Raw genomic sequence first — 72,089 nt, 5'->3', positions numbered from 1 at the left:
TCTGTGTAACAAGCCGCCATATGTTGTCAGTCTGTTAGCGACCTTTTTCTCATGTATTAAGTGTGTATGTTTATTCTATGTTATTATTTAGTTAGCAAGTAAATACAGTTGAAGTCGGAAGTTTACATAGACCTTAGCCAAATACATTTAAACTCAGTTTTTCACATTCCTGACATTTAATTCACCTCAAAATTGAACCTTTGCCTGAGGTCCTGAGCGCTCTGGAGCAAGTTTTCATCAAGCATCTCTCTGTACTTTGCTCCGTTCATCTTTGCCTCGATCCTGACCTGTCTGCCATATCCCCTCAGCACCATGCTTCACCATAGTGATGGTGCCAGGTTTCAGGCCAAAGAGTTAAATCTTGGTTTCATCAGACCAGAGAATCTTGTTTCTCATATTATTTAGGTCCCCTTTTGGAAAACTCCAAGCTGGGTGTGATGTGCCTTTTATTGAGGAGTGGCTTCTGTCTGGCCACTCTACCATACAGGCAGGATTGGAAAAAAATCTGCCGTTTCCAGCTACAATAGTCATTTACAACATTAACAATGCCTACACTGTATTTCTGATCAATTTGATGTTATTTTAATGGCCAAATAATGCGCTTTTCTTTTTTTTTAAAGTACATTTCTAAATTACCCCAAACTTTTGAACCGTAGTGTATATAGTCTTAATTTATAGAGTCACAAACCCGGATCCGGGATCCCCCCCATCAAAAAAGCTGACTAGCATAGCCTAGCCTAAAGCCACAGGGATATCATATAATCAAATGTTCATGAAATCACAAGTCCAAGACACCAAATGAAAGATACAGATCTTGTGAATCCAGCCATCATTTCCGATTTTTTTAATGTTTTACAGGGAAGACAAAATATGTATTTCTATTAGCTAACCACCATAGCAAAAGACACAACTTTTTTTTGTCCACCATTTTTTTCCTGCATCAGTAGCTATCACTAATTCGACTAAATAAAGATATATATAGCCACTAACCAAGAAACAACTTCATAAGATGACAGTCTGATAACATATTTATGGTATAGGATATTTTTTTTTTGAAAAATGTGCATTTTTCAGGTATAAATCACAGTTGTACATTGCAGCTGCAATCTGAAATAGCGTTGGAAGCAGCCGGAATAATTACAGAGACCGACGTCAATTACCAAAATACTCATCCTAAAACATTTCAGAAAAATACACAGCCTACAGCAATCGAAAGACACAGATCTTGTGAATCCAGACAATATTTCAGATTTTCTAAGTGTTTTACAGGGAAGACAAAATATGTATTTCTATTAGCTAACCACCATAGCAAAAGACACAACTTTTTTTTGTCCACCATTTTTTTCCTGCATCAGTAGCTATCACTAATTCGACTAAATAAAGATATATATAGCCACTAACCAAGAAACAACTTCATAAGATGACAGTCTGATAACATATTTATGGTATAGGATATTTTTTTTTTGAAAAATGTGCATTTTTCAGGTATAAATCACAGTTGTACATTGCAGCTGCAATCTGAAATAGCGTTGGAAGCAGCCGGAATAATTACAGAGACCGACGTCAATTACCAAAATACTCATCCTAAAACATTTCAGAAAAATACACAGCCTACAGCAATCGAAAGACACAGATCTTGTGAATCCAGACAATATTTCAGATTTTCTAAGTGTTTTACAGCGAAAACAAAATATATCGTTATATTAGCATACCACATGAGCTAACATCACCCCAGCATTGAATCAATGCAAAAGGGGTGATAACGTTATCGCCACCAAAATATATTAATTTTTTCACTAACCTTCTCAGAATTCTTCAGATGACAGTCCTGTAACATCATATTACACAATGCATATAGAGTTTGTTCGAAAATGTGCATATTTAGCATCACAAATCGTGGTTATACAATGAGAAAAGTAGCTAAACTGGGCAGAAAATGTCGGGCGCCATCTTGGAGAGTGACTTAGTCTAATCATTAAATAATCATAAACTTGACTAAAAAATACAGCGTGGACAGCATTTGAAAGACAAATTAGTTCTTAATGCAATCGCTGAATTACATTTTTAAAATGAACCTTACTGCGCAATACAAGTTGCGCCAAAGCGAAGCTACCCCCAAAAAAATGGCAGCTTATGCGTTTACCATTTTTCAACAGAACAACGATTTATCAGCATAAATAGTTCTTACTATTAGCTGAGCTTCCATCAGAATCTTGGGCAATGTGTCCTTTCTCCGGTCTAATCGTCTTTTGGTCGAAAGATGTCCTCTTGTCCTGTCGAAATGGCCACTAACGTTCGGCATGTACAGGGAAAGTGTCCAACTCTTGAAAGTGCGTCACAAAGAAATGCCAGAAAATCGCAATAAACTGATATAAACTGAAATAATTCGGTTCAAAATAACAAGATTATGATGTCTTTAAAGCTTATATCGAATAAAAACATGACCGGAATTATCTAAGGAGCTAAAACCAGAGCTTCCACAACGATATGCAAAGCTCCTCTTCGCGCCCGAGCGCAGATCCAAAAGAATGGCCACCGTGATTCCAATCAATTTATAAACTTTGGGAATTACACAGAGACTCCATTTCAAGTCTCCCTATTCGCTGACACCCAGGGGAAGGCGTATGCAGTGCATCTCAACCAATAGAGGACAGGCAAATTAATACACAGATCTCAGAACAGCCAGTACAATTCTGAATTCTGACATACACATAGGAAAATCGCTCTAAGTCGAGTTCTGTTTCACCCACAGACATAATTCAAACGGTTTTAGAAACTAGAGAGTGTTTTCTATCCAATACTAATAATAATATGCATATTGTACGAGCAAGAATTGAGTACGAGGCAGTTTAATTTGGAGACGAATCTGGACTATGTCGAAATGGCACCCCCCTAGTGGCAAGAAGTTAATTCATTCCTACTTAGATTTGTGTGTATTGGGTATATGTTGTGTAATTTGTTAGATATTACTTGTTAGATATTACTGCACTGTCGGAGCTAGAATCACAAGCATTTCGCTACACCCGCAATAACATCTGCAAATGTGATTTGATTTGATTTGAAGTACAGTAAGGAGCAAAAGAGGGTAGTTTCTCAATGGAATTGATTAGCACTACCAGGAGATGACTAAACGAAATGGCTGACTGGTGTGTTTGTGGTCATATTGGTATTTAGTAAATGTTACTTTTTTACTGTCCAAGTGCCTTGTACGATGCCAATCATTACAACACAGTGCTTAAGGTCTACCTGCAGAACGAGTTCAAGTTCTCCCCCACAGAGTTCCTGGCCAAGATGGAGGCAGCTGGAGTGCAGCCCAACAGAGTGAGTGGACTCGCTGCCACTTGTCTATTATCTTGATTGTCTTTGTGATCTTGATGGCCTTTACGAAAACAATGAACGACTTCCTTTCTTGCTTTTCTGTAATTGTCAGCCTTTCCTTTGTATCTGTATCTGAGCAGTGACATCATAAAGGTCTGACGTATACACTCTGGACAAATCATTAGGAACACCTGCTCTTTCCATGACATAGACTGACCAGGTGAATCCAGGTAAAAGCTATGGTTCCATATTGATGTCACTTGTTAAATCCACTTCAGTCAGTGTAGATGAAGGGGAGGAGACAGGTTAAATAAGGATTTTGAAGCCTTGAGACAATTGAGACATGGATTGTGTATGAGTGCCATTCAGAGGGTGAATGGGCAAGACAAAAAAAGTAAGTGCCTTTGAACAGGGTATGGTGGTAGGTGCCAGGCGCACCAGTTTGTGTCAAGAACTGCAACTCTGCTGGGTTTTTCACACTCAACAGCCCCCTCAGTCTCAGTGCCGCCGCCACCCCCCCGAGTCTCAATAAAGCCCCCCCCCCCCCCTCAGTCTCAGTGACCCTACCCTTAACCCTAACCCTAACCCATTCATACGTTGTGGTTGAAGTTTGAGATATGAACCAGTACCACCGTCTGGACTGGCAAGTAGATGGAAGACCCAAGTTGACCTCCCATGGTAGCTTCACTTGCCTGTGTGTAGTAACACGCACGCCCCACCCGCCTGAAGATCTGTTTTTTTCAGCCATCTATTTCCTGTGTTTGAGGAGTGCAAAATACACTTGTCACTTAAATCTCGCTGGGTTGATTGCTTTCATTTTACTCCTGCGACTCTTTCATACTCTAGCTTGTGCCTGACGTTTTTTTTCTCATTAATGTTACGACCGTGGAAAGGTTTGTAATGACCTGTCAAACACCCCGGTAATGACAGAAATGGGCTCATTGGGATATATTGGCTTTCTGTTGAATCTACAGTGCTTTGCAAAAGTATTCATCACCCTTGGCGTTTTTCCTATTTTGTTGCATTACAACCTGTATTTAAATAGATTTTATTTGGATTTCATGTAATGGACATACACAAAATAGTCCAAATTGGTGACACTATTTTTTTTCAAAAATTAAAAACGGAAAAGTGGTGTTTGCATATGTATTCACCCCTTTTGCTATGAAGCACTTAAATAAGATCTGGTGCAACCAATTACCTTTCGAAGTCACATAATTAGTTAAACAAAGTCCACCTGTGTGCAAAGTGTCACATGATCTTTCACATAATCTCAGTATATATACACCTGTTCTGAAAGGCCCCAGAGTCTTTCAGGGAAAAAGTTGTGGAGAAGTACAGATCAGGGTTGGGTTATAAAAAAATATCCAAAACTTTGAACATCCCACTGAGCACCATTAAATCCATTATTAAAAAATGGAAAGAATATGGCACCACAACAAACCTGCCAAGAGAGGGCCACCCACCAAAACCACGGACCAGGCAAGGAGGGCATTAATCAGAGAGGCAACAAAAAGACCAAAGATAACCCTGAAGGAGCTGCAAAGCTCCATATCGGAGATTGGAGTATCTGTCCATAGGACCACTTTAAGCCGTACACTCCACAAAGCTGGGATTTATGGAAGAGTGGCCATAAAAAAGCCAGTAGAAAAAGCCAATAGTTATGCACGCTCAAGTTTTCAGTTTTCTGTCTTATTTCTTGTTTGTTTCACAAAAAAAAATATTTTGCATCTCCAAAGTGGTAGGCATGTTGTGTAAATAAAATGATACAACCCCCAAGAAATCCATTTTAAATCCCGTCTGTAAGGCAACAAAATAGGAAAAATAACAAGGAGGGGTGAAAACTTTCGCACGCCACTGTATATGAATGCTAAACCTTTGTCTGGGCTTTAACGCATCATCTCGATGCTTACATCACAAGAAAGAGAAGAAATACAACTTTATTTTGATGGTGTTAATTTTTTGAGGAATTTAAGAAAGTAATCTAATACAGTTGACATTTTATCAATTAAATGCTGAAATGAAAGTAACTTCAGCAAATGAACACTTAGATTACAGTGATATTATGTCTGATCTCGCAAACAATGAGATTTTCCAAAGAACTGGGGGGTTGGCTGTACTGAGCCTGGGGGGTAGACGGGCAGCACTGAGACTGGGGGGTACGCCATCCCAACTGGTTCGCACTTAGTGGTGACTATCATTTGTTTTTCAACAGGACAATGACCCAACACACCTCCAGGCTGTGTAAGGGCTATTTGACCCAGAAGGAGAGTGATGGAGGGATGCATCAGATGACCTGGCCACCACAATCACCAGACCTCAACCCAGTTGAGATGGTTTGGGATGAGTTGGACCGCAGAGTGAAGGAAAAGCAGCCAACAAGTGTTCAGCATATGTGGGAACTCCTTCAAGACTGTTGGAAAAGCATTCCAGGTGAAGCTGGTTGAGAGAATGCCAAGAGTGTGCAAAGCTGTCATCAAGGCAAATGGTGGCTACTTTGAAGAATCTCAAATATAAAATATATTTTGATTTGTTTAACACTTTTTTGGTTACTACATGATTCCATATGTCTTCACTATTATTCTACAATGTAGAAAATGTGTCCAATCTTTTAAATGGTACTGTATGTCCGAACTCCAAATCAAATGTGCTTCCCAAAAATAACAGGGTAGAACGTGTGGTAGAACGTTTAATTTGGTTGGAGATTTTCGGCATTTATCAGCGTGCTGTCAGAAATCGTTCTTCTTGCAAAGCATATCAATGTTTTAATCAAACTATTATATTAATCTGACTATCCACAATAATCGCATTATTGTGTACATGTAACCGTACTCATAGAAAGTGACAGGGATCAGACTGAGGGAGGGAGGTCTGCCACAGCTGATTATGGATGGTGACGCTCCATGCCGCTCCCTGATGGGCACCGGTTCTGATCTCTAACCCACCGCAGGGCATTATGGTCGCTGTCTGTGAGGTAACTCACATGATTGACACCCACAGGCTTCTCACCTCTCACTGCATGCTGGTAACCATGGAAACGATGCATTTGTGGTTATCCCACTCGTTTCGTAAAGAAAGACTCTCTGCCTCTCTCTTGCGCTCTCTCTCGCGCTCTAACTCTCCCTCTCCAATACCATAAATGTCTGTTGTAAGGGCACTCCTGGAATTAGATGCTGTGATGGTTGAAATAGATGTTCAAATGGATGTTCTAAAATGTGTGAATTTTGGAAGGGATTGAAGATCTAGAATTTAGAAGTTGAGGTATTGGTTTTAAGTCAATGTGTTAGAAAGGCATATATATATGTGAGAGCCTAATGTGATGCTCTGAGGGCCAGTGCTGCTGTGTCTGTCTGCGGTAGAGATATGGGTTTTATGTACCCTCCCTCTCTCGGGAGACCTCTAGGAATAGATCTTCGTATAGGTCAGGGAAACTCACAGGACAACTACATTCTTAGTGGAACTCCTCCAAGACTAAAACCGTCCTAGGACTGGAAGTCATTTTGGTTGACAGACTGTCAAACTGTACTCCCCTTTTGGGGGACGATTGGGGGACGATAGCGTGATGGGTGTAATCACCCCCTACCAAATCCTGGGGGCTGAGGGGATCACAGGTCATTCTGCTACAGTGGCTATGAAGTAAACTACGGGGGCTCATGGGAGACAGGAGTTCATCTAAGGGTCAAACTAAATTTTAAGAGCAGATCAGCCTTCCAACAGTGATTGGGTTTTTCACCACAGGAGGCTGCTGAGTGGAGGACGGCTCATAATAATGGCCTAAAGGGAGCGTATGGAATGGCATCAAACACATGAAAACCATGTGTTTGATACCATTCCACTGATTCCGCTCCAGCCATTACCACGAGCCCATCCTCCGCAATTAAGGTGTCATCAACCTCTTGTGTTTTTCACATACTGATAAAAACTACATCATCAATATAAAAAACTATGAATTGTATTGTGACTGTATTTCAGAACTGAAATGGTCCAAGTCCAAATTCATGTCAAAATGACCATGTTTGTGTTTTTTCATGTCATTAAATATACTGCCTTTGAAAAGTGATATCTATAGGTCCTTGTTTTAGCAGAAAGTATTCATACCCGTTGACTTATTACACATTTTGTTGTGTTACAGCCTGAATTCAAAATAGATTAATATGATATTTTTCTCACCCATCTACACACAGTACCCCACAATGACAGTAAAAACATGTTTTTAGAAATGGTTTCAAATTAATTGAAAATTACATGAAGAAATGTCTCATTTACATAAGTATTCACACCCCTGAGTCAATACATGTTAGAATCACCTTTGGCAGCAACTACAGCTGTGAGTCTATCTGGGTACGTCTCTAAACACACCTGGATTGTACAATATTTCCACATCATAATTTTTTTAATTCTTCAAGATCTGTCAAGTTGGTTATTGATCACTGCTAGACAGCCATTTTCAAGTCTTATCATAGATTTTCAAGTCGATTTAAGTCAAAACTTTAACTAGGCCTCTCAGGAACATTCAATGTCATCTTGGTAAGCAACTCCAATGTATATTTGGCTTTGCTTTAGGTTATTGTCCTACTGAAAGGGAAATGTGTCTCTTAGTGTCTGTTGGAAAGCAGACTGAACCAGGTTTTCTTCTAGGATATTGCCTGTGTTTAGCTCTATTCTGTTTCTTTTTATCCCAAAAATGTCCCTAGTCATTGCCGATGACAAGCATACTCATAACATGATGCAGCCACCACCATGCTTGACAATATGAAGTGGTACTCCATGATGTTGTGTTGGTATTGCCCCAAACATTTAACGCTTTGTTTTCATCACATAAAGTTCATTTATTTGCCACATTTCTTGCAGTTTTACTGCGAACATAATTTTTTTTGTCTACAAGCTTCCTTCTTTTCACTCTGTCATTTAGGTTAGTATTGTGGAGCAACTACAATGTTGTTGATCCATCCTCAGTTTTTTCCTATCACAGCCATTAAACGTTATAACTGTTCTAAAGTCACAATTGTCCTCATGGTGAAATCCCTGAGCGGTTTTCTTCCTCTCCGGCAACTGAGTTAGGAAGGACGCCTGTATCTTTGTAGTGACTGGGTGTATTGACACACCATCCAAAGTTTAATTAGTAACTTCACCATGCTTTAAGGGATATTCAATGTCTGTTTTTTATTAGGTTTTTACCCATCTAACAATAGGTGCCCTGCTTTGCGAGGCTTTGTAAAACTTCCCTGGTCTTTGTGGTTAAATCTGTTTGAAAGTCACTGCTCGACTTAGGGATCTTACAGATAATTGTATGTGTGGGGTATTATGTAACTTGTTAAGCAAATTTCTACTCCTGAACTTACTTAGGCTCGCCATAACAAAAGGGTTGAATACTTATTGACTGAAGATATTTCAGCTTGTCATTTGTAGGTATTTGTAATAAATTCTAAAAACATAGTTCTACTTTTACATTATTGGTTATTATGTGTAGGCCAGTAACACAATCTCAATTTAATCCATTTTTTATTTCAGGCTGTATAACACTACAAAATGTGGAACAAGTCAAGCGGTGTGAATACTTTCTAAATACACTGTAGGTGAGATGGGCTGCTCCAGAAGGTTCACAGAAGCATACTAGCAGACTGGACCCTGGTTTGAACACATCGTACATCCATTCAGTTGTCAAACCGTTTAGTGTAAACAAAGAAACTTCTCTTTTCCACACTGGTTCTCTCTGCGTTGTTAGTCCTCATGAATGATGCAGCCTCTCTATGGCTGCAGGAGGGGGGGGGGGGGGGAGGTCGGCGTGTGTGTGTGTGAAAGCGTTCGGGGGGCAACGTGGTGGAGGTGATGTGACTGATTCGGAGTGACTTCATTTCATGTAAATGCGAGCGCTCTGAGGGAATTCACTTTGGATTATGCGCACCACTGTGCACCGGCATGAAATATTAAGCGCCATGTCACTTTCTGTCCACAGGTGTCACTGGCGGGCAGGAGCGGGGCAGAAAAACTTAGCATTTTGATGAGGTGTGGATTTGGGCAGGCTTGTTTGAGGAAGCATATGCTCTGCTTTTGTTTCCACCAGCCGCGAGCCACGGCCGAGTTGTCATTCCCGAGCAGAGTGAGTGCGCTTATCACTTGTGACAACGGCGTGAGGAGAGAGGGAGAGCGATAAAGTGGTGTGGCGGGCCGCCTCCGTTCGGCCTCTGCTTTACCAAGAGGCTTTTATGTTTTGGGTGGCGCAGATTAAAGCCCCCCCACTACTCCCACCAGGCATCCAGTCTATCCTCCCCCTACAAACAAACTCCCCTCTACCTCTTCATCTGCCCCTAACACAGCTCTCACTACCTCCTCTACTTCCCTCATTCCACCTGTGAATGTTAGTGTTTGGTAATTAATGGAGCAAGAAGTGATTCCATCTGGCATCTTCACAGTCACCTGTACTCATAGAGACAAAGACTGGGAGAGGGAGAGAGACCGAGGGAGAGAGTGAGAGGTACTCAATTCAAGGACAGATGAGGAGTGTAGGAAATAGCAACCAGTTCACCCCTCTCTGGTTCTCTCATCTCTCCTGGCTATTCTCTCTTCTCTTTCATTTTCCATTTGAGTCTCTATGTCTATCAGTTGAGTCAGATTGCATCTCATCTTGTCTCCTCTGCCTCAGTGGAAATGTAGTCTGGCCTGGGTCGTGTACCAGGACGGCTAAGGTGAGAGGATGATGCCTTCAGGCTCAAGGAGTCATTCTAGTCAGTCACTATGAAGTTCCTCTGCTGTGATCCAGCCAGTCTCAGGCCTCACCTGTGCATTACTAGAGGGCTAGATTCCCACAGTGTGACTAATGCCTCAATTGTAAGATGAAGTGCACTTGGGACAAACCTAAAAAAAAATGTTAGCTAATCCCTCTTAAGTATTAACAACTTTTACTTAAATATTAAAAGAATATGAATTCTACTATGTAGTGTATGTAGCTTGTTTATAACCCTGATGCTTGGATTTAGTTCACAGAGTAACCACTGAACCAGGGCCTGCCCTAACACTTAAAAGCTACTCACTCGCTCCTTCACACCCTCACGCAGTGTGAATCAGTGAAAAGTGCTGATTCTAGAAGCTCACATGAGAACCAGATCACGTACACATCTACTTCACACATCTGTCTGGCTCACCCACAAATGGATCATGGATTATTCAACAGGAAAACAGGTGCTCTCCTCCTTTCTTTCATAAAGAAAGTAATACAAAAGTAGAGGCGAGGACACTCTGTGGCTCCATTGAAAAGAAAGCATCAGATCGACTGTTTAACTTTTTCTTGAAAGCAGAGGGGGTAGTGAGCTGCGAGAGAGAGGGGGGTGAATGATGGAGAGACATGAAGTGGCCTGAGTGTGCCAGGTCCCTTAACTGGTTACTGCTACCCTCTCCTTCTCCACCACCCCCGACTGGGGCTCCTAAGGCAGGTTTTAATGGTGGATAAAAGCAGATCTTTTATTCAGGTGTGTTGTATTACCAGGTGAACACAGACCCTCCCTAGAGGACTGAGATATAGAGAGCTGTGTGGGCCTGAGTGGGGTGTAAACGCAACAAGTGTGTGTGAATATACAGTACCAGTCAAAAGTTTGGACACACCTACTCATTCAAGGCTTTTTCTTTATTTGTACTATTTTCTACATTGTAGACTAATAGTGAAGACATCAAAACTATGAAATAACACATATGGAATCATGTAGTAACCCATTTTTTTTTTAACAAATCAAAATATATTTAATATTTTAGACTCTTCAAAGTAGCCACCCTTTGCCTTGATGACAGCTTTGCCCACTCCAAGATAAGGTGTGTGTGTGTGTATGTGTGTGTGTCTGTGTCTGTGTCTGTGTCTGTGTCTGTGTCTGTGTGTGTGTGTGTGTGTGTGTGTGTGTGTGTGTGTGTGTGTGTGTGTGTGTGTGTGTGTGTGTGTGTGTGTGTGTGTGTGTGTGTGTGTGTGTGTGTGTGTGTGTGTGTGTGCGTGTGTGTGCGTGCGCTCCTTTCTGTTAGTTTTGTCTGTATGAGCAGGTGTTTCAGTGAAGCATGTGCACGGTTACATTTCTAGGTGTTTGTTGTGTTGGCATGTTTTCATGTGAATTGTGTGTATTTGTCGTAGGAGATGGGCTGCTTCTTGGAGTCTGAGGCTTTATTGTCTTCTGAGGTGCGCTCTGAGGCTAGCAGTGGGAACCTGGCAAGACTGTTGGTAATGTGAGAGTATCTATCTGTATTTTAGCTCTGTGTTAATGGCCTCTTCTGGTCATTCAAGACTTCAAAACACATCTACTGTATAACAAGGTCTGTTGATTACCTAACTCACCTTCTCTGGTTTGGGTTGTTGAGGGAGCACAGATGCACCGGGGAGTTGACTTTCTTCATCAGCATCTGGCCTCTGTTTTGCCTGGAGCCTAATTACCCCATCAGAGCGCTGTCGCTCGCCTGCTGTACTCTCTCGTTCTACACGCCCCACACTCCACGCTCATCAGGCCTTTTAAGTGATTTGTGTGTGAATATGTTAGGAGGAGCGAAGGAGCACAGCAACTAAACTGGTGGAGGTAAAGAGCGATGGGGGACGACGTGGAGGCGTGTTTAATAATGGATGCTCGTTCGCTCATCACGTTTTAGGCCCTCTACCCGTTTGTCCTCTAACTAAATCTGTTTATTTCTCTCATGGGTCTTTCACCATGTCGTCCTGAACCGTGCACTTTTAGCTACGAAGGCTTTGGCAAAGCCTTCCTTATTAACATCCAACTTAGCATACTCCTCTGACAGTCTCTGTTTCTCTCTCCCTCTCCAGTGTCTGCTCCCTCCTTCCCTGCCCTGGACCTGAGTACAGTACATCAGAGGAAGTCTGACCCAGGGCTTCAGAAGGTGAGCTCTCTTACGGGGTAACTGTTTTTACAGTGCTCTGGTTCTCTTTACAGTGTGTATGTGCAGACGTTTGCATTGTCTGACATGCTTCTGAACAGACTTATGAAAGCCCTTGGCAATGTGGTTTTTGACGTATGTGCATAGCTACATATGCTACATGTGCCTAGCATTGGCCCCCGCCAGTGTGTACGTAAGTTAGAAACCACAGCGTTGTTCTCCCTGCAGCGGGCCACCCAGTTCCCTGCCCTGGATGCCTCACACATATGGGCACAGTCAGTCAGTCAGTGGTCCTGACCTGCGGCCCTCACCCAGGAGCTCCCGGGAGAAATGTTAATGAGGCCACTGTGAGCCCCGCCCTGGCCCTACCCAGCCTCGGGTCTGTAGGCTGGCTGCAGGCAGGAGGGTAACTATGTCAATATTTACACTTTACACCCACTCCTCTCTCTTTTTTCTCCTCCCCTCCCTCATCCCTCTGGACCCCCAGGAAGCACAGAGGTCCTGGCATACCAACTGGTGTTTGAGGTTCTGTCTTGTCACGCACGTACGTACGTTAGTTATGACTGTGGAAAGATAGTTGAAGGAAATTGAGGGAATGTTGAAGATAGATTTTCCTAGGGTTTTTGAGCTGGTATCAGTCAGCCATCATCTCCATCTCAGGAGGAAGGTTGAGTTTATTGATGTTTGCATGTCATGTGGGTGATTTAGGCTGCGTCTCTGGACAATGTTCCTGGTAGCAGGGTTGTAAGCCGCGCAATGCTGTCGTTGCCAGGCAGCCTGTCACACCCATAATTGGGGTTGTCACCAAGGAGAGTGGAGTGTCACTGGGGGGGCTAAGTCAGAGCCATTTCACTACATTCTACAACCTGTTCTTGACAGAGGCAAGGTCAGGAGTTAATTGAATCATTAAAGAGCCCCGCTGCCTCTCCACACTCCTCTCCTCTATACACTGCATTAGGAAAGTATTCAGACCACTTAACTTTTTCCACATTTTGTTACGTTATAGCTTTATTCTAAAATGAATTAAATGTAAAAAAAATGCTCATCAATCTACACACAATACCCCATAATGACTAAATGAAAAACTGCTTTTCAGAAAGGTTTGCAAATTCATACAAAATAATAAACAAATACCTTTACAGAAGTATTCAGACCCTTTGCTACGAGACTCGAAATTGAGCTCAGGTGCATCCTGTTTCCATTGATCATCCTTGAGATGTTTCTACAACTTGATTGGAGTCCACCTGTGGTTAAATTCAATTGATTGGACATGATTTGGAAAGGCACACATCTGTCTATATAAGGTCCCTGTCACGTTCCTGACCTTATTTTTCCTTTGTTTAACTTTGTTTAGTTGGTCAGGACGTGAGCTGGGTGGGTAGTCTATGTTTTGTGTTTCTATGTTGGGGTTAATGTGTTGCCTGATATGGTTCTCAATTATAGGCAGGTGTTTTACGTTTCCTCTGATTGAGAACCATATTAAGGTAGGGTGTTCTCACTGTTTGTTTGTGGGTGGTTGTCTCCTGTGTCCGTATATGTTACCACACGGGACTATTTTGTTTTGTCGTTCGTGTATGTAGTCTGTTCCTGTTCGTGCGTTCTTCGTATATTGTAAGTTCTCAAGTCCAGGTCTGTCTACGTCGTTTTGTTGTTTTGTATTTCTCAAGTGTTCTTAGTGTTTCGTCGTTGCTTTAATAAATATCATTATGTCTACAATCACCGCTGCGCTTTGGTCCAATCCGTACTCCTCTTCTTCAGACGAAGAGGAGGAGAACAATCGTTACAGAACCACCCACCAAACAAGGATCAAGCAGCGTGAGAGGAACCAGCAGCAACGGCCAAAAAACCAGGACTCGTGGACTTGGGAGGAGATTCTGGACGGAAAGGGACCCTGGGCACAGCCAGGAGAATATCGCCGTCCCTTAGTGTTTCGTCGTTGCTTTAATAAATATCATTATGTCTACAATCACCGCTGCGCTTTGGTCCAATCCGTACTCCTCCTCTTCAGACGAAGAGGAGGAGAACAATCGTTACAGTCCCACAGTTGACAGTGCAAGTCAGAGAAAAAACCAAGCCATGAGGTCGAAGAAATTGTCTGTAGAGCGCCGAGACAGGATTGTGTCGAGGCACAGATCTGGGGAAGGGTACCAAAATATGTCTGCAGCATTGAAGGTTGCCAAGAACACAGTGGCCTGCATCATTCCTAAATGGAAGAAGTTTGGAACCACCAAGACTCTTCCGAGAGCTGGTCGCCCGGCCAAACTGAGCAATCCGGTGAGAAGGGCCTTGGTCAGGGAGGTGACCAAGAACCCAATGGTCACTCTGACAGAGCTCCAGAGTTCCTCTGTGGAGGTAGGAGAAGCTTCCAGAAGGACAACCGTCTCTGCAGCACTCCACGACTCAGGCCTTTATGGTAGAGTGGCCAGACGGAAGCTACTCCTCAGTAAAAGGCACATGACAGCTAGCTTGGAGTTTGCCAAGAGGCACCTAAAGGACTCAAACCATGAGAAACAAGATTCTCTGGTCTGATGAAACCAAGATTGAACTCTTTGGCCTGAATTCCAAACGTCACGTTTGGAGGAAACCTGGCACCATCCCTACGGTGAAGCATGGTGGTGGAAGCATTATGCTGTGGGGATGTTTTTCAGCCACAGGGACTGGGAGACTAGTTAGGATTGAGGGAAAGATGAACGGAGCAAAGTACAGAGAGATCTTTGATGAAGATCTGCTCCAGAGCGCTCAGGACCTCAGACTGGGATGAAGGTTCACCTAACAACCTGAAGCACACAGCCAAGACAACGCAGGAGTGGCTTCGGGACAAGTCGCTGAATGTCCTTCAGTAGCCCAGCCAGACTTGAACCTGATCGAACATCTCTGGAGAGACCTGAAAATAGCTGTGCAGCGACGCTCCCCATCCAACCTGACAGAGCTTGAAAGGATCTGCAGAGAAGAATGGGAGAAACTCCCTAAATACAGGTGTTCCAAGCTTGTAGCGTCATACCCAACAAGACTCAAGGCTGTAATCGCTGCCAAAAGTGCTTCAACAAAGTACTGAGTAAAGGGTCTGAATACTTATGTAAATGTGATATTTCAGTTTTTAATATTTTTTTAAATATACATTTGCAAAAACATTTAAAACCTGTTTTTGCTTTGTCTTTATGCGGTATTGTGTGTAGATTGATGAGGGTCTGAATACTTTCCGAATGCACTGTATGCCTCTCTTCTGCTGACAACGCCACATACGCAAGGCTCTAGAGTTGCCTCGATACCAGTATTGCGATACTTAGAGGAATCATGGCAAGGAAACAAAACATGAAGCAGATTGTATTTCCTGAGGAAACCAGTGTTAATGCCAGAAACGAGCAGCTTCAGATTGTCACCCAGAATCACATGTTTCTTTTCCAAGCTATAGTTCACACTATGTTACATACAGAAGGTTTTTTAAAGGATCAAATAATTGAGTCTGCTTTGTTTTCCTTTTTGTTTTCCTTATTTCCTCAGATGATTTGTCAAGGCAAAGTGGCGGTCCTTTTCTCTGTCCTGTATATCCCTGTTGCGTATTTTTCAGTGATCATCATGTCTCTGTTAGAGCATTCAGGATCCATTGTTTGCACCTTCAGAAGGCCCAGGTTCTTATCATCCCTGTCCATGAATGCCCAGGTTCTTATCATCCCTGTCCATGAAGGCCCATGTTCTTATCATCCCTGTCCATGGAGGCCCATGTTCTTATCATCCCTGTCCATGGAGGCCCAGGTTCTTATCATCCCTGTCCATGAATACCCAGGTTCTTATCATCCCTGTCCATGAAGGCCCATGTTCTTATCATCCCTGTCCATGAAGGCCCATGTTCTTATCATCCCTGTCCATGAAGGCCCATGTTCTTATCATCCCTGTCCATGAAGGCCCAGGTTCTTATCATCCCTGTCCATGAATGCCCAGGTTCTTATCATCCCTGTCCATGAATGCCCAGGTTCTTATCATCCCTGTCCATGGAGGCCCAGGTTCTTATCATCCCTGTCCATGAATGCCCAGGTTCTTATCATCCCTGTCCATGAATGCCCAGGTTCTTATCATCCCTGTCCATGAATACCCAGGTTCTTATCATCCCTGTCCATGAAGGCCCATGTTCTTATCATCCCTGTCCATGAAGGCCCATGTTCTTATCATCCCTGTCCATGAAGGCCCATGTTCTTATCATCCCTGTCCATGAATGCCCAGGTTCTTATCATCCCTGTCCATGAATACCCAGGTTCTTATCATCCCTGTCCATGAAGGCCCATGTTCTTATCATCCCTGTCCATGAAGGCCCAGGTTCTTATCATCCCTGTCCATGAATGCCCAGGTTCTTATCATCCCTGTCCATGAATGCCCAGGTTCTTATCATCCCTGTCCATGAATGCCCAGGTTCTTATCGTCCCTGGCCATGAATGCCCAGGTTCTTATCATCCCTGTCCATGGAGGCCCAGGTTCTTATCATCCCTGTCCATGAATGCCCAGGTTCTTATCATCCCTGTCCATGAATGCCCAGGTTCTTATCATCCCTGTCCATGAATACCCAGGTTCTTATCATCCCTGTCCATGAAGGCCCATGTTCTTATCATCCCTGTCCATGAAGGCCCATGTTCTTATCATCCCTGTCCATGAAGGCCCATGTTCTTATCATCCCTGTCCATGAATGCCCAGGTTCTTATCATCCCTGTCCATGAATACCCAGGTTCTTATCATCCCTGTCCATGAAGGCCCATGTTCTTATCATCCCTGTCCATGAAGGCCCAGGTTCTTATCATCCCTGTCCATGAATGCCCAGGTTCTTATCATCCCTGTCCATGAATGCCCAGGTTCTTATCATCCCTGTCCATGGAGGCCCAGGTTCTTATCATCCCTGTCCATGAATGCCCAGGTTCTTATCATCCCTGTCCATGAATGCCCAGGTTCTTATCGTCCCTGTCCATGAATGCCCAGGTTCTTATCATCCCTGTCCATGAAGGCCCATGTTCTTATCATCCCTGTCCATGAAGGCCCATGTTCTTATCATCCCTGTCCATGAAGGCCCATGTTCTTATCATCCCTGTCCATGAATGCCCAGGTTCTTATCATCCCTGTCCATGAATACCCAGGTTCTTATCATCCCTGTCCATGAAGGCCCATGTTCTTATCATCCCTGTCCATGAAGGCCCAGGTTCTTATCATCCCTGTCCATGAATGCCCAGGTTCTTATCATCCCTGTCCATGAATGCCCAGGTTCTTATCATCCCTGTCAATGGAGGCCCAGGTTCTTATCATCCCTGTCCATGAATGCCCAGGTTCTTATCATCCCTGTCCATGAATGCCCAGGTTCTTATCGTCCCTGTCCATGAAGGCCCGGGCACTTATCGTCCCTGTCCATGAAGGCCCGGGCACTTATCGTCCCTGTCCATGAAGGCCCGGGCACTTATCGTCCCTGTCCATGAAGGCCCGGGCACTTATCATCCCTGTCCATGAAGGCCCGGGCTCATGTGTACATGTACAGTGGTCATGTCTTGTCCTCTGCTGCCCCCTATAGGAGGACTCCAGCCAGAGACAACGTTACATACATCAAAAAGCTGTTTGGAGAAAAACTAAATCAAGTCCAAGGCTTATTTCCATTGTGGTTTTCTGTGCTTGACCCTGCAATGTGTGTGTATGTGTGTGTCTGAGATGCATCTATAAAGTTGTGTTTGTTTTCAGGTCACTGAGTTGCTGTACAAAGATGAGCGCTTCTCTCAGGGAGCTACAGGATCTGCTGGTAAGATCAGTTGTGAATTGATGACAAGCTGACCAGAAGAACAGAATGATATCTGACAGTCAAGTGTCTGTCTGTCTGCGTGCATGGTTCACAGTATATGTATCTGCACAGTGGCAGGAGTCTGCTGACACGCTCACTCTGCATTGTGAATACTGTGTATGCATGCTCATGTCTAGTCTGCCCTAGATAAACTGTGTGGCCTGGCCAGAGAGACAGCCTGTCTGTCAGGGGAAATGGACCCAGGCTGCTGACACAGCGCTGAACAAACAGCCTGCGTCTGAGTGTGTCAGGACTGTGTATCTTTCTATCAGTGTGTGTGGCATGGCTGTGTTGCTCTGTGTCAGTGTGTGTGATCTGGTTGGGTCTGACCCGGCTGCAGTGCTGGTGGGAGAGATGGAGGCAGTTTTCCGTGTCTCTTCCTGTTGTCTTCTCCATGCGGCCGCCCAAGAGTGGCTGTCATCTACTGCCACCCGCCCGATACACATTACCTTTCACTTCACTCACAGAGCGTTCTCTGTCAGCACTATACACACACACGCACACACCCATTGTCCTGGGACCGCAACCTATGTCCTTGTATCCATCAATTTTCAGTTGCGTTTAATTTTGGTTGTGGTGTCTGTCTCTGTGTGTCTCTGTGTGTCTCTGTGTGTGTGTGTGTGTGTGTGTGTGTGTGTGTGTGTGTGTGTGTGTGTGTGTGTGTGTGTGTGTGTGTGTGTGTGTGTGTGTGTGTGTGTGTGTGTGTGTGTGTGTGTGTGTGTGTGTGTGTGTGTGTGTGTGTGTGTGTGTGTGTGTGTGTGTGTGTGTGAATAACATCCGTCTACAGTGGCTGTGTCCTACTTTCTCTAAAACCTGATTGATGGCATGTCTGAGGCAGAGGTGCAGGCTCAGGAGGACAAACTCACCCAGTACTTCGACCAGCTGAAAAGCATGGTACACATGCCCACACACACATGCACACACACACACACACACACACACACACACACACACACACACACACACACACACACACACACACACACACACACACACACACACACACACACACACACACACACACACACTCCACTCATCCCATTCATAAATACACCCCCTCTGACAGGCTTATCACACACGCTGATCTCAGATTTATGGGTCGTGTCTATGTGGATAATGAGATTCAGATTATCCATGTCCCAAATTTCTGATTAGCAATCTGCCCCCTCCTAAAATGGACAAGCCCAGGTGAAAGAGAATTTGCAGGATCCGCGTCTCCCATGTTTGACCTGCAGGGTATGGTCATCCCAGGGAACATCTACGGAGGGATCAGGAACCTGCTAAACTCCCACCATGTGTCTGAGCTCATCAAGGCATCAGACTGTGAAATAACACATATGGAATCATGTAGTAACCAAAAAAGTGTTAACTTCTTACGGCTGAAATCCCGTTAACGGGATCGATTTGACAACAGCCAGTGTAAGTGCAGGGCGCCAAATTTAAACAACAGAAATCTCATAATTAAAATTCTTCAAACATACAAGTATTATACACCATTTTAAAGATAAACTTCTTGTTAATCCCACCACAGTGTCCGATATTCAAAAAAGCTTTACGACGAAAGCATACCATGCGATTGATTATGTTATGTCAGTGCCTAGTCACAAAAAAACACAGCCATTTTCCAGCCAAAGAGAGGAGTCACAAAAAGCAGAAATATAGATAAAATTAATCACTAACCTGTGATGATCTTCATCAGATGGCACTCATAGGACTTCATGTTACACAATACATGTATGTTTAGTTCGATAAAGTTCATATTTATATCCAAAAATCTCAGTTTACATTGGCGCGTTATGCTCAGTAATGTTTTGCTTCCAAAACATCTGGTGATTTTGCAGAGAGCCACATCAATTTACAGAAATACTCATCATAAATGTTGATGAAAATACCAGTGTTATGCATGGAATTAAATATATACTTCTCCTTAACTTCTCTGGGATATGTGGGACGCTAACGTCCCACTTGGCCAAAAGCCAGAGAAAATGCAGAGCGCAAAATTCAAATAAATTACTATAAAAATCAAACTTTCATTAAATCACACATGAAAGATACCAAATTAAAGCTACACTGGTTGTGAATCCAGCCAACATGTCAGAATTCAAATAGGCTTTTCGGCAAAAGCAAACGATGCTATTATCTGAGTTAGCACCATAGTAAACAAAGAGAGATAAGCATATTTCAACCCTGCAGGTGTAACCGATGTATAATGTACTCTCCATGCGTTGTGTTTTCACAAAAGAAATAACTTCGGCCAGTAGTCCCAGTTGAGCATCATTTATTTCTGCTGTTGTTAAATGGGAAACAGCACGTTAGTTGTGCAGGACTTAACAGTGTTGATGGCTGTCGATGGCAAAATCCCTTGCATCACATTTTCATACTGGGCGAACAAAATACAAAAATACAATACAAAATATAACATGTGTAAATACCTGTTGTTAAATGGGAAACAGCATGTTAGTTGTGCAGGACTTAACAGTGTTGATGGCTGTCGATGGCAAAATCTGTAGCATGAAGACAACTGTGTTAGCCGTGGCTTATGTGACCATGACATCGGTGTATGCTAGCTAACACAATTATTTACAGCAATCATATGCCAAAGCACATCCCAGAAAGCCCCTCAATCCCTAACAGGTACCATATACCCACACATGTATAAAATCAGTAATGTACAGCAAACTTGTACACATTGTAAAATAGAAAACAGTATTCAGAACGTGACCTACCCCTTGCATCACATTTTCATACTGGGAAGACCTGACGTTCGCGATCTCCCCCTATCTGCAAGCGGGGCCAATCACAACACCCCTTATTGTCATCAGAGTTGAACTAACCAATAAGAATGCTTGAACATCAAATACACATTTCTTTAGAGGCAAGTGGAAACATAACCAACCCTGTTACACAGGCACGACACAAAACGCAGAAATAAAAATATAATTCATGCCTTACCTTTGACGAGCTTCTGTTGTTAGCACTCCAATATGTCCCATAAACATCACAAATGGTCCTTTTGTTCGATTAATTCCGTCGATATATATCCAAAATGTCCATTTATTTGGCGAGTTTGATCAAGAAAAACACCGGTTCCAACTTGTGAAACGTGACTACAAAATATCTCAAAAGTTACCTGTAAACTTTGCCAAAACATTTCAAACTACTTTTGTAATACAACTTTAGGTATTTTTTAACGTAAATAATCGATAAAATTGAAGACGGGATGATCTGTGTTCAATACAGGATTAAAACAAACTGTAGCTAGCTTTCTGGTCACGCGCCTCTAACAAACAGGACACTTCCAGTGACCTCGTTCAAAATGGCCGTACTTCTTCATTACACAAAGGAAAAACCCTCAACCAATTTCTAAAGACTGTTGACATCCAGTGGAAGCGGTAGGAACTGCAAGAAAGTCAATTAGAAATATGGATTCCCAATGAAATTCCATTGAAAAGAGAGTGACCTCAAACAAACAAAAAATCTGAATGGTTTGTCCTCGAGGTTTATCCTGCTAAATAAGTTCTGTTATACTCACAGACATGATTCAAACAGTTTTAGAAACTTCAGAGTGTTTTCCATCCAAATCTACTAATAATATGCATATCTTATCTTCTGGGGATGAGTAGCTGGCAGTTGAATTTGGGCATGCTTTTCATCCAAACGTGAAAATGCTGCCCCCTATCCTAGAGAAGTTAAGATGGGAAAAAGAACACAGACACTGGACAGAGGAACTCTGCCTAGAAGGCCAGAATCCCGGAATCGCCTCTTCACTGTTGACGTTGAGACTGGTGTTTTGCTGGTACTATTTAATGAAGCTGCCAGAATTGACTGACGAGTTTCAGAAGAAAGTTATTTGTTTCTGGCCATTTTGAGCCTGTAATCGAACCCATAAAAACATATTGGAGAAAGCACTATCCAATACAGTACTGCCATACAGTAAAAGTCCTGCCATACAAGCCTCATTTCAAATTTAAAGCTGTCTTTGTACACAAATTGTTAAATATTTTATCAGGCTGACTTGAAAGATTATACTCAACATTTTTCTGCGTGGCAATACTGTGTTTGGATTCTGAAGGGCATGCATTTATACAAAAGAGGTAGTCTAGTCACTGTATTAATACCATTACGCATTTGAATCCCGTCTATAGCTACCAACTAAGCTATTCATTTCCCTCCACAAGGGGGCATACATCTAACGTTTCCAAAATGGGATGGTATTGTACAGGTAATGTTATGCCCCCTTGTGAGTTAATAGTATTGCATGCTGTAGCAGGCTATATAAAGAGTAAGCCCTCCATTGACGATTCAGTTCGTTGTAACATCCCGTCTGGATAGGTCACCGTTCTTAGTTAGTTAGTTCGTTGGTTAGTTAGCTAGCTAGCTAACGTTACTGTTCTGTAGCTCATACCACGCCAACGGTCAAACACAGCTTTCTAATATTTACGTTAATTCTTCTGAACTATAGCTGTAGTAACGTTATGGTAGCTATTCACAGAAGACCATCATTGTCTTCATTATTCATTAGTATGTTATATTATTATTATTATATATATATTTCACCTTTATTTAACCAGGTAGGCCAGTTGAGAACAAGTTCTCATTTACAACTGCGACCTGGCCAAGATAAAGCAAAGCAGTGCGACACAAACAACAACACAGAGTTACACATGGAATAAACAAACGTACAGTCAATAACACAATAGTAAAGTCTACATACAGTGTGTGCAAATGAGGTAAGATTAGAGAAGTAAGGCAATAAATAGGCCATAGTGGCGAAATAATTACAATTTAGCAATTAAACACGTGACTGATAGATGTGCAGAAGATGAATGTGCAAGTAGAGATACTGGGGTGCAAAGGAGCAAAAATAAACAATAAGGGGATGAGGTAGTTGGATGGGCTATTTACATATAGGCTATGTACAGGTGCAATGATCTGTAAACTGCTCTGACAGCTGATGCTTAAAATTAGCGAGGGAGATATGAGTCTCCAGTTTCATTGATTTTTGCAATTCGGCAGCAGAGAAATTTTAAAAAGAAATGTAATTAAAAAAATTCTTCAATGTAGAAAATAGTACAAAATAAAGAAAAAACCCCAGAATGAATAGGTGTGTCCAAACTTTTGACTGGTACTGTATATATGACAGGACTCTTGCTACTTTAACAGAATTACAGAAATCTGTCCTGATAGTAATGGCATATCATGTCCGGGAAAGTGCTTGAACATTTCACATAGACAAATTTGCATGTGAATTCAAGCAGAGGCGTTGTGAAGGGTGGGGGTTTTATCTGGCCATTAGCCCCAGCGAGTGCGGTGGCGGCTTGTCATCCACATTAGCACACCTCGCTGCCCCGGCCTACCGGGCCACGGTACAGACCGCCAGGCCCGCGCTGACGATCATGACTTATGGCACAACCACTCACCGGCTCCCCTCTTTTAATGGCTTTGTTGTTTTCCTTCCTTCCTTCATTCCCCTGCAACTTCCCCTCCTTCGCCCTGCAGAGCAATACATAGAGACTGGTTATAGAGCAGGGACACACAGAGCCCTAGGTGTGCAGGGGCCTAGTTGAAGGCAAGACAAGATAGGGAAATTAGAGGGATTAATGGCCTGTGTGATATTTGTTTACCTGGCCATGGTGGTATATGGCTGGATGACTCTCAGATCCCTGGCTGATATAAATACCACTCTGTCTGCCTGGCCGTCTGGCCTCCATTTGGTCATGTTAGCACCGAGCCACAGGTCGTGGTGATTAGTGGTGCTGTCAGGAAGGAGAAAAGAATGGATGTGCTGTCTCACTCACAGGCTAGCTAACAGGTTCCTTCCCCTAGTACATCTGCTCTGATGGTGTGTGTTACGTGCTGATGGACAGTCAGGGATGGGGTCTCTTAGGGGGAGTGATAAGCTCTACAACAGATTTGTCATTTGCTAATACCTTAGCTAGCTAGTAACCACATGTTGAATTCAGAATGTTAATATCATCCTAAAAAGTTAGTTACAAGTGCATCTTAACATTACTATCGACATACTATCAACAGTAACCTCTAAATATACAACATTATTCATGAACAAAACACTGTGTGTGACTTTGTGCTTAAAATAATGTAACTTTTCTGAAGACGACAGAAAAAGCGTGCCTACCTCTCATAGTGCATCAAAATGATTTGAGCACGAGCACGCAGGGCAAAACGTAAGTACACACTCCCCTACTCCCAGGATTCACGCAGGGCATAATAACAAATCAACATTCCATATTAATATATGAACCTGGTGAAATTCACACAGTACTTTGACAATTTTTACACTAACATTTACAAAAGCGAATTTCAATTTACAAAAAAAATGGCTGCGTTTTCGTCTTTTGAGCTTCTAGTCATGAAATCTATGCAGCCTACTCAATCACTTGTTATAGCTACTGTTTACAGGCCTCCTGGGCCGTATACAGCGTTCCTCACGGAATTCCATGAATTTCCATCGGACCTTGTAGTCATGGCAGATAATATTCACATGGAAAAGTTCACAGACCCACTCCAAAAGGCTTTCGGAGCCATCATCGACTCAGTGGGTTTTGTCCAACATGTCTCCGGACCTACTCAAGGCCACAGTCATACTCTGGAACTAGTTTTGTCCTGTGGAATAATATTGTGGATCTTAGGACACTAAAGAGACCTTTCTACTGACTCTGAAAAACACAAAAGAAAGATGCTCAGGGTCCTTGCTCATCTGTGTGAACGTGCCTTAGGCATGCTGCAAGGAGGCATGAGGACTGCAGATGTAGCCAGGGCAATAAATTGCAATGTCCGTACTGTGAGACGTCTAAGACAGTACTACAGGGAGACAGGACGGACAGCTGATCATCCTCGTAGTGGCAGACCACGTGTAACAACACCTACACAGGATCGGTACATCTGAACATCACACCTGCGGGACAGGTACAGGATGGCAACAACAACTGCCCTAATTACACCAGGAACGCACAATCCCTCCATCAGTGCTCAGACTGTCCGCAATAAGCTGAGAGAGGCTGGACTGAGGGATTGTAGGCCTGTTGTAAGGCAGGTCCTCACCAGAACGTCACCGGCAACAACGTCGCCTATGGGCACAAACCCACCGTTGATGGACCAGACAGGACTGGCAAAAAGTGCTCTTCACTGACAAGTCGCAGTTTTGGCTCACCAGGGGTGACGGTTGGATTCACATTTATTGTCCATGCACTGCAGTACTTAATGCAGCTGGTGGCCACACCAGATTCTAACTTACTTTTGATTTTGACCCCCCCTTTGTTCAGGGACACATTATTCCATTTCTGTTAGTCACATGTCTGTGGAACTTGTTCAGTTTATGTCTCAGTTGTTGAATCTTGTTATGTTCATACAAATATTTACACGTTAAGTTTGATGAAAATAAACGCAATTGACAGTGAGAGGACATTTCTTTTTTTGCTGAGTTTTTAATCGCATGAAAAGTGTTGGCAGACGGACGTTTACAGTGGGTGGCCGCTAAAACACAGTGGGCTGAACAATTTGCAGACAAACGCTAGATCCACATTCGGTGCGATGTGTGTGAGCCTTAAGGTCATATTTCCTCTACCCCTGGCCCGGTGAGTTCACGCCAACAGCTATGGAATTCAACTCTAGCCTCCTAGTCCAGTCCTCAAGGGCTGCAGTGTGCCGATTTCCCTTCCTCTTGGTACGTGGTACCTGATTTATCAATTGATTTTATTTAACCACAGACCTGTTTTTTCATGTTTTCATCCAATACCATTCAATCACAATGAGGCCCTAGCCTACAGGCACCAAACATTCTGGGGGACAGCATCCAAGGCTTTCTTTGTCATTAGTCAAGGCTCTGATTCCTCTCCAAAGTGTCATCCTATAGAAATCTATATTCAAAAATACAGTGAAGGGGATGTCAACGGGAACATGTAGGGTCACCCCAACCCCAGAATGACATGGGGCACTGTTCGGATCCATGTCCACCCCATCCCCATCCTGATGCCCTTGGGAGAGAACAGAACGAGACTCTGAAACAAAACAAAAGCTGCCTCTTAGAAACCCAGTGTGACCCACATGAACCCCCCCTCCATTTCACCCCCTCCCTGACTGCCCCTCCCCTCCCAATTTCCCTTTTTTCTTCATTAAATCTGTGACACTAGGTCAGTGCCTAATTTGCATAACAACAGTGAAAATGAGGGGGAACAGAGAGATGGAGAGGCAGACTGGAATCTGGATGACAAAGCATGTGTGTGTGGACATGTCACTGGAGTAGGGCTGGTACCCTGCACCAAATACAAACATACACACACACACACACACACACGCACAAACAACAACTTGGACGCACACAAACAACGGCTACATTAAATCTGCCCAGACCCGCATGCTAACACCCCCATCGCTAGTGACTGCATTATTGTTTGCCACATGGCGATTCTCACAACTCTAAATGTATTGCGATTCAATGTTGCGATTTGATGTTCCAAACATATTGCTAAAAAAATGTAGGCTTCAGAGGGATAAGAGAAACATGAGAAAATGAGTTTTGATCAGTTATAGAAATAAGTGCTGAAAACATGTTGTGTCACTATTTAAAAAGAACAAGCTATAGGACGAAAAATACCAGAGTTTTAGAGTAGGTACAGCCGACTAATGCGACCTAGCACAAACAATAATTTAATTAATACTGGATGAAGAGGTGTAATAGCTAGCTAGAGAACTAGACTGGTAGACAAGGTGTAAATGCTAGCTAGAGAACTAGACTCGATGACGAGGTGTAACGCTAGCTAGAGAACTAGACTGGTTGAAGAGGTGTAACAGCTAGCTAGAGAACTAGACTGGTTGAAGAGTTGTAATTACTAGCTAGAGAACTAGACTGGTGGACAAGGTGTAATAGCTAGCTAGAAAACTAGACTGGTTTAAGAGGTGTAACAGCTAGCTAGAGAACTAGACTGGTTGAAGAGGTGTAACAGCTAGCTAGAGAACTAGACTGGTTGAAGAGGTGTAACAGCTAGCTAGAGAACTAGACTGGTTGAAGAGGTGTAACGGCTAGCTAGAGAACTAGACTGGTTGAAGAGGTGTAACAGCTAGCTAGAGAACTAGACTGGTTGAAGAGTTGTAATTACTAGCTAGAGAACTAGACTGGTGGAAGAGGTGTAATAGCTAGCTAGAAAACTAGACTGATTGAAGAGGTGTAATAGCTGGCTAGAAAACTAGACTGATTGAAGAGGTGTAATAGCTAGCTAGAGAACTAGACTGGTTGAAGAGGTGTAATAGCTGGCTAGAAAACTCGACTGCTGGTTGAAGTGGTGTAATAGCTGGCTAGAGAACTAGACTGGTTGAAGAGGTGTAATAGCTGGCTAGAGAACTAGACTGGTTGAAGAGGTGTAATAGCTAGCTAGAGAACTAGACTGGTTGAAGAGGTGTAATAGCTAGCTAGAGAACTAGACTGGTTGAAGAGGTGTAATAGCTAGCTAGAGAACTAAACTGGTTGATGAGGTGTAATGGCTAGCTAGAGAACTAGACTGGTTTAAGAGGGGTAACAGCTAGCTAGAGAACTAGACTGGTTGAAGAGGTGTAATAGCTAGCTAGAGAACTAAACTGGTTGATGAGGTGTAATGGCTAGCTAGAGAACTAGACTGCTGGTTGGATTCAAACACACACCTGCAGTGTTCAGCGGAGTCATTTCTATTCTGTGGTTGTTAATGAGTCAGGTAGCCACAGCACTCACAGTGAGGAGAGTGGGGTTTTAGCCCAATTGAGGCTAGAACTCTAATAGGCTTGGCAGTTGAGGGCCAAAGCCAATGATATTTAGTTTGTTGTTTGTGTGTTTACATGGGGTGTTTACTTGCGAGCTAGTTGTTTTCTCTCTCCCTCTGACCAGAATGTGATGATTAGTATAGCCGGTGCAAACAGACCCTATCGGTGTCAGCCCATTAGCACGGCTCTAAACACAGTGTAAACACTTCTTAAATATCTGGCCCTGCCACAGACCAGCTGCTGGGGGAGAGAGGGGAGAACGTCCTCAATTCTCACAGCACCACGCGGACCAGTCAGCCAGATGGGAGCCCGGCCTGATAAAGTCTCCATTAGGGTGGCTGCCGAGCACCAGGCCTCTGTAGGGCCTCTGTAGGGCATGGTCCAGAGCATGCCGGGCACTCGCCGCACACCTATAATTTGGCCCTGGTGCTTCGGCACAGGGACGGTAAAAAGCATCCCCATTGTGGCGGCCCTGTAATTGTAGTCTCATTTAGAAATGCAAGTAGCAATTAGCGGGAAATTGGCATTATACGGGCCGATTTGCATTCCTGTTGGGTGTGAAATGCTGTTTTAATAGCGGTTTGTTTTCCCCACATGAAATGATCTAAGGGGCCTTTTACCAACTTCTCCCCCACCTCCCTCTCACATTCTCTCTCCTCCTTCCTTCCCCGCTCTTATTTGGAGTCTCCCCATCATTGGGCACTGAATACTTATCTAAACCACTCCCCCCATCAGAAGCGGTGGACATACTGAAGGAGAAGGAGGTGTCTGTGAGGGACACCACAGTGACGCACTGACCCTGCTCTTCCATGTCCTTGACACAGTGGCCATGAAGGGGGACGTGGCGGCTGTCCGCAGGCTCCAGGACACCATCTTCACCCTGGGCCTGGCAAAGCCCAGGGTGACCTCTGCTCACCCCTGGTATCAGCTCACCTGGAGATGTGAGGAGTACTCCCTCCTCCACTCATAACAGCTGTCATGTACTCTGTAGGACTCATGGGCTAGACTCCGGAATCCAGACTACATACAAGCATCAAACCTGGGTTCAAATACATGGGAGTATTTATTTGTATTTGAAAATACTATGTGTATTTGAGTTTTTCAAATAAATGTCAATGCATTTCTAGTGTATTTCCAAAAACATGCCAATACTTTCCAAGTGTACTTCCAAATACATGCCAATACTTTCCAAGTGTATTTCCAAATACATGCTAAAACTTTCCATATTTGAAATAGTATTTTAACCCAGGTCTGACTAGCAAACCACCACCACTAGAATGCATGCCCAATACTAATAGTTCATTCTAAGTGGTGATTACATCCAACAGTGTACCTGAACACTTCCTCTGGGAAAAGGACTTCATGTGTCTCTCTGCTTTGTTGTTCCTCATTGGCCATGGTGGATCATGTGAGCCAGAGTCATGATCATGCTTGAATGAACATTGTGGGTAACTGGTTCAGTCAGAGGGAGGATCTGGGGCTGTGTACAGTGGGGAGAACAAGTATTTGATACACTGACAATTTTGCAGGTTTTCCTACTTACAAAGCATGTAGAGGTCTGTAATTTTTATCATAGGTACACTTCAACTGTGAGAGAAGGAATCTAAAACAAAAATCCAGAAAATCACATTGTATGATTTTTAAGTAATTAATTTGCATTTTATTGCATGACATAAGTATTTGATACATCAGAAAAGCAGAACTGAATATTTGGTACAGAAACCTTAGTTTGCAATTACAGAGATCATACGTTTCCTGTAGTTCTTGACCAGGTTTGCACACACTGCAGCAGGGATTTTGGCCCACTCCTCCATACAGACCTTCTCCAGATCCTTCAGGTTTCGGGGCTGTCGCTGGGCAATACGGACTTTCGGCTCCCTCCAAAGATTTTCTATTGGGTTCAGGTCTGGAGACTGGCTAGGCCACTCCAGGACCTTGAGATGCTTCTTACGGAGCCACTCCTTAGTTGCCCTGGCTGTGTGTTTCGGGTCGTTGTCATGCTGGAAGACCCAGCCACGACCCATCTTCAATGCTCTTACTGAGGGAAGGAGGTTGTTGGTCAAGATCTCGCGATACATGGCCCCATCCATCCTCCCTTCAATACGGTGCAGTCGTCCTGTCCCCTTTGCAGAAAAGCATCCCCAAAGAATGATGTTTCCACCTCCATGCTTCACGGTTGGGATGGTGTTCTTGGGGTTGTACTCATCCTTCTATTCCTCCAAACACGGCGAGTGGAGTTTAGAGCAAAAAGCTCTATTTTTGTCTCATCAGACCACATGACCTTCTCCCATTCCTCCTCTGGATCATCCAGATGGTCATTGGCAAACTTCAGACGGGCCTGGACATGCGCTGGCTTGAGCAGGGGGACCTTGCGTGCGCTGCAGGATTTTAATCCATGACGGCGTAGTGTGTTACTAATGGTTTTCTTTGAGACTGTGGTCCCAGCTCTCTTCAGGTCATTGACCAGGTCCTGCCGTGTAGTTCTGGGCTGATCCCTCACATTCCTCATGATCATTGATGCCCCACGAGGTGAGATCTTGCATGGAGCCCCAGACCGAGGGTGATTGACCGTCATCTTGAACTTCTTCCATTTTCTAATAATTGTGCCAACAGTTGTTGCCTTCTCACCAAGCTGCTTGGCTATTGTCCTGTAGCCCATCCCAGCCTTGTACAGGTCTACAATTTATCCCTGATGTCCTTACACAGCTCTCTGGTCTTGGCCATTGTGGAGAGGTTGGAGTCTGTTTGATTGAGTGTGTGGACAGGTGTCTTTTATACAGGTAACGAGTTCAAACAGGTGCAGTTAATACAGGTAATGAGTGGAGAACAGGAGGGCTTCTTAAAGAAAAACTAACAGGTCTGTGAGAGCCGGAATTCTTACTGGTTGGTAGGTGATCAAATACTTATGTCATGCAATAAAATGCAAATTAATTACTTAAAAATCATACAATGTGATTTTCTGGATTTTTGTTTTAGATTCCGTCTCTCACAGTTGAAGTGTACCTATGATAAAAATGACAGACCTCTACATGCTTTGTAAGTAGGAAAACCTGCAAAATCGGCAGTGTATCAAATACTTGTTCTCCCCACTGTATGTGTATGTGTATGTGTATGTGTGTGTGTGTGTGTGTGTGTGTGTGTGTGTGTGTGTGTGTGTGTGTGTGTGTGTGTGTGTGTGTGTGTGTGTGTGTGTGTGTGTGTGTGTGTGTGTGTGTGTGTGTGTGTGTGTGTGTGTGTGTGTGTGTGTGTGTGTGTCTTTCTAACAGAGGTGGGGGGTTAGATGGCGAGGCTTTGTGCTTGTTTTCCTGTATGTTTGGGATTCGGCCAACTGCTGTACCCCCTAACCACCGTAGCCTCCCCCTCCTCACCCCTATTTCCATAACTCTGACTCACGCTCCCCCTCCTCACCCCTATTTCCATAACTCTGACTCACGCTCCCCCTCCTCACCCCTATTTCCATAACTCTGACTCACGCTCCCCCTCCTCACCCCTATTTCCATAACTCTGACTCACGCTCCCCACTCCTCACCCCTATTTCCATAACTCTGACTCACGCTCCCCCTCCTCACCCCTATTTCCATAACTCTGACTCACGCTCCCCACTCCTCACCCCTATTTCCATAACTCTGACTCACGCTCCCCCTCCTCACCCCTATTTCCATAACTCTGACTCACGCTCCCCACTCCTCACCCCTATTTCCATAACTCTGACTCACGCTCCCCCTCCTCACCCCTATTTCCATAACTCTGACTCACGCTCCCCCCTCCTCACCCCTATTTCCATAACTCTGACTCACGCTCCCCACTCCTCACCCCTATTTCCATAACTCTGACTCACGCTCCCCCTCCTCACCTCTATTTCCATAACTCTGACTCACGCTCCCCACTCCTCACCCCTATTTCCATAACTCTGACTCACGCTCCCCCTCCTCACCCCTATTTCCATAACTCTGACTCACGCTCCCCACTCCTCACCCCTATTTCCATAACTCTGACTCACGCTCCCCCTCCTCACCCCTATTTCCATAACTCTGACTCACGCTCCCCCCTCCTCACCCCTATTTCCATAACTCTGATTCATGCTCTGCCCTCCTCACCCCTATTTCCATAACTCTGACTCACGCTCCCCCTCCTCACCCCTATTTCCATAACTCTGACTCACGCTCCCCACTCCTCACCCCTATTTCCATAACTCTGACTCACGCTCCCCCCTCCTCACCCCTATTTCCATAACTCTGACTCACGCTCCCCCCTCCTCACCCCTATTTCCATAACTCTGACTCACACTCCCCCTCCTCACCCCTATTTCCATAACTCTGACTCACGCTCCCCCCTCCTCACCCCTATTTCCATAACTCTGACTCACGCTCCCCCTCCTCACCCCTATTTCCATAACTCTGACTCACGCTCCCCCTCCTCACCCCTATTTCCATAACTCTGACTCACGCTCCCCCTCCTCACCCCTATTTCCATAACTCTGACTCACGCTCCCCCCTCCTCACCCCTATTTCCATAACTCTGACTCACGCTCCCCCCTCCTCACCCCTATTTCCATAACTCTGATTCATGCTCTGCCCTCCTCCCCCTCCTCACCCCTATTTACCATAACTCTGAATCCCACTCCCCCTCCTCACCCTTATTTCCATATCTCTGACTCACGCTCCACCCTCCTCCCCCCTCCTCAAAACTCTGACTCACGCTCCACCCTCCTCACTCCCATTACCATATCTCTGACTCACTCTCCACCCTCCTTACCTCTCCTCAAAACTCTGACTCATGCTCCCCCCTCCTCACCCCTATTTCCATATCTTTGACTCAGGCTCCCCTTCCTAACACCAATTTCCATAACTATGACTCATGACTCATGCTCTGCCCTAGTCACCTCAATTTCCATACATCTGACTCACGCTCTGCCCTACTCACCTCTATTTCCATAACTCTGACTCATGCTTCGCACTCTTCCCCCTCCTCCCCTCCTCACCCCTATTTCCATAACACTGACTCACACTCCCCCCTCCTTTCCCCCCTCCTCACCCCTCCTCATAACTATGACTCACGCTCCTCTTCTTCTAGAGATGCCTTCTCACTACAAATGCAATATGCAAATCAGTCTGCTGGGAGCCATGGGCCCGCCCCTCAGCCCCTATTCACGTCTATTTGTGACAACAGCTTTTAAGCAGATCAGCTCATTTGCATGTTAACTTCTTCAGGCTGCAAGCCCGACATCGGGATCAATATGACAACAGCCTGTCCAAGTGCAGAGCGCGAAATTCAAAATCTATTTTTGTAAAATATTTAACTTTCACACATTAACAAGTCCAATACAGCATTTGAAAGATAAACATCTTGTCAATCCAGCCAACATGTCCGATTTTTTAAATGTTTTACAGAGAAAACACCACATATATTTATGTTAGGTCACCACCAAATAAAAAAAGACAGAAAGACATTTTTCACAGCACAAGTAGGCTGCATTTAGCATGCACAAGCCAACCTAACTAACCTAGAACCAACCTAAATAACCTAGAAAAAACTACCTCAGATGACAGTCCTATAACATGTTACACAATAAATCTATGTTTTGTTCAAAAAAAATGCATATTTTAGCTATAAATCAGTTTTACATTACTGCTACCATCATAGTTACAGTAAGAAATCGCACGGGAGTAGCCAGAGAAAATACAGACACCAACGTCAACTACCTTATTACACTTCAGAAAACATTTCAGAGAAATATATGGTGGATAGCTAATGAAAGAGAAAGATCTTGTGAATACAGACAATATTTCAGATTCTTTAAATGTTTTACAGCGAAAACACCACATATATTCATGTTAGCTCACCACCAAATACAAAAAGAGAGACATATTTTTCACAGCACCGGTAGCATGCAGCTAGCATGCAGCTAGCATGCAAAGCCAACCTAACTAACCTAGAACTAACCTAAATAACCTAGAAAAAACTCCCTCAGATGACAGTCCTATAACATGTTACACAATAAATCTATGTTTTGTTCAAAAAAAATGCATATTTTAGCTATAAATCAGTTTTACATTACTGCTACCATCATAGCTACAGTAAGAAATCGCACGGCAGTAGCCAGAGAAAACAGACACCAACGTCTACTTCTAATTTCACATCAGAAAAGATTTCAGAAAAATATATGGTGGATAGCTAATGAAAGAGAAAGATCTTGTGAATACAGACAATATTTCCGATTTCTGAAGTGTTTTACAGCGAAAACACAATATATCGTTATATTAGCTTACTACAATAGCTAGCACACAGCAGCATTGATTCTAGTCAAACGCTAGCGATAGCACAGTTCGACAGATATATGAAAAAGCATCCCAAATTGGGTCCTTATCTTTGTTGATTTTCCATCAGAATGTTCTCCAAAGGGTCCTTTGTTCAGAACCGTGTTCATTTGGACCTAGAACGAACGATGTCCCTGTTGAATTAGCATGACACACTGGCCATGCCATGCTAACCTCTCCGTCTTGACAAAATTCTTGCGTCGCATCACGTCTAAAGTCCAGAATAAATTTCAATAATATAATTAAAGTATATTGAAAAAACATACTTTAGGATGATTTTGTGACATGTATCAAAGAAAATCGAAGCTGGAGGTCATATTCACCTATAACGAGTGTTTTCCAGGAGCGCGGTCCAGTTCCTACTTCGCGCCCAGAAAAAATTATAAAGTGCGCACTTATCACTCAAAGAGGTTCCTTTCAGTCCCTGACAGAGATAATCAAGTCCTTTTTTCTCTCACTTCCGCATGACAACCAGGGGAAGATGTGTGACGTGTTTGTACAGTCCCAAGTGCCAAGGCCTTTTATAGAGAGTATCTTGAAGAGAGACATAGCTTCTTGGAAAATTCACTTTTTCCAGAAAATGGGCTGTAAAAAGAGTTATGTTTCACTTAGAGAAATAATTAAACCTGTTTTAGAAACTAGAAGGTGTTTTATATCCAAAGGTAATAAATAATATGCATATTGTACGAGCAAGAATTGAGTACGAGGCCGTTTGAAATGGGCACCTTTTTTCTGGCTACTCAATAATTTCCCTTGCAGCCATAAGAGGTTAATTATGTACAGAGCTCTAATTGCTCGATTTGCCACAGCCATGCGGTGCATTGCTAGAAGCAAACCCTTCGCCCCTGCTACCTTCACACATGGAGTTTGACACACACACACACATGGCAGGGTGGTGCAGACGGCCCCTGGGGCTGCTTGTTTGCTGTCAGTCAGTGCTCAAAACAAACACACCATTGAGGTTCATGCCTTAATTGCTGTCTGCTCTGAGATTAGCTTGGTCATTTCCCCCAGGTTCATTAGCAGCAGTGAAAATAAGCGGTCCCTCTACTCCTTGCACAGAGCAGAGACACTTTCAGCACTGAACGCCTGGGGTTCACTGGGCTCACAATACAAGCCCTTTATATAGCATAGACCTCTATTAGCCCTTTATATAGCATATACCTCTATTAGCCCTTTATATAGTATATACCTCTATTAGCCCTTTATATAGCATATACCTCTATTAGCCCTTTATATAGCATAGACCTCTATTAGCCCTTTATATAGCATATACCTCTATTAGCCCTTTATATAGTATATACCTCTATTAGCCCTTTATATAGCATATACCTCTATTAGCCCTTTATATAGTATAGACCTCTATTAGCCCTTTATATAGTATATACCTCTATTAGCCCTTTATATAGTATATACCTCTATTAGCCCTTTATATAGTATAGACCACTATTAGCCCTTTATATAGTATATACCTCTATTAGCCCTTTATATAGTATAGACCTCTGTCAGCCCTTTATATAGTATATACCTCTATTAGCCCTTTATATAGTATAGACCTCTATTAGCCCTTTATATAGTATATACCTCTATTAGCCCTTTATATAGTATATACCTCTATTAGCCCTTTATATAGTATATAGCTCTATTAGCCCTTTATATAGTATATACCTCTATTAGCCCTTTATATAGTATATACCTCTATTAGCCCTTTATATAGTATAGACCTCTGTCAGCCCTTTATATAGTATATACCTCTATTAGCCCTTTATATAGTATAGACCTCTATTAGCCCTTTATATAGTATAGACCTCTATTAGCCCTTTTTATAGTATAGACCTCTATTAGCCCTATATATAGTATAAACCTCTATTAGCCCTTTATATAGTATATACCTCTATTAGCCCTTTATATAGTATATACCTCTATTAGCCCTATATATAGTATAAACCTCTATTAGCCCTTTATATAGTATATACCTCTATTAGCCCTTTATATAGCATATACCTCTATTAGCCCTTTATATAGCATATACCTCTATTAGCCCTTTATATAGTATATACCTCTATTAGCCCTTTATATAGTATATACCTCTATTAGCCCTTTATATAGTATATACCTATATTAGCCCTTTATATAGTATATACCTCTATTAGCCCTTTATATAGCATAGACCTCTATTAGCCCTTTATATAGTATAGACCTCTATTAGCCCTTTATATAGCATAGACCTCTATTAGCCCTTTATATAGTATAGACCTCTATTAGTCCTTTATATAGTATAGACCTCTATTAGTCCGTTATATAGTATATACCTCTATTAGCCCTTTATATAGTATATACCTCTATTTGCCCTTTATATAGTATAGACCTCTATTAGCCCTTTATATAGTATAGACCTCTATTAGCCCTTTAAATAGCATAGACCTCTATTAGCCCTTTATATAGTATAGACCTCTATTAGCCCTTTATATAGCATAGACCTCTATTAGCCCTTTATATAGTATATATATACTCTAGGGTCTTTAACACACACACAGGGCCTTTCAACCAGACTGCGCCTGTACAGATTAATTTTGTATCGCTCAGAAAGATGGCAGGAATATGAGCATTTGTGATTTCAGACTTTTTTGTTATGATACTTATTTAGCCTATATACTATATATAGTATATACCTCTATTAGCCCTTTATATAGTATATACCTCTATTAGTCCGTTATATAGTATATACCTCTATTAGCCCTTTATATAGCATAGACCTCTATTAGCCCTTTATATAGTATAGACCTCTATTAGCCCTTTATACAGCATAGACCTCTATTAGCCTTTTATATAGCATATACCTCTATTAGCCCTTTATATAGCATATACCTCTATTAGCCCTTTATATAGTATATACCTCTATTAGCCCTTTATATAGTATATACCTCTATTAGCCCTTTATACAGCATAGACCTCTATTAGCCTTTTATATAGCATATACCTCTATTAGCCCTTTATATAGCATATACCTCTATTAGCCCTTTATATAGCATAGACCTCTATTAGCCCTTAATATACAGTGCCTTATTCTGAAATTGATTAAATTGTTTGTTTTTCTTCATCAATCTACACACAATACCTCATAATGACGATGCAAAAACAGGCTTCAACATTTTTTGGCCAAATTTGTAAATAAATAAAGCCCTGACATATCACATTTACATAAGTATTCAGACTCCTAACTCAGTACTTTGTCGATACACTTTTGGCAGCGATTACAGCCTCGATTCTTCTTAGGTATGACACTACAAGCTGTCACGCCCTGACATGAGAGAGCCTTTTTACGTCTCTATTTGGTTTGGTCAAGGTGTGATTTGGGTGGGCATTCTATGTTCTGTTTCCTAGGTTTGTGTATTTCTATGTTTTGGCCGGGTGTGGTTCTCAATCAGGGACAGCTGTCTATCGTTGTCTCTGATTGGGAATCATACTTAGGCAGCCTTTTCCCCTTGTGTCATTGTGGGAGGTTGTCTTTGTTAGGGGTACTATAGCCCTTGTAAGCTTCACGGTCGTTTTTGTTATTTCTTGTTTTGTTGGCGACATTTTACAAAATAAAATAAAATGTACAACCACCACGCTGCACTTTGGTCCAGTTCTTTCGACGGCCGTGACAGAACTACCCACCACCAAAGGACCAAGCAGCGTGGCCGGGAGGAGCAGCGCTTTCGGGAGGAAAGGACATGGGAGGAGATATTGGAAGGCAAGGGACCCTGGGCACAGGCTACTGAATTTCGCCGTCCTAAGGAGGAACTGGAAGCAGCTAAAGCAGAGCGGCGACGCTATGAGGAGCTAGCACGGAAGCCTGAGAGACAGCCCCCCAAAAATGTTTTGGGGGGATACACGAGGAGATTGGCTGAGTCAGGTTGGAGACCTGAGCCAACTCCTCGTGCTTACCGTGGGAAGAAGTGTGGTACTGGTCAGGCACCGTGTTATGCGGTGAAGCGCACGGTGTCTCCAGTGCGCGTTCACAGCCCGGTGTGCTACATCCCAGCTCCCCGCATCTGCCGGGCTAGGGTGAGCATCCAGCCAGGACGGATGGTGCCAGCTCAGCGCGCCTGGTCTCCAGTGCGTCTCTTCGGCCCAGGATATCATGCGCCGGCTCTGAGCACTGTGTCTCTGGTGCGTCTGCACAGCCTAGTGCGTCCTGTGCCAGTGCCCCGCATTTGCAGGGCGAAGATAACCGTCCAGCCAGGACGGGTTGTGCAGGCTCTACGCTCGAGACCTCCAGTGCGCCTCCACGGCCCAGTGTATCCGGTGCCTCCACCAAGAACCAAGCCTCCAGTTTGTCTCCCCAGCCTGGTGAGTCCTGTGCCTGCTGCCAGAACCAGGCCTCCTGTATGTCTCCCCACTCCAGTGATGATCCATGGCAGAAGCCTCCAGTGATGATCCATGGCACGAAGCCTCAGTGATGATCCATGGCAAGAAGCCTCCAGTGATGATCAATGGCACGAAGCCTCCAGTGATGATCCATGGCACGAAGCCTCCAGTGATGATCCATGGCACGAAGCCTCCAGTGATGATCCATGGCAAGAAGCCTCCAGTGAGGAGTCATGGCACGAAGCCTCAATCGACGGCCTCCAGTCCGGAGCCTCCAGCGACGGCCAGCAGTCCGGAGCCTCCAGCGACGGCCTCCAGTCCGGGGCCTCCAGCGACGGTCCCCAGTCCAGAGCCTCCAGCGACGGTCTCCAGTCCGGAACCTCCAGCGACGGTCCCCAGTCTGGAGCCTCCAGCAACGGTCTCCAGTCTGGAGCCTCCAGCAACGGTCTCCAGTCCGGAGCCTCCAGCGACGGTCCCCAGTCCGGGGCTCGCAACGAGGGTCCCCAGTCCGGAGCCTCCAGCGGGTCCCCAGTCTGGAGCCTCCAGCAACGGTCTCCAGTCCGGAGCCTCCAGCGACGGTCCCCGGTCCGGGGCCCGCAACGAGGGTCCCCAGTCTGGGGCCGGCAGCGAGGGTCCCCAGTCCGAGGCCCGCAACGAGGGCTCCCATTCCGGGGCCCGCAACGAGGGTCCCCAGTCCGAGGCCCGCAACGAGGGTTCCCAGTCCGGGGCCCGCAACGAGGGTCCCCAGTCCTGGGTCGGCGACGAGGGTCCCCGCACCAGAGGCGCCACCAAAGTGGGGTGGAGCGGGGTCTACGTCCCGCACCAGAGCCGCCACCGCGGATAGATGCCCACCCTGACCCTCCCCTATAGGTTCAGGTTTTGCGGCCGGAGTTAGTACCTTTGGGGGGAGGGGGGGTACTGTCACGCCCTGACCTGAGAGAGCCTTTTTATATCTCCATTTGGTTTGGTCAGGGTGTGATTTGGGTGGGCATTCTATGTTCTGTTTTCTAGGTTTGTGTATTTCTATGTTTTGGCCGGGTGTGGTTCTCAATCAGGGACAGCTGTCTATCGTTGTCTCTGATTGGGAATCATACTTAGGCAGCCTTTTTCCCTTGTGTCATTGTGGGAGGTTGTCTTTGTTAGGGGTACTATAGCCCTTGTAAGCTTCACGGTCATTTTTGTTATTTCTTGTTTTGTTGGCGACATTTTACAAAATAAAATAAAATGTACGCTCACCATGCTGCACTTTGGTCTTCCTTTAACGACGGCCGTGACACAAGCTTGGCACGGCTATATTTGGGAGTTTCTCACATTCTTCTCTGCAGATCCTCTCAAGCTATACACGTCAACTACCACAGCGACTGAAACTACTGCAACACTCAACAAAGAGCTGCAGTTAGTTTCAGAGTGGGTGGCAAGGAATAAATTAGCCAGAAATATTTCTAAAACTAAAAGCATTGAATTTGGAACAAAACACTCACTAAACCCTAAACCTCAACTACATTTATAAACCCAAAAATATTTCACCTTTATTTAATAACCAGTTGGCCAGTTGAGAACAAGTTCTCATTTACAACTGCGACCTGGCCAAGATAAAGCAAAGCAGTGCGACACAAACATCACAGAGTTACACATGGGATAAACAAACATACAGTCAATAACACAATAGAAAAATTGGTATACAGTGTGTGCAAATGTAGTGAGATTAGGGAGGTAAGGCAAAAAATAGGCCATAGTGGCAAAATAATTACAATTTAGCAATTAAACATTGGAGTGATAGATGTGCAGAAGAGGAATGTGCAAGTAGAGATACTGGGGTGCAAAGGAGCAAAAAATAAATAACAATAAGGGGATGAGGTAGTTGGGTGGGCTATTTACAGATGGGCTGTGTACAGGTGCAATGATCGGTAAGCTACTGTGACAGACTACATCCAATTATCTTAGAGGAGGCTATTTTGTAAATGGCATCGCCGAAGTCAAGGATCGGTAGGATGGTCAGTTTTACGAGGGTATGTTTGGCAGCATGGGTGAAGGATTCTTTGTTGCAAAATAGGAAGCCGAATCTAGATCTAATTTTGGATTGGAGATGCTTAATGTGAGTCTGGAAGGAGAATTTACAGTCTAGCCAGCCACCTAGGTATTTGTAGTCATCCACATATTCAGTCCACAAGTCAGAACCGTCCAGAGTAGTGATGGGCAGGTGGGTGCGGGCAGCAATCGGTTGAAGAGCATGCATTTAGTTTTACTTGCATTTAAGAGCAGTTGGAGGACACGGAAGGAGAGTTGTATGGCATTGAAGCTCATCTGGAGGTTAGTTAACACAGTGTCCAAAGAAGGGCCAGAAGTTTACGGAATGGTGTCGTCTGCGTAGAGATGAATCAGAGAATCACCAACAGCAAGAGTGACATCAAACATGTATACAGAGAAAAGAGTCTGCCCGAGAATTGAACCCTGTGGCCTTCCGATTTGACACACTGAACTCTATCTGAGAAGTAGTTGGTGAACCAGGCGAGGCAGTCATTTTAGAAACCAAGTCTGTTGAGTCTGCCGATAAGCATGCGGTGATTGACAGAGTCGAAAGCCTTGGCCAGGTTGATGAAGACGGCTGCACAGTATTGTCTTTTATTGATGGCGGTTATGATATAGTTTAGGACCTTGAGCGTGGCTGAGGTGCACCCGTGACCCGCTCGGAAACCAGATTACACAGCGGAGAAGGTACGGTGGGATTCGAAATGGTCAGTGATCTATTTGTTAACTTGGCATTCGAAGACTTTAGAAAGGCAAGGTAGGATAGATATGTCTGTAACAGTTTGGGTCTAGAGTGTCTCCCCCTTTGAAGAGGAGGATGACCACTTTCCAATCTTGAGGTATCTCAGACGATACGAACGAGAAGTTGAACAGGCTAGTAATAGGGGTTGCAGCATTTGCGGCGGATGATTTTAGAAAAAGAGGGTCCAGACTGTCTAGCCCAAATTATTTTTAGTGGTCCAGACTTTGCAGCTCTTTCAGAACATCAGCTATCTGGATTTGGGTGAATGAGAAATGGGGGAGGCTTGGGCAAGTTGCTGTGGGGGGTGCAGAGCTGTTGACCGGGGTAGGGGTAGCCAGGTGGAAAGCATGGCCAGCCGTAGAAAATGCTTATTGAAATTCTCGATTATTATAGATTTATCGGCGGTGACAGGGTTTCCTAGCCTCAGTGCAGTGGGCAGCTGGGAGGAGGTGCTCTTCATCTCCATGGACTTTGCAGTGTCCCAGAAATGTTGGGAGTTTGTGCTACAGGATGCAAAAAAGCTAGCCTTTGCTTTCCTAACTGCCTGTGTATATTGGTTCCTACCTTCCCTGAAAAGTATCGTGGGGCCTATTCGATGCTAATGCAGTACCCCACAGGATGTTTTTGTGCTGGTCAAGGGCAGTCAAGTCTGGAGTGAACCAAGGGCTATATCTGTTCTTAGTTCAATTTTTTTTTATGGGACATGCTTATCTTAGATGGTGAGGAAAGCACTTTTAAAGAGTAACCAGTCATCCTCTACTGACGGATTGAGGTAATATCCTTCCAGGATACCCGGGCCAGGTTGATTAGAAAGGCCTGCTCGCTGAAGTGTTTTAGGGAGCGTTTGACAGAGAGGGGTGTTCGTTTGACCACAGACCCATTACGGATAAAGGCAATGAGGCAGTGATTGCTGAGATCGTGGTTGAAGACAGCAAAGGTGTATTTAGAGGGCAGGTTGGTCAGAATGACATCTGTTTACGGATTTAGGGTTGTACTTGGTAGGTTCCTTGATCATTTGTGTGAGATTGAGGGCATCTAGCTTAGATTGTAGGACGGCCTGGGTGTTAACTTCTTATGGCTGCAGGGGCAGTATTGAGTAGCTTGGATGAAAGGTGCACAGAGGTGCCCAGAGTAAACGGCCTGCTCCTCAGTCATAGTTCCTAATATATGCATAGCATTATTGGTATTAGATATAAAACACTCTGAAGTTTCTAAAACGGTTTGAATTATGTCTGTGAGTATAACAGAACTCATATGGCAGGCAAAAACCTGAGAAGTTCCACTTCTTGTTTGGATTTTTTCTGAGGATGGTAGATTTTCAACCAAGATCCCATTGAAATTACAGCGAGATATGGATGAGTTTTCACTTCCTACGGCCTCCACTAGATGTCAACAGTCAATAGAACTTTGTCTGATGACTCTAATGTGAAGGGGGGCCGAAGGAGACAGGAATGATTCACCACTGCCATGAGGTGACCACGCGTTGAACACGCGCGTTCACGTAAGAGGCAGCTCCGTTCCATCGCTCAACTGAAGTCAATGTAATTCTCCGGTTGGAACGTTATTCAAGATGTATGTTAACAACATTCTAAAGATTGATTCAATACATCGTGTTTCTACTGACTGTTACGGAACTTTTGGACATTTCGTTACGTTATAGTGGACGCGCTTTGTGACTTTGGAATTGTTTACCAAACGTGCTAACCAAAGTAGCTAATTGGACATAAATAACGGACATTATCGAACAAATCAAGCATTTATTGTGGACCTGGGATTCCTAGGACTGCATTCTGATGAAGTTCATCAAAGGTAAGGAAACATTTATCATGTATTTTCTGGTTTCTGTTGACTCCAACATGGCGGCTAATTTTACTATTGTTCTGAGCTCCGTCTCAGGTTATTGCATGGTTTGCTTTTTCCGTAAAGTTTTTGGGAAATCTGACACAGCGGTTGCATAAAGGAGAGGTATATCTATAATTCCATGTGTATAACTTGTATTATCATCTACATTTATGATGAGTATTTCTGTTGAAACGATGTGGCTATGCACTATCACTGGATGTTTTTGGAACTAGTGAATGTAACGCGCCAATGTAAACTCAGATTTTTTTATATAAATATGAACTTTATCAAACAAAACATGCATGTATTGTGTAACATGAAATCCTATGAGTGTCATCTGATGAAGATCATCAAAGGTTAGTGATTAATTTTTATCTCTATTTCTGCTTTTTGTGCTTTTCGCTGGAAAAATGGCTGTGCTTATTGTGGTTTGGTGTGACCTAACATAATCGTTTGTAGTGCTTTCGCTGAAAAGCATATTTAAAATCGGACACTTTGGTGGGATTAACAACAAGATTACCTTTAAAATGGTATAAGACACATGTACAGTATGTCTGAGTAATTTTAATTATGAAATTTCTGTTTTTTGAATTTGGCGCCCTGCACTTTCACTGGCTGTTGTCATATCATCCCGTTAGCGGGATTGCAGCCATAAGAAGTGTTAAGCATATCCCAGTATAGGTCACCTAACAGTACAAACTCTGAAGATAAATGGGGGGCAATTAATTCACATATGGTGTCCAGGGTACAGCTGGGGGCTGAGGGGGTCTATAACAAGTGGCATCAGTGAGAGACTTGTTTCTGGAAAGGTGGATTTTTAAAAGTAGAAGCTTGAACTGTTTGGGCACAGACCTGAATAGCATGACAGAACTCTGCAGGCTATCTCTACAGTAGATTGCTACTCCACCCTCTTTGGCAGTTCTGTCTTGGCAGAGAATGTTGTCGTTGGGGATGGAAATGTCCGAATTTTTTGTGGCCTTCCTAAGCCAGGATTCAGACACGGCTATGACATCAGGGTTGGCGGAGTGTGCTAAAGCAGTGAATAAAACAAACTTAGGGAGGAGGCTTCTGATGTTAACATGTATGAAACCAAGGCTTTTACGGTTACATAAGTCAACAAAAGATAGCACCTGGGGAATAGGAGTGGAACTGGGGGCTACAGGGCCTGGGTTAACCTTTACATCACCAGAGAAACAGAGGAGGAGTAGGATAAGGGTACGGCTATAGGCTCTAAGAACTGGTCGTCTAGTGCGTTGGGGACAGAGAGTAAAAGAAGCAGATTTCTGGGCGTGGTAGAATAAATTCAGGGCATAATGTACAGACAATGGTATGGTAGGATGTGAGTACAGTGGAGGTAAACCTAAGCTTTGAGTGAAAATGAGAGAGGTTTTGTCTCTGGAGGCACCAGTTAAGCCAGGTGAGGTCTCCGCATGTGTGTGGGGTGGGACAAAAGAGCTATCTAAGGCATTTTGAGCGGGACTGAGGGCTCTACAGTGAAATACAACTGTAAGAACTAGCCAAGACAGCAGTAGTAAAGTCATATTGACATTAGAAAGAGGCATAAAGCAAACACAGGTGTTGATCAGGAGAGCTAAGACAACAACTGGTAAATGGCGATGAATGGGCAGAGCGGGTTAGTTAGGTACAAACAGGACCTGAGTTTGAGGCTGGGGCCGACAGGTAAACATAATGAGGTACTGTGTTATTGAAACAGTCTAGGGGGCATCAGCTGTGTAGCTGAGTGATCATAGGGTCAAAAGAGCAGCAATAGGTGAGTCAGGGTGCCGTTCGGTAGTCACTACTACGCTAGGCGAGCAGGGGACATAGTGTTCAGATAAGCTAGCGGGCCGGGGCTAGTAGATGGTTCTTCGGCAACATCGTATCAGAATAGCCTGTTAAGACCCCCTCGGACGGCTACGTCGGTAGACCAGTCGTGATGAATCGGCGGGACTCCGTGTTGGCAGTAAAAGGTTCCAGGCCAATTGGCAAAATAGGTATTGTAGCCCAAGAATTGGCTGTAGGACCTCTTCGGCTATGGGCCTAGCTCAAGGCTAGCTCCAGGCTAACTGGTGCTTGCTTCGAGACAGAGACGTTAGCCAGGAGTAGTCACTCGGATAGAAGCTGGTTAGCTGCGTTGATCCGGTGTAAAGGTTCAGAGCTTGCTGTCGGAATCCAGAGAGGTGGTTGAGAAAAAGCAGTCCGATATGCTCTGGGTTGATATCGCATTGTGCAGACTGGCAGGAATTGACCAGGCTGAGGTTATTTGAGTTAAAGGTGATGACCGCTAGCAGTGGCTAACTGACTACTAGCTAGTAGCTAGTTAGATGTCTTGCTTCTGATGGGGGATCCAGTTCTAAAGTGTAAAAAATATCAGAACCGTACCACATTGGGTGAGGCGGGTTGCAGGAGAGTATGTTCAGTCCCTTAGATGGAAAATTAGATTAAAAATAAAAATAAATATACTAAATATATACGAATAAAACTATATATATATGGGACGGGGCGGGACAAGACAAATAGACGTCCGACTGCTACGCCATCTTGGAAAATGTAAATCTTGTAATAAATCATGTGGAAAATGAGCAAATTGAGATGACTAAACCCATTCTTCTCTGCAGATCCTCTCAAGCTATATACGTCAGCTACTACAGCGACTGAAATTACTGCACCACTCAACAAAGAGCTGAAGTTAGTTTCAGAGTGGGTGGCAAGAAAAATGCATTTGCACTAAATATTTCTAAAGCTAAAAGCATTGTATTTGGAACAAAACACTCACTAAACCCTAAACCTCAACTAAATCTTGAAATAAATAATGTGGAAATTGAGCAAATTGAGATTACTAAACTGCTTGGAGTAACCCTAGATTGTAAACTGTCATGGTCAAAACATATTGATGCAGTAGTAGCTAAAATGGGGAGAAGTCTGTCTATAGAAATCGATGTTCTGCCTTCTTAACAACACTATCAACAAGGCAGGTCCTACAGGCCCTAGTTTTGTCGCACCTTGACTACTGTTCAGTCGTGTGGTCAGGTGCCACAAAAAGGACTTTGGAAAATTGCAATTGGCTCAGAACAGGGTAGCACGGCTGGCCCTTGGATGTACACAGAGAGCTAAAATTAATAATATGGATGTCAATCTCTCCTAGCTGAAAGTGGATTACTACTTCACTACTTTTATTTATGAGAGGTATTGACATGTACCGAGCTGTCTGTCTAAACTACTGGCACACAGCTCGGACACCCATGCATACACCACGAGACATGCCACAAGAGGCCTCTTCACAGTCCCCAAGTCCAGAACAAACTATGGGAGGCAGACAGTACTACATAGAGCCATGACTACATGGAACTCTATTCCACATCAAGTAACTGATGCAAGCAGTGAAATTAGATTTGAAAAACAGATAAAACAACACCTTATGGAACAGCGGGGACTGTGAAGCAACACAAACATTGGCACAGACACATGCATACACACACACACACACACACACACACACACACACACACACACACACACACACACACACACACACACACACACACACACACACACACACACACACACACACACACACACACACACACACACACACACACACACGATAACATACGCACTATACATACACATGGAGTTAGTACTGTAGATATGTCATAGTGGTGGAGTAGGTGCCTGAGGGCACACAGTGTGTTGTTAAATCTGTGAATGTATTTTAATGTTTTTAAAATTGTATAAACTGCCATAATTTTGCTGGACTCCAGGAAGAGCAGCTGCTGCTTTGGCATCTCTCTCCAGAGACGTTCGATCGGGTTCAAGTCCGGGCTCTGGCTGGGCCACTCAAGGACATTCAGAGACTTGTCCCAAAGCCACTCCTATGTTGTCTTGGCTGTATGCTAACGGTCGTTGTGCTGTTGGAAACTAAACTTTTGACTCAGTCTGAGTTCCTGAGCACTCCGGAGCAGGTTTTCATCAAGTATTTATCTGTACTTTGCTCCGTTCATCTTTACCTCGATCCTGACTAGTCTCCCAGTCCCTGCCACTGAAAAACATCCCTACAGCATGATGCTGCCACCACCATGCTTTACCGTAGGGATGGTGCCAGGTTTCCTCCTGACGTGACGCTTGGCATTCAGGCCAAATTGTTCAGTCTTGGTTTATTCAGACCAGAGAATCTTGCTTCTCATGGTCTGAGAGTCTTTAGGGGCCTTTAGGCAAACTCCAAACGGGCTGTCATGTGCCTTTTACTAAGGAGTGGCTTCCGTCTGGCCACTCTACCGTAAAGGCCTGATTGGTGGAGTGCTGCGGAGATGGTTGTCCTTCTGGAAGCTTCTCCCATTTCCACAGAGGAACTCAGGAGTTCTGTCAGATTGACAATCGGGTTCTTGGTCACTTCCCTGACTAAGGCCCTTCTTCCACTATTGTTCAGTTTGGCCAGGCGGCCAGCTGCAGGAAGTCTTGGTGGTTCCAAATTTCTTCCATTTAAGACTGATGTGGACCACTGTGTTCTTGGGAACCTTCAATGCTGCAGAAATGTTTTGGTACCCTTCCCCAGATCTGTGCCTCGACACAATCCTATCTCGGAGGTCTACCGACAATTCCTTCGACCTTATGTTTTTTTTTTGCTCTGACATGTACTGTCAACTGTGGGACCTTATAGACAGGTGTGTACCTTTCCAAAACATGTCCAATCAATTGAATTTACCACAGGTGGACTCCAATCAAGTTGTAGAAGCATCTCAAGGATGATCAATGGAAATAGGATGCACCTGAGCTCAATTTCGATTGTCATAGCAAAGGGTCTGAATATTTCTATTCTATTTCTATTTCTATTTCTATTTTATTTTTTTATTAAATGTGCAAATATTTCTAAGACCATGTTTTCACTTTGTCATTATGGGACATAAATTATAAAAGTAAAAATAAAAAGTAACAGTATAATTACATAACAATAACAATGCAAGAAATCTGAATATTTTTTTCTTTTTTTTCTCTTTTTTATTGCCTTGTTTATTGACTTTAAACACCAAGGCCAGAGTTAAGGTCGTTGAATGTACAGAAGAGAATGTTCAGGAGATGGTGTACCGTAGAGTTGGCATGAGTGACTCGAGGCGTACTCGCACTCCAGATCAGAGTACTGAAGACGGCCCAGGCTGTGGAGGTCAACTGCCTCTTGTAGGCGTCAATTAGGTTGACCTTGGTCTACAATCATGAGAGAATTTACCTTGGTGGGCCTGGTACCAAGAATAATGAGCGGTGGTACAGGTTAGTCGAGGTCATTTGTACATGTAGGTAGGGGTAAAGTGACTATGCATAGATGATAAACAGCGAGTAGCAGGAATGTAAAAAGAAAGGGGGGGGTCAATATAAATAGTCCAGGTGGCCATTTGATTAAATGTTCAGCAGTCTTATAGTTTGGGTGTAGAAGCCATTAAGGAGCTTTTTGGATCTAAACTTGGCGCTCTGGCACCGCTTGCCGTGCGGTAGCAGAGAGAACAGTGTATGACTTGGGAGACTGGATTTTTTTTGCCTTCCTCTGACACCGGCTGGTATATAGGTCCTGGATGGAAGGAAGCTTGGCCTCAGTGATCTATTGGGCAGTACGCACTACCCTCTGTAGCGCCTTACAGTCAGATACCGAGCAGTTGCCATACCAGGCGGTGATGCAACCAGTCAGGATACTCTCGATGGTGAAGAAGTAGGACTTTTTGAGGATCTGGGGACCCATGCAAAAACGTTTCAGTCTCCTGAGGGGGAAATTGTTTTGTAGTGCCCTCTTCACGACTGTCTTGGTGTGTTTGGACAATGATAATTTTTTGGTGATGTGGAGACCAAGGAACTTGAAAATCTCGAACCATTCCACTTCTGTCCCGTCGATGTAAATGGGGGCCTGTTCGGCCCTCCTTTTCCTATTGTCCACGATCAGCTCCTCTTGCTCACATTGAGGGAGAGGTTGTTCCCTATAGGCTGTCTCATCGTTGTCGGTGATCAGGCCTACCACTGTTGTGTCATCAGGCAACTTAATGATGGTGTTGGAGTCATGCTTAGCCTTGCAGTCGTGGGTGAAAAGGGAGTACAGGAGGGGACTAAGCACGCACCCTGAGGGGAAACGATGTCGAGGATCAGCGTGGCAGATGTGTCGTTGCATACCCTTACCACCTGGGGGCAGCCCGTCAGGAAGTTCAGGATCCAGTTGCAGAGGGAGGTGTTTAATCCCAGAGTCCTTTGCTTAGTGATGAGCTTTGTGGGCACTATGGTGTTGAACGCTGAGCTGTAGTCAATGAACAGCATTCTCACATACAGTGGGGAGAACAAGTATTGGATACACTGCAGATTTTGCAGGTTTTCCTACTTACAAAGCATGTAGAGGTCTGTAATTTGTATCATAGGTACACTTCAACTGTGAGAGACGGAATCTAAAACAAAAATCCAGAAAATCACATTGTATGATTTTTAATTAATTTACATTTTATTGCATGACATAAGTATTTGATCACCTACCAACCAGTAAGAATTCCAGCTCTCAGACCTGTTAGTTCTTCTTTAAGAAGCCCTCCTGTTCTCCACTCATTACCTGTATTAACTGCACCTGTTTGAACTCGTTACCTGTATAAAAGACACCTGTCCACACACTCAATCAAACACACTCCAACCTCTCCACAATGGCCAAGACTAGAGAGCTGTGTAAGGACATCAGGGATAAAATTGTAGACCTGCACAAGGCTGGGATGGGCTACAGGACAATGGGCAAGCAGCTTGGTGAGAAGGCAACAACTGTTGGTGCAATCATTAGAAAATTGAAGAATTGTATGCTTTATATAGCATTGAAGACACTTGCCAGTTGGTCCACTCATGCTCTGAGTAGACACCCTGGTAATCCGTTTGGCCCGCAGCCTTGTGAATGTTGACCTGTTTAAAGGTCCTGCTCACATCAGCTACGGAGAGCGTGATCACACAGTCATCCGGAACAGCTGGTGCTCTCATGCATGCTTCAGTGTTGCTCGACTCTATTAGCTCTTCGTATAAAATAGACTTCTATTAGCCCTTTATATAGTATAGACCTCTATTAGCCCTTTCTTATTGTATAGACCTCTATTAGCCCTTTATATAGTATATATCTCTATTAGCCCTTTATATAGTATAGACCTCTATTAGCCCTGTATATAGCATAAACCTCTTTTAGCCCTTTATATAGTATAGACCTCTATTAGCCCTTTATATAGTATATATCTCTATTAGCCCTTTATATAGCATATACCTCTATTAGCCCTTTATATAACATAGACCTCTATTAGCCCTTTATATAGCATAGACCTCTATTAGCACTTTATATAGTATATACCTCTATTAGCCCTTTATATAGCATATACCTCTATTAGCCCTTTATATAGTATATACCTCTATTAGCCCTTTATATAGTATATACCTCTATTAGCCCTTTATATAGTATATACCTCTATTAGCCCTTTATATAGTATATACCTCTATTAGCCCTTTATATAGCATAGACCGCTATTAGCCCTTTATATAGCATAGACCTCTATTAGTCCGTTATATAGTATATACCTCTTAGCCCTTTATATAGTATATACCTCTATTATCCCTTTATATAGCATATACCTCTATTAGCCCTTTATATAGTATATACCTCTATTAGCCCTTTATATAGTATATACCTCTATTAGCCCTTTATATAGTATATACCTCTATTAGCCCTTTATATAGCATATACCTCTATTAGCCCTTTATATAACATAGACCTCTATTAGCCCTTTATATAGCATAGACCTCTATTAGCCCTTTATATAGCATATACCTCTATTAGCCCTTTATATAGCATAGACCTCTATTAGCCCTTTATATAGCATAGACCTCTATTAGCCCTTTATATAGCATAGACCTCTATTAGCCCTTTATATAGCATATACCTCTATTAGCCCTTCATATAGTATATACCTCTATTAGCCCTTTATATAGTATATACCTCTATTAGCCCTTTATATAGCATATACCTCTATTAGCCCTTTATATAGCATAGACCTCTATTAGCCCTTTATGCGGTATAGCACGGATCTCTATTCGGTCCTTCTCTAGTTTATTCTATACATACCCAGAAGAGGGGAGGAGACATGTTCCCTTCACGTCTCCTCCCTTCACTTTTTCCACATCTATCTCTTTTATCTCATCTTTACCTTTTCTTCTCCATTTATCTCTCCCCATCTTCTCCTCTATCCATCACTCCCCATCTCCTCTATTCTTCCCTCCTTTTCTCTCTCCATCTTATCCCCTCCTCTTTCTCATCTCTCTGTTTGTGCCATCAGTCAGAGCGATGGAGGACAAAGCGCTAAGTGTCATTCTGTCGACGCTGTCTCATCACAGTGTCAGCAGTAATGACTTAATGAACACTTCTCCACCAGATTAATGCTGACAGCTTGTCCGCCTAGCAAGTTAGCCGCCACGTAGCACCACACACTGCTCCAACACGGTCTCTCTGAGAGATGCTAACCGCTAGCACCGCTCTAACACAATCTCTCTCCGAGAGACGCTAACCGCTAGCACCGCTCCAACACACTTTCTTTCTCTGAGAGACGCTAACCGCTAGCACCGTTCCAACACAGTTTCTCTCTGAGAGACGCTAAGCGCTAGCACCACTCCAACACACTTTCTTTCTCTGATAGACGCTAACAGCTAACTACCTGCCTTACTGGATCCATATCCCAGATTAGCACACTTGCAATGCTAATGAGCCTAACAGAGGGAGGTGGTAGAGAGGAGTCTTGGAGAGTAGAGAGGGGTATTAGAGTTGGATATGAGACCAGAGAAGAGGAGGAGGACAGTTGTTAAATTGGGACCGGAGACGCAGACTAGCCATTGAGTTGGACTTGACCACAGATTAATCAATAGGTCTGTCATTGTGTCAGTACAGAATATACTTTATGTTCTGGCTTAATAGCCGTGTCCTCATTACAGCAGGCTAGAGGTGTCACGATGAAACACCACACACAAACACACTCTTCTGCTCGGCCGTCCCTCCCTTCCAGGGGACAGGGGTGTGATAACAGGAATGCCAATCTGTGTGGAACAAAAAAGGGGTATAGAGGAGAGGGAGGGAAGGAGAGGGGTGCAGCGAAAGGATGAAGCGAAAGGAGCTTTCTTGTCTAATCCTTCAGGTTCTGTGCGTAAAGCACTTGCCGCCGCAGTCTTTTTTCAGGACTTAATTGGCTGGAAGGTGCTTGACATGCAAAGTTGGTGACATTAACGGGGAACGCATTTGAGTAAATCGGAGTGCAAGTGACAGCTAAATTGTACCTAGGGAAATTATGAAGCCTTCAACATGGTTAAGTCTCTTTTTGGTGTGGAGACGGGAGGAGAGGGGGCTGTAATTGCGATGCTGGTCGCTTTTGCCAGAACTGTCAGGGGTTTCTAAAGACGTATTTTCCTGTAAGAAGGGGTTTGGGTATTTGGGTGGGAGGTGCCGTCGAAGGGAGGGTGGTGTAAATGTCTATGATCAACCATCTTGGAATGAAATTATTCTGTCGAATTTCACAGAATACCTCTGGAATGAGGTAACACTCACTGGTCAATGAGTGTCCTTGTGGCTGTAACTGAACTCCAGTTTGAGGGTTGATACTCCCATGCCTGGTTAGTAGACCACAAGTCACTATATTACTGTCCAGGAATTGTTTCTTCTTCACTATTTTTCTCCCCTTCTCAATTTCTGCTACACTCTCATTCTCCAGAGAGTGGCTGTTCAGTCAGGAAGCTTCTGGTTGAAATGCCTCTTCCTCACTCCTGCTTGATGAATAATGTTATCGCTCATCATATCAATTAAAACCGATTGCCTGAGAGCCCAGTTTGTGTTCCAAGCTCAATCACTCATCCTGTGTTTTGTCCGTACCCCCTCCCCCTTCTCTCGATTCTGCCCTTAACAAGGTCAGACTTTTTTTGGGGTGCGAGATATAAATCCTTGTCCAGCAGCTGTAGAAAACCCTACAGAAATGATACCTGTTGCTTCCTCCCTCCCCTGTCTCTCTGGCTTGCTATCCCACCTCACCTGACCCCCTCCCAACAGTGCCCTATCCGCTGTGACCTCTGTGTAATTGGCATGGTAATTACCCAATCAACAGATTGTAATTTAACAGCAGTCACAATAGAATGGATGGGAGTGGTGTTTTTCTCGTCTTTATTTCTCCATCAGCCTTCTGTCAGCTGCCTCCCAGGCTCTTTGTTCAGAGGCTGAGGGGGAGGAGGGGGAGACAGCACAGGGAGTGTTCTAATTTTGTTGCCATATTCCTCTAAATTGCACAGCTGGGGGGTGAGGTTACCGGGGTGAGAGGGGTGAAGGATGCTGACAGCGTTAGAACTCAGTAGGGAGGGCTAAAGATCACAGAAGAGGTTGTTTCCCGTCTATTCACCCATGCACCCTATTAAAGCCCATACATGGTTTTATCTAGCTGTTCTACTAAAGATTTGTAAAGGAACGGGGCCAATTGCCTCACCTTCTGGTTTATCTGTCAGGGCTGAAATGGCTCCCTTATTGTTTGAGGTCAGTCATTTGTGACAGAGGTCAATAGTGAAGGCCTGGAATATTCTTCTTTTCTCTCAGCCTTATAGATTTGATTGTAAATGAATGTTCTCTTTGTGTCTGTCTGTGTCACCAGTAAGGACCTTGGTGGGGTGCTGGATGCAGCCATGGAGTGTCAGAAGCAGTATGACCAGCTCCCCCGTATCCACAACGTCATCTGTAGTCTGGTGAAGAAGGGAGGCATGAAGCTCCTACAGAAAGGTGAATGCCACCACCACTCCACTTCCCCTCCTCCTCTCTTATCTCTCCATCCATCCCTCCTCCCGTCATCCTCACATTCCTGACATATAGTGGCGTTGAGATGAGATGGTGTGTTAGAGGAGAGAGTGATCCAACATAAAGATTCTCCCAGGCCAGCCTGTAGCCACTGTGTGTAGTGGCTCTACAACAGGTCACTGTTGAGAAGGCCACTGTGTGTAGCCACTGTGTGTAGTGGCTCTACAACAGGTCACTGTTGAGAAGGCCACTGTGTGTAGCCACTGTGTGTAGTGGCTCTACAACAGGTCACTGTTGAGAAGGCCACTGTGTGTAGCCACTGTGTGTAGTGGCTCTACAACAGGTCACTGTTGAGAAGGCCGCTGTGTGTAACCACTGTGTGTAGTGGCTCTACAACAGGTCACTGTTGAGAAGGCCACTGTGTGTAACCACTGTGTGTAGTGGCTCTACAACAGGTCACTGTTGAGAAGGCCACTGTGTGTAGCCACTGTGTGTAGTGGCTCTACAACAGGTCACTGTTGAGAAGGCCACTGTGTGTAACCACTGTATGTAGTGGCTCTACAACAGGTCACTGTTGAGAAGGCCACTGTGTGTAACCACTGTATGTAGTGGCTCTACAACAGGTCACTGTTGAGGATGCTGGCCATCATGATCTCAATGGCTCCTTCTCAGACCAAAGGGTGGTGAAGGGGTTAAGTCCTTTGTGTGCCACTAGGTGAGTGGGTCTGGAGTGCCAGAGGGGTGAGGACTGCCCCTGTTGAGCGTCACTCTACACCCCTGGCCTCATTCCTTACACTCTCACTCTGTCAGTGCTCCTGCCCAGAGTCAGACAGGGCTCCCCTAAAATACACTCACCGGGGCTGCTCTGTCCTCTTACCCTGTCTGGAAACCACACAGTTATCCAAAATAAACATACATTTCTATTTCTTAGCAAACTTCTAAATGGATGGAAACAGGATTCTGTGTGTTTGTCTATTTCAAATGTACAGATTGTTAAAGAGTGTGAGGTTTACCTAGGTATTAGTTTTGAGTGTCTCTATGTTTTGACTGTGTTTGTGTGCGTGTGCGTGTGCGTGTGCGTGTGCGTGTGTGTGTGTGTGTGTGTGTGTGTGTGTGTGTGTGTGTGTGTGTGTGTGTGTGTGTGTGTGTGTGTGTGTGTGTGTGTGTGTGTGTGTGTGTGTGTGTGTGTGTGTGTGTGTGTGTGTATGCAGATGAGCCCCCACATCTCCACCTGGCCTTTGCCTGATAGATTGGATTGACAGCAGAGAGCAGCTCTTTGAGAAGTTTCAGTTCTGAAAGCCAAGCAGCTTAAAGTAATTCAAAAGGGACTGGAAGAATGCAGGGAAAAGCTCTCTGCTAGAGTGTCCTTCTGTCCTTCTGTCTGTCTGTCTGTGTTGTTTTTAGCCTCTCACACCTCTCGCTCCCTCGCTTTCTCTCTCCACAGCGATGGACTTTGTCAGCCAGGAGCGAGATGACAATGCTGTATGACCTCTTCTTCACCTTCATGCAGACGGACCGCCACCGGGAGGCCCGCAAAATCATTGAGGCGGGACCGCCACACCACCGCCATTGTCTGTCCACAGCACACAGCTATTTATAGGCACTTAATTAAACCGCTGTAATAAGTTCCCTCTTTTATAATTAGAGTGAGTCTAAATCTGAATTAATGCCATTCACCACCAACACAATAGGCTAAGCGGGAGACTGGGATGGGGGAGCAGGGTGGCAGAGGAGTGTGTCAAATTGAAATCGATCAAATCAAATTAAATTTGTTGCATGCGCCAAATACAACAGGTAAAGACTTTCCTTATGAGCCCTTTCCCAACAATGCAGAGTTCAAGTAAGAAAAATAAACGAAATAGTAACACAATAAAATAACAATAATGAGGCTAAATACAAGGAGCACCGGTATTGAGTCAATGTGCAGGGGTACGAGGTAGTTGAGGTAATATGTACATGTAGGTAGTGTAAAAGTGACTAGACAATCAGGATAGATCATAAACAGAGCAGCAGCAGCGTATGTGAAAGTGTGTGAGTGTCAGTGTAAGTATGAGTGAGTGTGTGGGTAGAGACAGTTATAAAGAGTCAGTGCAAAAAAGGGTCAATGCAAAAAGTCTGGGTAGCCATTTGATTAACTGTTCAGCAGTCTTATGGCTTGGGGTATGAAGCTGTTCAGGAGCCTTTTGGTTCCAGACTTGGTGCTCCGGTACTGCTTGCTGTGCGGTCGCAGAGAGCATGTGTCTATGGCTTGGGTTGCTGGGGTCTTTGACAATTTCATGGGCCTTCCTCTGACACCGCCTAGTATAGAGGTCCTGGATGGCAGGAAGCTTGGCCCCAGTGATGTACTGGGCCGTACGCACCACCCTCAGTCATGCCAAATCTTTTCAGCCTCTTGAGGGGGAAGAGGCTTTTTCGTGCCTTCTTCACGACTGTTGGTGTGTGTGGATCATGATAATTACTTAGTGATGTGGACACAGAGGAACTTGAAGCTCTCGACCCTCTTCACCCCAGGCTCTGTTTCCTATAGTCCATGATCAGCTCTTTTATCTTGCTGATGTTGAGGGAGAGGTTGTTGTCCTGGTACCAAACTGGCAGGTCACTGACCTCGCTATAGGCTGTCTCATCGTCGTTGGAGATCAGGCCTACCACCGTCGTGTCATCAGCAAACTTAATGATGGTCTAGGAGTCATGCACGGCAAAGCAGTCGTGGGTAAACAGGGAGTACAGGAGGGGACTGAGCATGCACCCCTGGGGCCCCTGTGTTGAGGGTCTAAGGCTGACCACATTTAGTCGACTGGTCGATTGTTTGGTTGATAGGACATTGGTTGACCGATATTTCTTTAGTCGAGCGGTAGCAAAAAATAATAATTTCATGGTGTACAAGACACCTGTCTGGTTCGCGCCTGTCTGAGTGGATTAATCCATTGTGGAGGCTGTGGAGATGGCACTGTCCATCACTCTAAAATATATGCTACTGAAATTGTATATAGTTATACAGTGCATTCGGAAAGTATTCAGACCCCTTCCGACACAGTGGCGTCCGTCTGTTGGTTTCTCCTGCCTAAATAAAGTGTACACCTGTTCACAACTCTCTGCTCTCTGCTCTCCTGCACCTGACTCCGCTCCCAGTACGCACACCATTGACAGAATCTCACACCAACCATGGAGTCAGCAGGAGCAGGTACCCCGGTCAGAGGAGTCGAGGACCGCGTCCAGGAACAATCGACAATGCTGCATCATCTCAGTGCCATTGTGGATCGCGTTGTCCAGACCATGGACCGCTGGGAGAGACAAGAAGTCTCTCCAGCGCCTCGACCAGCGCAACCGGGGTTACCTCTACCCGTCCCATCCGGATCCAGTTCCAGTGGGAAGAGTCTCTCCCTTCCCAGGGAGTATGATGGAACGGCAGCACAGTGCCAGGGATTCCTGCTACAACTAGACCTCTACCTGGCCACTGTGCACCCAGCTCCCTCGGAAAGGGAGAGAGTGTCCGCCCTCGTCTCATGCCTCTCGGGGAGAGCTCTGGAGTGGGCAAACGCCGTATGGGGAGAAGGAGACGCGGCGTTGGACCACTTCGAGTAGTTCACCCACCGCTTCCGGGCCGTCTTCGACCATCCACCCGAAAGAAGAGCGGCGGGAGAACGGCTCTTCCATTTGAGGCAGGGGACGAGGAGCGCAACGGAGTTCGCACTGGAATTCTGGACCTTGGCCGCCGGAGCAGGATGGAATGACAGGGCCCTCATCGACCACTACCAATGCAGCCTGCGCGAGGATGTCCGACGGGAGTTGGCCTGCAGGGATGCCACCATCACATTTGACCAACTGGTGGATCTGTCCATCAGGTTGGATAACCTGCTGGTCCCCCGCGGACGTCAAAAAGGGGCTCTGTCGGTTCCATCTTCCAGCACCCCCGCTCCGGTGCCCATGGAACTGGGAGGGGCTGCGCGTAGGGAGGCTGGAGGGGCCTTCACGTGCACCATCTGTGGCCGCAGAGGGCACACTGCCGGTCAGTGCCGGGTTGGTCCCTCTGGGAGTCAAGGCAGCAGGCAGGGCACTCTGGCGTCACCCCAGGTGAGTCTGCATCACTCTCATCCAGAGTCCTCTGTTGTCCACCTGTTTGTACCTGTTTGTTTTCCTGAGATTTCCCCGCATTTCCAGCATAAGGCGCTCGTCGATTCAGGCACTGCTGGGAACTTTATCGACAGAGCGTTCGCCCTTAGTTTAGGGATCCCCATTATTCCTGTGGTTAGACCTTTCCCGGTACACGCTCTGGATAGTCGACCATTAGGGTCCGGGCTAATCAGGGAAACCACCATCTCCCTGGCCATGGAGGGAATCAGTCTCTTCCTCATTGACTCTCCTGCGTTTCCTGTGGTACTAGGCCATCCCTGGTTGGCTCCTCATAACCCCACCATTTCCTGGCAACAGAGGGCTCTCACGGGGTGGTCGCGAGAGTGCTCGGGGAGATGTGTAGGGGTTTCCGTTGGTGCTACCACGGTGGAAAGTCCAGACCACCGTGCCCATTCCCCCAGAATATGCCGATTTGGCTCTCGCCTTCTGTAAAAAGTAGGCGACTCAATTACCACCCCATCGACGGGGAGATTGTGCAATAAATCTCTTGGTAGACGCAGCACTTCCCAGGAGTCATGTGTATCCTCTGTCACAGGAGGAGACGGCGACTATGGAAACATATGTCTCCGAATCCCTGGGGCAGGGATACATTCAGCCCTCCACTTCACCTGCCTCCTCGAGTTTCTTTTTTGTGAAGAAGAAGGATGGAGGTCTGCGCCCGTGTATTGACTATCGAGGCCTCAATCAGATCACTGTGAGGTACAGCTACCCGCTGGGTGGAGGTGGCCCAAAACTCACTCCTCCACTCCTACACTAACCTCTCTCCCTTCCAGTGCGTACTGGGGTATCAGCCGCTTCTGGCACCTTAGCATCAGAGCCAGATCGAAGCTCCTGCGGTGGACGAATGGTTTAAGCACTCGGAGGAGACCTGGGACGCCGCCAATGTGCACCTGCAACGGGCCGTGAGGCGGCAGAAGGCAAGCGCCGACCTGCGGTGACGGTCGACCCGAAACTCTCGACCCGAAACCTTCCCCTCCGCCTGCCCTGCCGAAAGCTGGGTCCGCGGTTTGTGGGGCCATTCAAGGTCCTGAGGAGACTGAACGAGGTATGCTACAGGTTACAGCTTCCCCCAGATTACCGTATTAATCCCTCGTTCCATGTGTCTCTCCTCAGGCTGGTGGTGGCTGGTCCACTCCAGGAATCTGAGGTGCGGGAGGTTTCTCCGCCCCCTTTGGACATCGAGGGGGCCGCAGCGTATGCTGTTTGAGCCATCCTGGACTCGAGGCGTCGGGCGAGGGGCCTTCAGTACCTCGTGGAGTGGGAGGGGTACGGTCCGGAGGAGAGATGCTGAGTGCCGGTGGAGGACGTCTTGGACCCTTCGTTGCTGCGGGAGTTCCACCGTCTCCATCCGGATCACCCTGCGCCTCGTGGGGGGGTACTGTCACGACTTCCGCCGAAGTCGGTCCCTCTCCTTGTTTGTGCGGCGTTCGGCGGTCGACATCACCGGCCTTCTAGCCATCGTCGATCCACTGTTCATTTTCAATTTGTTTGGCTTTTTCTTACACACCTGGTTTCAATTCCCAAATTACTTGTTCATTATTTAACCCTCTGTTCCGTCATGTCGGTTTGTGAGTAATTGTTTGTATGTAGTACGGTCCGTTAATGTGGGCTCTCTTTTTTGTATTGCATATATATTTGTTGAGTAAAGTACGTTTATTTACTCATATCTGCTGTCCTGTGCCTGACTCCTCTACACCAGCTACACACAGACCTCATTACAAGGGGTCTGAATACTTTCCGTATGCACTGTACTACATACAGTAAGAACAATGGTGCAACACAAAAAAAAGATATATTATTATTTTATAACAATGCGCTTTCTCCGGCATTGGATAGCGGCTGCTGTCTGTGTTTCTGAAACATCAGTGCGCTGTTGAATTTATGTATTTTCCTACACCATGTTGCTATGTGCATAATAGCAAAGTTAACCAACATATTGGTGTTGAGAACAACATGCAACGGAGGCAGCAGTGGTGTTAGGAGACGAGAAAACAGCACTTGCCTTAAACGTCTAAGAAAAGTGAGGAGAGAGGAAACGCCAACTTAATTAGGTCTATGATCAATAACTGTTAAATGTTCCTGGCTTTATAAATCATCCATATACAGTGGGGAGAACAAGTATTTGATACACTGCCGATTTTGCAGGTTTTCCTACTTACAAAGCATGTAGAGGTCTGTAATTTTTATCATAGGTACACTTCAACTTTGAGAAACGGAATCTAAAACAAAAATCCAGAAAATCACATTGTATGATTTTTAAGTAAATAATTTGCATTTTATTGCATGACATAAGTATTTGATCACCTACCAACCAGTAAGAATTCCGGCTCTCACAGACCTGTTCGTTTTTCTTTAACAAGCCCTCCTGTTCTCCACTCATTACCTGTATTAACTGCACCTGTTTGAACTCGTTACCTGTATAAAAGACACCTGTCCACACACTCAATCAAACAGACTCCAACCTCTCCACAATGGCCAAGACCAGAGAGCTGTGTAAGGACATCAGGGATAAATTGTAGACCTGCACAAGGCTGGGATGGGCTACAAGACAATAGGCAAGCAGCTTGGTGAGAAGGCAACAACTGTTGGCGCAATTATTAGAAAATGGAAGAAGTTCAAGATGACGGTCAATCACCCTCGGTCTGGGGCTCCATGCAAGATCTCACCTCATGGGGCATCAATGATCATGAGGAAGGTGAGGGATCAGTCCAGAACTACACGGCAGGACCTGGTCAATGACCTGAAGAGAGCTGGGACCACAGTCTCAAAGAAAACCATTAGTAACACACTACGCCGTCATGGATTAAAATCCCGCAGCGCACGCAAGGTCCCCCTGCTCAAGCCAGCGCATGTCCAGGCCCGTCTGAAGTTTGCCAATGACCATCTGGATGATCCAGAGGAGGAATGGGAGAAGGTCATGTGGTCTGATGAGACAAAAATAGAGCTTTTTGGTCTAAACTCCACTCGCCGTGTTTGGAGGAAGAAGAAGGGTGAGTACAACCCCAAGAACACCATCCCAACCGTGAAGCATGGAGGTGGAAACATCATTCTTTGGGAATGCTTTTCTGCAAAGGGGACAGGACGACTGCACCGTATTGAGGGGAGGATGGATGGGGCCATATATCGCGAGATCTTGGCCAACAACCTCCTTCCCTCAGTAAGAGCATTGAAGATGGGTCGTGGCTGGGTCTTCCAGCATGACAACGACCCGAAACACACAGCCAGGGCAACTAAGGAGTGGCTCCGTAAGAAGCATCTCAAGGTCCTGGTGTGGCCTAGCCAGTCTCCAGACCTGAACCCAATAGAAAATCTTTGGAGGGAGCTGAAAGTCCGTATTGCCCAGCGACAGCCCCGAAACCTGAAGGATCTGGAGAAGGTCTGTATGGAGGAGTGAGCCAAAATCCTTGCTGCTGTGTGTGCAAACCTGGTCAAGAACTACAGGAAACGTATGATCTCTGTAATTGCAAACAAAGGTTTCTGTACCAAAAATTAAGTTCTGCTTTTCTGATGTATCAAATACTTATGTCATGCAATAAAATGCAAATTATTTACTTAAAAATCATACAATGTGATTTTCTGGATTTTTGTTTTAGATTCCGTCTCTCACACTGAACACCAAATTATATGCAGGTCGAGGAGAAATGGAATTGACAATCAAATTGTCTTCACCTAGTACCAGTAAAAACTTTGAACACGACTACTCATTTAAGGGTTTTTCTTTATTTTTACTATTTTCTACATTGTAGAATAATAGTGAAGATTTCAAAACTATGAAATAACACATATGGAATTATGTAGTAACCAAAAAAAGTGTTAAACAAATCAAAATATATTTTAGATTCTTCAAAGTAGCCAACCTTTCCCTTGATGACAGCTTTGCACACTCTTGGTATTCTCTAAACCAGCTTCATGAGGTAGTCACCTGGAATGCATTTCAATTAACAGGTGTGCCATCTTCAAAGTTAATTTGTGGAAAGTCTTTCCTTCTTAATGCGCTTGAGCCAATCAGTTGTGTTGTGACAAGGCAGGGGTGGTATACAGAAGATAGCCCTATTTGGTAAAAGACCAAGTCCATATTATGTCAAGAACAGCTCAAATAAGCAAAGAGAAATGACAGTCCATCTTTACTTTAAGACATGAAGGTCAGTCAATGTGTAAAATTGCAAGTGTAGGTGTGTCCAAACCTTTGGCCGTTACTGTATATCTACAGAAACAAGACAGATCCTGCTTCTGTTTAAGTGTTTGTTTAATAGCACCAAGCCTCAGAGAACCACAACATGTTGGATAAACAATTTCAGAAATGTGGCTGTTTTTAATCATTGCTATGCTGTAATTGTAACGGCGTTCCTCCTCCTCTTCATCCGAAGAGGAGGAGCAGGGATTGAACCAAAATGCAGCGTCTTGATATGACATTATTTATTAAAGAAAACACGAAAACCCGAACTTCACTTGAAACTAACAAAACAACAAACGGAGTAGACAGACCTGGACGACGAACTTACATGAAACACGAAGAACAGGAAAATGACTACACAAAATGACGAACGAACGAAACAGTCCCGTATGGTGCAACATAGACACAGACACAGGAGACAATCACCCACAAACAAACAGTGTGAACAGCCAACCTATATATGGTTCTCAATCAGAGGAAAACGTCAAACACCTGTCTCTGATTGAGAACCATATATGGCTAATTACAAGTGACCTAAACATAGAAACACAAAACATAGAATGCCCACCCCAACTCACGCCCTGACCAACTAAACACATACAAAAATAACATAAAACAGGTCAGGAACGTGACAGTAATAAAGACTTTACACTTTTTTTCATTCAAACAGACTCTCTGGTATTACATCATTTATTTCATGTTTACACTTCCAAATTGTCAGAAAAATAATATTTATAATAATAACCCTGCTTTTTCTTGATCTTCCTATTGTTGTTATTATTATTATGATCATTATAACAATAAATATAATTTGTAGGCTTAGTATAACAGTCTTGTATAACCACCATCGAGCTGTGAGCGCATCCTGTTCAATCTTAATGCCATAACTTAATTTGGCCTATATTTCAATACTTGTATAGGCTACTGAATCAATCATACATTTTGTTATGTCAACAAATGGCATAGGAGTCATTTATGAATTGAAATGCAATTAAGTATTTTTTTTTAATATGGCAACCCTTGAAAAATTAGATGAAACAATGACTAAACCTTAACATTTCGGAAATTACATTCACAAATGAATGCAACTGTTTTCAGTCTTTGCTGTAATAAAGGCTTTACAAAAAAAACTTACAACAGACTGTCTGGTACGCCAATAATTTATTTAGTGTTGTTGACATTGTTTCAAACTGTCAGAAAAAAATATATTGTAAACTAACGTCACCTGTTTGGCACACCTAATATGCACGCAGCGCTTGTTCCTAACCTTTTTCTTGATCTCCAGTATTTTCTACAACTAGTCAAATGTATTCCACTTATCCGACTTCCCCTTTACCACCTCAGCAACCAGTAAACATTCCCCCGTTTTGAGTTTTTGTCACGTCCTCTGCATCCATTTTGCTGTCACATCCAATTTATTCATGTGATTATGATATGCTATAGGTCAAACCCTATTGGTCACGTGCACGCGATGCATACGTGTCACGTAAAGAGAGGGTTGAAAGGGTTGAGGGAATAAGTCATGTTTTTTCTAAACAAACAAGCGATTTCGGTAAAAACTTTTCAGTCTGAAATAATGTTGCAGCTTCAGCAACATGGACAGTGCGATGAACACTGTTGAAGTTCTGCAGTGGTCGCTGCAGCATGGAGGGTTTCTAGTCACAGTCATTTGCTTTTCTTTAACACAGCAAATCTGAGCATAATCAAATCCACTGCAGCCGGACTCCCTCTAGTCATTTGTGTGTCTTAATTATTTAATCATTTTTTTATTTATTTTTGTTTAACCTTTATTTAATTAGGCAAGTCAGTTAAGAGCATATTCTTATTTACAATGACAGCCTACCCCAGCCAAACCTGGATGACGCTGGGCTAATTGATCCACCACCCTATGGGACTCCCAATCACGGCAGGATGTAATACAGCCTGGATCCGAACCAGGGACTGTAGTGACGCCTCTTGCACTGAGATGTAGTGCCTTAGACCGCTGCAACACTCGGGAGCCCAATCAAATTGTGTGCATAAAGTGTCAGACAAGCTCGGAGCATATAGTTAATTTTATTTAAACACATAGGATGTGTCTATATGGATAAATACACATTTAAAATTTCAACCATTCGATTGGTCGAAAGAAGAGATGACTCTCGGTCTACCAACATATGTTTTAGTCGGTGATAGCTCTATGAGGGTCAGCGTGGCAGATGTGTCGTTGCCTACTCTCACCACCTGGGGTGGCCCGTCAGGAAGTCCAGGATCCTGTTGCAGAGGGAAGTGTACAGTCTCAGGGTCCTGAGCTTAGTGATGCCCTTGGCTATGGTGTTGAGCTCTGAGCTGTAGTCAATGAACAGCATTCTCATGTAGGTGTTCCTCTTGTCCAGGTGGGAGAGAGCAGTGTGGAGTGCAATAGAGAGAGCATCATCTGTGGATCTGTTGGGGCTGTATGTGAATTACATTGGGTCCAGGGTGTCTGGGATGATGGTGTTGATATGAGCCATGACCAGCCTTTCAAAGCATTTAATGGCTACAGATGTAAGCCCTACAGGGCGATAGACATTTAGACAGGTTATCTTGGCTTTCTTGGGCACAGGGACTATGGTGGTCTTCTTGAAACATGTAGGTATTATAGATTGGGTCAGGGAGAGGTTGAAAATGTCTGTGAATACGCTTGCCAACTGCTCAGCGCATGCTCTGAGTATGCATCCTGGTAATCCATCTGGCCCCGCTGCCTTGTGAATGTTAACCTGTTTAAAGGTCTAACTCACATCAGCTATGGAGATCGAGTGCTCTCATGCATGGTTCAGTGTTGCTTGCCTCAAAGAGAGCATAGAAGATATTTAGCTCGTCTGGTACAGTAGGCTTGCGTCACTGGGCACCTCCTTTTGTAATCCGTGAATATTTGCAAGCCCTGCAACATCCGACAAGTGTCAGAGCCGGCGTAGTAGGATTCGATCTTAGTCCTCTATTGAAGCTTTGCCTGATTGGTGGTTCGTCGGAGGTCATAGCGGGATTTCTTATAAGAATCCATATTACTGTCCCGCTCCTTGAAAGTTGCAGCTCTAGCCTTTAGCTCAGTGCTGATATTGTCTGTAATCCATGGCGTCTGGTTGGGATATGTACGATTACTGTAGGGAAGACGTCATCGATGCACTTATTGATGAAGCTGGTGACTGATGTGGTAAACTCCTCAATGTTGTAAGATGAATCCCGGAATATTCCGTATTGAGCGTTGCTACCTCCTGTTTTTAGTTTTTATTTGTAACAGGAGGATAGAGTTATGGTCAGATTTGCCGAAGGGAGGCCGAGGGAGAATGTGTGTGTGTGCATGCATGCGAAGGGCTGTGGCGGTCATGACATTTCCTCAGCCTGTGATTGTCAAGCAAATAACTGCCGGTCTCACAGTAATTGCCCGTAATTAACATAAACACATTTAGAATCTCCTGGCTTTCACCCATAGCCTACCATCCACTGATGCAGACCTTTGGAACATCTACATTTAAAAAAGTCTAATAACTCTATGTAATATAGCTTACACCATCACAATGAATACATAATTTATTTATATTCTATTCTGTTCCATGCTATTCTGTTCTTCTGAAATAGACTACATTTTCTTCATGTCCTGTCTAAAAAAACTGTAGTCTATTTCAGAAGAACAGAATAGCATATTCTAGGCCCTGATCTGGCTATGCCATATGGCTGTGGGCTACACTGGTTCATTTTGCAGACAAGTTTTGCTAAGAATTCTGTGGCATTATTTTAGATTATTTGATAGTATGAATAATTCAATTGAACAAAGCTGAATAGAATAGAAAGGATATTTTCTCTAAACGATTTGAGGGAGTGTGCACATGTGGCTACTCTTTGTTGAGCGGTTAACAAAGAAACTGGTCCTCATATATACTTCATTTAGAGTTATTTTTGTAACTGTAATTGTGATACAAACGTTGGGCTATATGTTTTGATTTTTAATACATTCTAAGGCTGCATGATGCGGCTCTAATGATGATTTGAGAAAAGTGTTTTTTTGCGCAGGCTGTACACAATTTATCAGTCTCTCATTCATAATTTGACAAGCACTTGATATTGCCCCAAATTTCCAGGTGGTATCCCCTTTGTGTGGCTGTAATGCCCCCTAAAACAATCCATGCTTTTTGCGGCATTGAGCTGTATATAATAATTATAAATCCTATTCTCCCACCTCTCACTGACATGGCTCACCGTCACGTGATCGTGTCTTTCTCACAGGCTACAAGTGAAGACAGACGCATCGGGGACACAACTGCGTGCGTCCTTATCCAATTCATTCATTCCAAGGTGGCTTAGCAGTTCAGACGTCTTTTTCTGTTCCGTATTGTTCGTGTCCTGTATATATATATATTTACACCTTTCTTCGCATATCTTTTATCTATTTTATTATCCAAGAACTCAACTACAAAAGCTTTCCTGCAAAAGCTTTCCTGCAACCCGCTTCACCAATTACAAAAGTATTACTTACCTCAATCTGAAAATCCATCGTGGAAGCTAGCCAGGGGCTAATTCAGAAGATAGCCTGAAAGCTTAACCAGATGCTACTCCGATAGCTAGCCAGAAGCTAATCTGTAGCTGCCCCGAAATTAGCCGGTTTGCTGGCTAGCGTTGGTGTTTCAGCTGCCCACGTTTAGTGGTCATCAGCTATTCCTTTAGCTCGATAATCTACCGGCACTTTTGTGCAACGCGACTCGGACCGGAGCATTCCGGGACTCTTTTTTTTTTTTTTCTCTCAGTTTCCCCGGATTCCAGCCGCAGGCTCTGGACACTTGTACCTTGATTTCGCAGCTAGCTAGCTGCAAACCGTGTGACTATTGGCTTACGTCGACCCCGGAGCAAACTCTAATCATTCTGGAGCTAGCCAGCTGAGGAGTTCCATCACCACCCGGACCCGTTTCTTTTGTTGCTGCTGCAGATACGGAACCCCACCGGGCCTTCACGACTGACTGCCGCGACTGACTGCCGACGTTATCTGCCCGAGGGATTTATCCAACTGGCACCTCCGTCCCGACGTTACCTGAACGCTCATCTGAGGCCCGCTAATCGTTAGCTGTCTTATCGGCTGCTATTTGAACAAGTATATTGGACAACTATTATTATTATTATTATTTATTTATTTTATTTTTTCCTTGGGTCACTATATCTATTTTGCCAATTTGGATTGATCCCCTCTACCACACGGAACCCCACTACACGGAACCCCACTAACCTACCGACGGAAACGCACGAGGTATCTACAAACAGACCTCCATCCTATGCTACTACCGATAGCCATATACCCGGCCAGCTGTCTGGATCGCCACGACCCCAACCAACCTCTACTCACTGGACCCTTATTGATCACCCGATTAGCATGCCTCTCCTTAATGTAAATATGCCTTGTCCATTGCTGTTCTGGTTAGTGTTTATTGGCTTATTTCACTGTAGAGACTCTAGCCCTGCTCTCTATACCATATCCAACCTCTCAGTTCCACCACCCACATATGCGATGACATCACCTGGTTTCAATGATGTTTCTAGAGACAATATCTCTCTCATCATCACTCAATACCTAGGTTTACCTTCACTGTATTCACATCCTACCATACCTTTGTCTGTACATTATTCCTTTAAACTATTTTATCGCCCCCAGAAACCTCCTTTTACTCTCTGCTCTAGTAGCTCTAGGCGACCAATTCTCATAGCTTTTAGCCGTACCCTTATCCTACTCCTCCTCTGTTCCTCTGGTGATGTAGAGGTGAATCCAGGCCCTGCAGTACCTGGCTCCACTCCTATTCCCCAGGCGCTCTCTTTTGATGACTTCTGTAACCGTAATAGCCTTGGCTTCATGCATGTTAACATTAGAAGCCTCCTCCCTAAGTTTGTTTTGTTCACTGCTTTAGCACACTCTGCCAACCCGGATGTTTTAGCCGTGTCTGAATCCTGGCTTAGAAAGACCACCAAAAATTCAGACATTTTCATCCCCAATTACAAGATTTTCAGACAAGATAGAACGGCCAAAGGGGGCGGTGTTGCAATCTACTGCAAAGACTGCCTGCAGAGTTCTGTTATACTATCCAGGTCTGTTCCCAAACAATTTGAACTTCTACTTTTAAAAATCCACCTCTCTAAAAACAAGTCTCTCACCGTTGCCGCCTGCTATAGACCACCCTCTGCCCCCAGCTGTGCTCTGGACACTATATGTGAACTGATTGCCCCCCATCTATCTTCAGAGCTCGTGCTGCTAGGCGACCTAAATTTGAACATGCTCAACACCCCAGCCACCCTACAATCTAAGCTTGATGCCCTCAATCTCACACAAATTATAAATGAACCTACCAGGTACCACCCCAATTCCGTAAACACGGGTACCCTCATAGATATCATCCTAACAAACTTGCCCTCCAAATACACCTCTGCTGTTTTCAACCAAGATCTCAGCGATCACTGCCTCATTGCCTGCATCCGTAATGGGTCAGCGGTCAAACGACCTCCACTCATCACTGTCAAACGCTCCCTGAAACACTTCAGCGAGCAGGCCTTTCTAATCGACCTGGCCGGGGTATCCTGGAAGGATATTGATCTCATCCCGTCAGTAGAGGATGCCTGGTCATTTTTTAAAAATGCCTTCCTCACCATCTTGAATAAGCATGCCCCATTCAAGAAATTTAGAACCAGGAACAGATATAGCCCTTGGTTCTCTCCTGACCTGACTGCCCTTAACCAACAGAAAAACATCCTATGGCGTTCTGCATTAGCATCGAACAGCCCCCGTGATATGCAACTTTTCAGGGAAGCCAGAAACCAATATACACAGGCAGTTAGAACAGCCAAGGCTAGCTATTTCAAGCAGAAATTTGCTTCCTGCAACACAAATTCAAAAAAGTTCTGGGACACCGTAAAGTCCATGGAGAATAAGAACACCTCCTCCCAGCTTCCAACCGCTCTGAAGATAGGAAACACTGTCACCACCGACAAATCCACTATAATCGAGAATTTCAATAAGCATTTTTCTACGGCTGGCCATGCTTTCCACCTGGCTACCCCCACCCCGGACAACAGCACTGCCCTCCCCTCTGCTACTCGCCCAAGCCTTCCCCATTTCTCTTTCTCCCAAATACAGTCAGCTGATGTTCTAAATGAGCTGCAAAATCTGGACCCTTACAAATCAGCCGGGCTAGATAATCTGGACCCTTTCTTTCTAAAACTATCTGCTGAAATTGTTGCCACCCCTATTACTAGCCTCTTCAACCTCTCTTTCGTGTCGTCTGAGATCCCCAAAGATTGGAAAGCAGCTGCGGTTATCCCCCTCTTCAAAGGGGGGGACACCCTTGACCCTAACTGCTACAGACCTATATCTATCCTACCCTGCCTTTCTAAGGTCTTCGAAAGCCAAGTCAACAAACAGATTACCGACCATTTCGAATCCCACCACACCTTCTCCGCAATGCAATCTGGTTTCAGAGCTGGTCATGGGTGCACCTCAGCTACGCTCAAGGTCATAAACGATATCGTAACCGCCATCGATAGGAAACAATACTGTGCAGCCGTATTCATTGACCTGGCCAAGGCCTTTGACTCTGTCAATCACCACATCCTCATTGGCAGACTCGACAGCCTTGGTTTCTCTAATGATTGCCTCGCCTGGTTCACCAACTACTTCTCTGATCGAGTTCAGTGTGTCAAATCGGAGGGTCTGTTGTCCGGGCCTCTGGCAGTCTCTATGGGGGTGCCACAGGGTTCAATTCTTGGACCGACTCTCTTCTCTGTTTACATCAATGATGTCGCTCTTGCTGCTGGTGATTCTCTGATCCACCTCTACGCAGACGACACTATTCTGTACACTTCTGGCCCTTCTTTTGACACTGTGTTAACAACCCTCCAGGCGAGCTTCAATGCCATACAACTCTCCTTCCGTGGCCTCCAACTGCTCTTAAATACAAGTAAAACCAAATGCATGCTCTTCAACCGATCGCTGCCTGCTCCTGCCCGCCTGTCCAACATCACTACTTTGGACGGCTCTGACTTAGAATATGTGGACACCTACAAATACCTAGGTGTCTGGTTAGACTGCAAACTCTCCTTCCAGACTCACATCAAACATCTCCAATCCAAAGTCAAATCTAGAATTGGCTTCCTATTCCGCAACAAAGCATCCTTTACTCATGCTGCCAAACATACCCTTGTAAAACTGACCATCCTACCAATCCTCGACTTCGGTGATGTCATTTACAAAATAGCCTCCAAAACCCTACTCAATAAATTGGATGCAGTCTATCACAGTGCCATCCGTTTTGTCACCAAAGCCCCATATACTACCCACCACTGCGACCTGTACACTCTCGTTGGCTGGCCCTCGCTTCATACTCGTCGCCAAACCCACTGGTTCCAGGTCATCTACAAGACCCTGCTAGGTAAAGTCCCCCCTTATCTCAGCTCGCTGGTCACCATAGCAGCACCTACCTGTAGCACGCGCTCCAGCAGGTATATCTCTCTAGTCACCCCCAAAACCAATTCTTCCTTTGGACGCCTCTCCTTCCAGTTCTCTGCTGCCAATGACTGGAACGAACTACAAAAATCTCTGAAACTGGAAACACCTATCTCCCTCACTAGCTTTAAGCACCAGCTGTCAGAGCAGCTCATAGATTACTGCACCTGTATATAACCTATCTACAATTTAGCCCAAACAACTACCTCTTTACCTACTGTATTTATTTATTAATTTATTTTGCTCCTTTGCACCCCTTTATTTCTGTCTCTACTTTGCACTTTCTTCCACCGCAAACCAACCATTCCATTGTTTTTTTAGTTTTTATTTTACGTGCTGTGTTGTACTCACTTCGCCTCCATGGCCTTTTATATTTTTATTTATTTATACATATATTTGTTTGCCTTCACCTCCCTTATCTCACCTCACTTGCTCACATTGTATATAGACTTATTATTTTTTTTTTTCACTGTATTATTGACTATATGTTGTTTTACTCCATGTGTAACTATGTGTTGTTGTATGTGTCGAACTGCTTTGCTTTATCTTGGCCAGGTCGCAATTGTAAATGAGAACGTGTTCTCAATTTGCCTACCTGGTTAAATAAAGGTTAAATAAATAAATAAAAAATAAAATAGTCGCATATTGAAGATATTAGAAGAACAGTCCACATTTACTTCTCGTCAACCAACAAGATGAGTAGGCCTAATGAACAGCAAAAGCACTAACCTATATCAATCTACTATCCCCCATAGAACAAAAGTTGACCTATTCTGTGCGAGAAATAAATATTCCAAACCTAGTCTGGGACAGTTGTGGGATGTGATAGATTCCAAATTAATACAACCACTAGCATCAAAAAACTTGTTTTAAGCATTTAGCCTCACGCAACAGATCAGAACGTTTGGCTTAAAATGTTGATAAACTATTAGGCTATTTCTTCTCATTATAAGTGTAGAAATGCGCACATGGCAGTAGGCTATAAGCACAAATGTTCCATTAGCGGGAAAACACCATTCTCAGAAGTGACCACAAATGTGATTATGCATGTAATGCTTTTATTAAAATGATGCATTTTTATGGTGAAAATGATCTTCCCAAAACTTGAAACTCAGACGCAGTGTACGTATGCCAGTTAGGCTCTACATCGTTGTAAAGCGGATTAATGTGCTTGTTTTTAAGAAGTTGTTTGGCCACTTTAGTTGTGATACAAACTGTATCAAAACATATAGGCCTATGAGCTAGGCTACATGAGGTGTGGGACTATGATTTTAAAAAGTCGCCAAAAAAGGTACGAGTTTCTTGCCTTATTGCACTCAAGTGCTAGGCTAATAATATCACCCATCACACTACTTGATTTAATCTCGTCTTTACATATACTAAATAATATATGTGAAATTTGTTTTGATTTAGAATGGATCATTATCATGCACCTGTCTCAAAACAGGATCAGGGGGGAAAAAATACATTTCATCTATGCATT

This window comes from Salvelinus alpinus, chromosome 3 (assembly GCF_045679555.1).
Source record: "Salvelinus alpinus chromosome 3, SLU_Salpinus.1, whole genome shotgun sequence".
Classification (NCBI taxonomy): Eukaryota; Metazoa; Chordata; class Actinopteri; order Salmoniformes; family Salmonidae; genus Salvelinus; species Salvelinus alpinus.
The sequence above is the reverse complement of the archived record's forward strand: the minus strand, read 5'-3'. Positions refer to the sequence as shown.